At 41.4% G+C, this 69,916-nt stretch overlaps 2 protein-coding genes across 3 annotated transcripts; both read right to left on the bottom strand.

Annotated features, from left to right (window-relative positions):
* Positions 1-12,225: 12,225 nt before the first annotated feature.
* On the bottom strand, positions 12,226-43,658 carry COG3 (component of oligomeric golgi complex 3). The gene is made up of 23 exons (XM_082278716.1): positions 43,409-43,658; positions 41,377-41,523; positions 40,799-40,860; positions 38,993-39,158; positions 38,321-38,395; positions 38,107-38,199; positions 37,696-37,821; positions 34,834-34,914; positions 34,582-34,625; positions 34,251-34,377; positions 33,668-33,759; positions 31,094-31,233; positions 29,700-29,860; positions 27,400-27,505; positions 25,514-25,638; positions 23,801-23,890; positions 21,824-21,944; positions 19,480-19,568; positions 19,243-19,377; positions 18,159-18,234; positions 16,563-16,690; positions 15,905-16,003; positions 12,226-14,680 (listed from the first exon to the last, which is right to left on the bottom strand). The coding sequence occupies exons 1-23, from the start codon at positions 43,574-43,576 to the stop codon at positions 14,651-14,653; spliced, it is 2,481 nt and encodes an 826-aa protein (XP_082134842.1). The 5' UTR covers positions 43,577-43,658; the 3' UTR covers positions 12,226-14,650.
* A 2,882-nt stretch (positions 43,659-46,540) lies between these two features.
* SLC25A30 (solute carrier family 25 member 30) lies at positions 46,541-57,468 on the bottom strand. Of its 2 annotated transcripts, none has more exons than XM_082277327.1 (10): positions 57,414-57,468; positions 54,663-54,741; positions 52,970-53,117; positions 52,252-52,346; positions 51,895-51,980; positions 50,588-50,683; positions 49,606-49,730; positions 48,956-49,094; positions 47,826-47,906; positions 46,541-47,046 (listed from the first exon to the last, which is right to left on the bottom strand). In XM_082277327.1, the coding sequence occupies exons 2-10, from the start codon at positions 54,724-54,726 to the stop codon at positions 47,005-47,007; spliced, it is 876 nt and encodes a 291-aa protein (XP_082133453.1). In that variant the 5' UTR covers positions 54,727-54,741; positions 57,414-57,468; the 3' UTR covers positions 46,541-47,004. The 2 variants fall into 2 exon arrangements, with proteins under 2 accessions (XP_082133453.1, XP_082133452.1); XM_082277326.1 differs by lacking the exon at positions 57,414-57,468 and adding an exon at positions 56,734-56,824.
* Positions 57,469-69,916: the final 12,448 nt, after the last annotated feature.

A 69,916-nucleotide genomic window follows, 5' to 3' on the forward strand; every position in this document is an offset into this window, starting at 1 on the left:
GAATACACTGCAACCCAGGACAGTCAGGTAGAGAGTGGTTGCCCAAAGGAGAGGATAGGCACTGTGGTGAAGTGTGCTCCAGCATATTCCAGAATAAATACCAGGCAGCGGGAGTGACACAAGTGCAGTCACTGCCTGTGCTCCTTCTCTTTGCCCACCCCGAACCTCTCAGTCTCCCATCACTGGTGTGCAGCAGCTCGAAATCTGCAGAGGGGGAATTCCTGGAAATCTGGCTCTATGCCTTCCCCTGCCCTGCAGCTTGTCCCAACAACCCTACCTTTGCTTGCCAGGCATTTGTATAAATAGGATTAACATCCACAGTTACACTTAGCTAGGTTGCAAATTACACAGGCTATCAAGGCTCGTGCTTCAGGGCATACACTGATTACCATCAGAGGGGCAAAAATGAGCTTTTCCAATAACAGAATATTGCATGATTGACTGGGAACATTACAGGGCAGAGTGGATTAGCCTTTGCCATCAGTATCAGTTATATGTCATTACCACATCAAAGCACCAGACCGCTCCCATTCTGGCAGTGTTGAAGGCAGCTGGGTCTCGAGGAGCAGGGTTGGTTGTTAAAACCCACACAGATTTTGAAGCTGCTTATAAAGTGTGCCTCCAGCAAGCTGTGCTCCCTGCTCCTGCTTGACTGCCTCCTGGGATGCATACCTTTGGCTGGTCAGAGGAGCCTGCCTGCCTGCCTCTCCTTTGCCTCCTGGGGTTTCCTGGCTCTGGTGAGATCAAGAGGTATTCAGAGCATCTGGGACTCACTGTAACAGAAGGCTAGAAGGCACCTTTACTTTTAGATCTGTTGACACCATTCCTATGGTGTTTCTAGAGGCTTGCAAGAGGAGCTGGGGTCCGTGTTAGCTTTCTGCTACGGATGAACACTTTGCCCACTTTCAGGTCATCTCATTTCCTTCATCTTGGCAGCAAATGACTGTCTCATTTGAATGGAAGTACTAGAACTGACAGAAAATCTAAAATAAGAAACATAATTAGCAGCAAAACTTTTAATTCTCCTTTCTAAGCCATTTCTAAATGTGCTAGTGCTTATTTATTGAACCTGGCTTGGCATTTAGACAGCTCTTTTTAGTGCTAATAGGGTTGATTACCAGGTTGAATACTACAGCTTGGAGGAAATGGCTGCTCACTGTTCAGAGATGCCAAGTTCCCTTGACACAGAAATACCCATCTTTCTTCACAGGAAATGTGTATTATTCAGCACAAATATATTAAAATAAGGCTGTCACAGGAGCCACAGGAGTCACAGATGCCACACCAGCAGCCCATGCATGAGGTGTGTGGCTGTGGGATGCCAGGGCTCAGCATTTCTGGGGCTAAAAACTCTCTCCAGCACGGGCAGGACAGGGCCAGCCTTTGTGATGAGAACTGGGCTGGGGTTTGCTCCCAGATCACTGGCTTGGCTCTGATGCCAGGGGGCACCCTGGGGGTGGCAGGACCCCAGACTGTGATCCATGGGGAGATCCAAAGAGGAGGATTAGGGCAGAGGGACATTCACAACAGGAGAAGAGGAGGAGGAAGAGGAAGCTACCTAGTTTTCCCTGGTTACAGTCAAGAGCTGGTGTTTCCTACCCTTGCCCACTTGCAACTCACTGAAATCCAAGACTCTTGTCTTCCTTCCAGAGCCAAACAGAGCAGGGTCTCCTTCCTAATAGAAATCTAGGGGCAAGAAATGTGGGTGGGGATTTTTCTACCATTACAGTCTTTATTAGAATATTTGCCTCATTGTGTGTAGTGGACCTTTTTGTGTTCCCTCTCCTGCAGATCAATCAACAGGACAGATGTCTGACTGTCCTCCTGTCTCAATGTATATCATCATTACTCCTTTGGAGCTGCTGCAAAATAGCACAGGTGTCAATAAAAATAGAATTTGGACTTTCATTTACTTTCATTTAGGCTTTATAGGTGAAAATGGTAGGTTTTCAGAAAATAAACCTCGCCTTCATATTACTGAGCATGTGATATCAACACAAGGCTGCCTGGGCGATGCAGCAGCCTCCAGAAATAGGGCAGGCTCCTGAAAGCTGAGAATGTCAAGCCAGCCTGGCCTGACAAGCTTTGCCAATGGCTAGCCAAGTGCAATGAGATTACCCTGATCTGAGAAACAGAGATACTAGAGCTCGGGAATTTCCCCCTGGGTGTGATTATCTTGTAATAGCCACTATCCCTCATTCTCATTTCTAGCTGGGAAGGAGGTGCAGAGTGAGTTTACTGGTTTGTGTCCACCAGCTTGTAAACTGCCAAGGCATGGCTTTTAGGGCAACCTTGGATAAGTGCACAGGAACACAAATGTCTCTGTTATTAAGGTGCTGAGCTTTCAACCAGAAGGGTCACTCGCATGTTGTGTCAGTGCAGTGTCCAGGTGTTTGTTTCTAATTTACTGGGGGAAGATTTAGTGAATCACTCAGATTTGGATTGACCATTAGAGCCACTGCTGCACGTTTTTTGCCCTTGATCTCTTGTTGCTCATACCCAGGATTCTCTTTCAATGATGCCTTGGAACAATAAACCCAGGGTGAGGCAGGCCAGGCAAAGTGAGATGCACATGAGAGGTCTGAGTGGAGAACAAGGTGTTATCCCTTGGTTATCTGTTGCATTCCAGAACAACTTGGCCTCCAGCTGAGAAGCCTTGTCTACACAGGTGAAGAGTTTTGCTTTGGGAGCTAAAGGAAAACGGGATGCACCTGCCTGTGGGTCTTGGTGGAAGACTTTTTAAGGTGAAAATTGTGTCTGATGTGGGAACAGAGACAGGCAATAGCACCAGACACCTACACTTCAGTGGCTACACTTCAGCCACTTTGCCTTAGTGGGATACATGCCCTAGTGTGAAATGCAGGACAGAGGGATGACTGAAAATGGTCAGCCCCAAAAATACACCCAGCCCAGCATTCTGCCCTGGATGAGACCCAGCAGATGCTCAGGAAGTGATACAAAAATAGAGCCAACTTTTGTTTATACTTCCCAGAATACTTTCCATTTCCCCAGTGGTCTGTGACTCAGGAACCTGCTGAACTGTAGATGCCATCTCTGCCCTTGATGGATTCCTCTTCTATCAATCAGCTTACACCCTACTGAACCAACACAAACTTTAAACATCCACTGTACCCTATGGTGAGGGGTGCCACAGCTAAAAATCTCCTCTGTTTATTTTGAATTTGTCACTTGATCATTTTCTTTGATGTTCACTCTCTTCCTTTGAAGAGCACTGAATAATATGAACAGCTGTTTCCCAGTCACATCGCTCTTCCTTTCACAGAACTCGGTCATATTTCTTCTTCAGTCATTTTTTTCCTCCAAGATAAAAAGTCTTAATCTATTCAGTCATTCCCTGAATGGAGGCCCTTTTGTGCTTTTGATCATCTTCAACTGCCTTTCTCTGTAACTTTTCTATTTCTTCTATATCATACTTGAGATCAGTGAATCAGGACTGCACAATGGCATTCAAGAGAAGGGAGTCCATGGATTTACACAGCAGCATAATGATTTCCCCTGTTTTGCTCTCTCCTCCTTTCCTAATAATTCCTAGTTTTCTGTTTGCTTTTTTGATTTCTACTGAGTCTTGAGCTGACATTTACATAGAGTTATCTATTATAACCTGAGGATTTTGCTCCCAATTGGTAATAGCCAGCTTGGAGCCCATTATTTTGTATGTAAAGCTAGGATTGTCTTTCCCCATGCGCATCACTTTACATTTATTTACATCAGATTTTATCTGTGATTTTATTACCATTTCATTCAGTGCCATGAGGGTCTTTCTGCAACTATTCACAGTCAGCCCTTTGCCTCAACCACTCTTAATATCACCAGCAAACTTCTCCTCTCTCTGCCTGCTGCTATTTTGAGATTATTTATTCATATTTCGAAAGCATGGGACAATGTTTTGGCTAATTTAACAGCTTCCTCTCTCAGATTTGAAGTGCCAGCTCCCAGGGAGAGGGGAAAAATGCCACTTCCTGAGCTCTTGGGGTGTCACTGGAGAGCAGCTGGCGTTTCTGGGAATAAATGGCTGGTTGTTTGGTGAGAAAAAAACAGAAATTACCTGTGAGGAGCACTTTCCCAGTGGTGTGTTTTCCTGGGAAGCAGCACCTTGCAGCAGCGCCCAGAAAAGGATCAGTGCTGGGTAGCAACAACAGGGGCTCTTCTTTCTGCTGGGAGTGTCCTTGTCTGAGGGAAGAGGCTGGAGAGTTGCCACTGCTATTTGTAGACGAAAGGAGCCAGACCGAGCATCGCTCCAGCACCACAGGGGAGCAGGAAATTAATTCACTTAGAGAAAAAAAAGGAGAGGGTTCCTCATCCCTGTCCAGTGGTACAACTCAGAGCCACAGCATCACACAGAGTGTTTCCTTCTCCTCTCTGGCTCTAGTAACTTCTTGTTGCAGCCTCTAGAGCCAGGCAGTGCAGGATTTGCCAGCTCTTTGGTGAGAAGCCTTTCAGAAAAGGTGGGTGGCTTCCAGAAAAATGCTCTGTGGAAGTGATTTCATGCTCCTGCACCTGCAAGAGGAAAAAGACATTGTCTCTTCTCTGATGATAGTGCAAAAATTGCTTCAAAGGACAGAGGTTCTCCCCTTTTAAGAGACTTAAGCTTGACCATCAGAAAACTAGAACGCTTTTGATGACAAAAGAAAAGAGCAGGCATCAGTGACTCAAGCATGAAGTGTTTTTTGAGCCGCGGGAACACTTCCGTCTCCTGGCAAAAAGATGTGTGCGCACATGAATAAAAAACCGACTGGTTTCACAGACCCAGGGAGCAAAACAGAAATTCAAGAGAGGGCCAGTGGCAGACCCACTGAAATTGCAGCCGTCAACCCCCTCCTCATCTGAGTGGGGAAGGTGCTCAGCCACCCAGGCAGAAGTCCTTATTTCCACCCCAGCCTTTCGGCTGCTGGCCGTGCCACTGCCCACTGTGGGGACTGAACCTGAGGACCTGCAAGTGACCAGGCAAGGGCTCCTCCAGAGTGGCTGAGGATTCCAGCAGTGCCTTCACCACTTATTTAAGGGTGAGATTTGGGCTTGGTGCGGTGTGCCCAGAGCCCAGCTCAGCAGTGGTGAACCACACCAGCATGGCTCACACATCTGCACAGCCCTGCTGCATTGATAGGGGGTATAAAATCAGCCCCTTCGGTTCCTGTTACAAACTTGGCACTTCATTCAGGACAGAGCTGGAGGGTCTTCGCCTTCCTCTCTCGATGGAAGGTTTTTGGGAGGAATGAGTAATAAATAACCACCTTCTCACCTTCTCACCACCAGAAAGGCAGATGTAGATGGTAGGCAGCAGCCTGTGTAACTCAGCCAGCACAAACCCACAATGCCTGCAAATAAAGCTGGATAAGATGCAAAATGCACAGGTGCCATTCATTGGCCCTGGTGGCACCAGGGTTTGTGCTGTCAGCCAGCTCATCCAGCCCTGGGCCACAGCTGGTTGAAAGATAAGGAAAACCCATCTGGGAAGAAACCTGGGGAAAGATGGGCTGGATTTAGGTGGCAGGACTGATCACAGTAGGAGGCACGAGAATGGCTACTATAAATACCACAGAGAAGAAAAAGGCCCTTAAAGCTAAACCAGACTTACACTGCTTTGGAGCCATTATCATAGAACCACAGAATGGCAGCATGGTTTGGGTTGGAAGGGACATTAATGATCATCTAGTTCCAATCATCTAGTTCCAGTGCAGGCTATTTTACTTTCCAAAATGCAAATTTTCTAATTTCCCTTGAAGATTCTTCATATTAGCATTGTCTTAAAAACTGACTGTGTCTTGATTTTTAATGTAGTTTCTCAGGGTTTTCTTTTTAAAGAAAAGACAGGAGCTGCTTTTTGAAAAACTGTTTTTAAAGTGTTAAGCCTTTTAAAAAGTCATAAAGCCTCTTTTTTCTCTTTTTTTTCCACTTTCTCAGTGCTTCACAGGATGTTAAAAGAAGGCCAAATTCCCAAGTTGTCCACATTTTCATATGAAAAACAACTACAACTTTCTATTGAGCTCTCAGAAGGAAGTGTAAACATACCGTGTTTGTGGGAGCACAGATAATTAAATATAACCTACATTTCCTGACACTATATATATATATATATGCCTTTATGAGAACAGTCTAGATCTACATCCAATTTAGTTTTTAAAAAATTAATGGCACTGATGCTGATTTTCCTTTGTCCTCCGAGGAGACCACCTGGATAGAAGACTCTGCAAAGTGCACCTTTTGCAGGGCTCCTGTAAAGCTAATCATAGCAGCTGTAGATCGTAAGGAACCACCCCACAGAAATGGGAGTCTACCAGCACTGTGGGAGCATGGCTGCAGCACAAGCTTCGTCCTGGCAAAAAGGGAGTGACCATCCCATGAGAGTGGCAGGGAAATAGACTTTACCCACTTCCATACCATTCACTTCTCTTACCCCCCAAACCAGGCTGCTCCATTCCAACTGCCCAACAGAGTCAGATCCAGGTTCTTTAGAAAGGAATCACTAGGGGAAGAGCTCCTGGTCCCAGGCCAACAGTTTAACAGCACAGGCAAAAGCTTTACAGGGTCCAGAGAGCCTTGAATTCATGAGTAAGGACATCACCACTGTGTCCAGCAAGGGATGAGGTATCCTGGGACATCCCCTCCAACCCAACTGCCAAGAGAAGCAGGGCCCCAGTGCCTTTTGTCCCAGCTTCCGTGACCCTGGGAGGACAAACAAGGACTGGTGTTCTGCCCCATCAGCCAGGGGCTGAAAGGGATCTCCCTGACAGCTCAGGCCCCTGCAGCATGGCCCTGCTCTTCCCTGCCTGCTTCTCCTCTCCCTTCCCCAGCCAGACAGCATTGCAGTTTCTGCCAGCATGCAAGAAAATTACCTGTGATTTATCACACAATCAGTGACTTTGTTGGCTTTTTTATTTTGGACATAGAAGCACATTATACTGCTCTCCCACACTGAAATATAGGGGTAGCAAATCCTCCTGCCTGGGACTGTCTGTCTTTTTAGCCTCATAAAAAGCCTGAAAAATGAAAGCAGAAACAAAATCGTCAGTTTGTTGCTTTTTTGTTCCTCTCTATCCCTTACAAGCAGGATGGAATTCTTAGCTACTCTGCAGAGCCAAAGCCTGCACCTTCAGATTATTAAATTGGTGCCAGAGCAATGGCTGGTGTCACCCACATCAAGTGTACAAACTGCCTCCACCTGGGAGCTGCTGCAGATGAGTTCCTCAAGTCCCTGCCACAGACACAGCACAAGCACAGTCCCTTTCTTCATGTGAGAATTGGCTGCTGCATTAACAATGATCTCTCTGCTTGCCCCTCTCCTAGTTGCTCTGCATTCTTCCCAGAGAAGCAGGTGGCAATGCTGCTTATTTCTATCAGAAAGTATTAAACCCTGCTCCCTTGTAATGCTGGGAGCTAAGCTCTTAGCTAAGAAACGTTTCTGTGTTGCTTGTCAGTACCTTGCAGGATGAATTACTTGTGTGTCTGATGAAAAGAGGGCTGCTAGCAAATTATATCATCAGAGAACAGCTAATAACATAGAATAAAAGGAGTTATCTTTATATATGAAATGTGGAAACACAGAAGTGAAGGATGAGTTTTCCTCAGTTATTTGAAAGGGTTTAATTTAACAGTAAGCACAGATTGTGATGGTCTGGTAGTGCTCTGGGGTTGGTACCAGTGGAGGGGGGAAGAAGACCTGGGGCAGCACATCCCCATCCCCTCTGTCCAGGCAGGCATCTGCACCACACTTCCACATGGAGCCCCAGGTGACCACAACGGAAAAATGTGGGCTTGTTACCTGCAGCTGGCGGGGGAAGCCACAATAGAGTTGGTTAGCTTTAGGTCAACATTGCTTCTGGTTTGTTTCTCATCTCCAGTGAGTGTTCCTCACTAAAGAATGACTTAGGTGACCAATTTCTTGCAGTCTAAGTTGTTATATGAGGTGAGTGATGTCTTTAGTAAAAGCTGCAAGCACCTGAGCCATCAAATAATAATTTTTGACATCCCATTCCCAGTGTCCAAACTTTCCCTTCAGAAAGCTCGTATCTGGGGGAATCAGTAAATCCCATCTCAATTTACAAGTCCTCCCCATGCTAAGGCAAATTAATGGACATCTTAAATCTGTAACCAGCTATTACAAATCATTTTAAACAGCTTTTGCAATAATGCCTCCATCAGACTCCTACAGTCCTGCCGTTTGCCTGCAGACATGCTGCTGCTTCATCCATCACACAGCAGCCAGGTTTTACAGCCTGACACCAAGGAGATCCTGAGCAGCACCAAGCCATCGCTGACATGCCACGGGTTTCTCCTGACCTCACAGGACCACATGCTTCCCATCGGTGTCAGCCGGCTGCTGGCTCACCCCCGAGGTGGGGCTGGCTGCTTCAACACATCCAGCCTCCCCCAGCACCTGCAAATTAAGGGCAGTTCTGAGTGACCACTCTGATATTTGTGAATGGAATGTGATCGTTTTGATGGGAGGAAAAGAGAAAACTGACAGCTTGTCCTGCTTATGCACAGGCTCAGGCTTGCCCATGGCTGGAGCTGGAACATGTCACAGATGCGAAGTTAGGTTTTTATTTCTTTCCTGTTGGTTTCTTCCAAGCTGCAGCACCAGGTAACACTGAGGGAGGCCAAGCTACTCTTGCAGCCCAGTGAGAATCAACTTCTTCATGCTTAGGCAGGAAAAACTCAATGCAACACATGCTGCAAATGACAAAAACTCTCCGTGTGCCGCAGCTGAGGGATGCTCCAGCATCCAGAGCTGTCTACCCAGGATGTCATAAGATGGGGAGCATCAATTTGTATTTGTATGTGTGAATATGGACTGTTTTCCCTCACATGCTGCCTTTCCCTCTCCTCTGTAGTTTGGCAAGGTGATTTCCCATACCCAGCCACACACACAACCATACACACCTGCATGGAACACCTCTTTTCAGGGTCTCTCAGATGTAGATGTGCAATAGGAAGAGAGGGACTGTGGAAAGATGACCAGGGTAAAGAAGATAACGGTGTGGAAATTGTGGAGGGGAAAATACAGATGCTACTCCCCTGTGGAGGGGAAAATACAGATGCTACTCCATGATCCCTGAACATGGTCAGCATATTCAACCTCCCACACACAGCACAGCACAATCTGAGGAGGACTAAAGGGAGGGTGGAATGGAGACACCATTGCCAGGCTCTGTTGAAAACCTTGCAGACAAGGGAACTCAGTGGTACTTTCCAGCTGATAAGCCCCACAGCAGCTGAAAACCAAGGGAGGCAAAGGAAGATGTTCTGCTGTTGAATCAGCAACCATGGTGAATTCACTCTCCTTGGACTGGCACATGTCCCCATCACAAAGGTCACAGCTTTCTGGGGGTGTTGGCAGACCAAACACAAAGGGTTTGAGTTAATCTCCCCTTTTCACGTGACAGGGACACACACACACACACACACACACACAGCTGACACTCCACCCAAGGGGTTTTTCTGCCTTTAAGGGACTCATGGCTCTCCAAGGTGCCATCCAATTTCTGTAGCGTGCTTTTACCAAAAGACAAAGATTTACCAAAAAACAGCCCCTCACTGGATGCATCAGGTCCTAGAAGCAACTCTTGAATGGAAAAAATGAAAGTTTGGTTCAATTGCAGACAAAATGTGGTATTTGGGACCATGAAGTTGTTGGGTCTAAATTCATCCAGCTGTGTGTTACTCCCCAGGGCCACCCTGGACCCATGCGCTGGGATCTACTTAGGCTGGGAAGGGGCCAACCAAAAGCACTGAAAGTGCCCTGACTTCCATCACTCGCACAGCCCATCACCATGGAACAGAAAGGGCACATCACCATTAAATCCTGGGTTTAGGATTGAATTGACTTACTGTTCCCCAGGCACAACAATCCTGTCTGCTTCAGTGTGGGGTCCCAGCTCCTGGTGAGCACTTGCCATGACATCCCTGCTCCTGCCTACCAGCTCCTTGGAGAGCAGCAATGAAACCACCCAGTGGAGATAAACCTGGGACTGCTGCATGAGACTGGTCACAAATTTTCATGCAGAAAAATCGCTGTTTCATTCAAAACCAAATTTCCTGCCTGTGTGACTCTTAATGAAATTCCCTCCTGGGAAGGCATTAAGATGAGCTGAAATGCTGTCGCTGGAGGGTAAGAACAACACTCACAAATTCATTTTGAAACACTGTTTCTTTTCAAAACATTAATATTAAATGTCAGTATAAGCACAAAGCTTCTGATTTTATCTAAAAAGCATTTCACTTAACATGAAACAAGCATGTGGGGAGAGGAACACCAAAATCCTTTGGTATTTGTCACCACTCACTCAGGTTTCCCACCTCTGACCCCTCCTCAGAGGCGGAAATGCTGTTCTGGCCAGGGCTGAGCCCCACTCAGTGCCAATGTGACTGTCCCAGCCTACTGGTATGTAGCCCTGTCTCTTACTAGAGGCAAACACAACTGGTCAGCACTGAAATAACGCGCTGCTCATGCTTGGTTGGGGGCTGAGGCCTCAGGGGGAAGGATTCAAGTTGTCTTCCCTGGTGCAGGCACAGACCAAATGCTGGCAGCCCTCACAGCAATATTCTGTACATGGTCACGGGCACATTGCTAATGGAAACAACTTCTGCAGTGGCTGTTCAGGAGGGTGGCAGTGAGCCAAGGCCCCAAGTGTGCAGAACCATAAAGCATTGGCTACTGCTCTTTGACCCCCAAAATTCAGACTTCTGCTCAGAACCATCTGCTCTGTTAGATAAGGAAGTCATCTTCCTTGGCCCACTACTTCTGGACAGCCCACTCCCACCGGAGCCGGCTCAAGTCGTGAGTTTAGTTCTTTGTTCCTCAGTCCCCTTGTACATGTTCTGGAAGAGGATCAGCTCCCAGGGGGAGCTGCAGGGTCAGTGCGCTCCACGGGCACAAAGGGAAAGTGCACCCATGGCATGTTGCATGGTGAAAGGTTGGGTTCTGAGACGCAGGATGCCCTCCCACTCAGCCCCACCTCACAGAGTTTAGCATTAACACCCTTCATTCTGCACGGGTTCTCTTTGCAGCTGAAAGATCCAGAGAAGTCATGCACTTAGGTGGCCAGAAAGTAAAGAGGAGCTCTTCCTTCAGTCCAAAAACATTCAGCTCAGGAGCCTGCTCTCCAACAATCAGTGTTGCAATATTTTTGGCAATCTCCTGAGTGATATCACTCCTTGCATCTCATTATCTTCTACCTGCATGAAATACTGAAATGCAAGAAATTAGTGCTCACAGCAAGCAGTCACATCAGCATTTCAGATCAACTTTTCCCTTACCAGGGTGGTAACAGTCACTTTGCCATGAAAATAAAGCTCCTTTCTTCAAGCTCACAATGCCCATCTGTACATCAGGTCCTTGTAAGACCAGGTTTGCCTCAGCTGACAGCATGTGATGGATCCCAGTCTGATCAGCAGGGTTACACACCAAAAACTCAGTAGTTGGAGCATGTTGAAGCACATGGCTTCCATCCTACAGCTGAGGAACCGGAGATTTGGGAACTGCTTGTGCCAAGTGTGACTGACCAGCTTGCTCTGGCTCTCAGCCAGACACACCTGGGCTGGTACACAGGGGATGGCAAAGAGCAGCCTGGGCACATGGACCAGGGGCAATTCAAGAGAGGGAACACGAGGTCTCTCTTGGGTTTCCAGGCTCCAGCTGATGGCAATTCCCATGGCTTAGTGGTGTGTTGCCCACCACTGAAAGGGACAAACAGTGATTCTTTTTTCTTTTTGCTCTATTTAGAGGCCTTTATATCAAATGTCTGATTTGCTCCACTGTACTGGCTGGGATCCAGGGCTCAATAAGGATGAAAATGCACAAGAGGAGAAAACAGCATTTGTGGACAGAGCTGGATCTACCTGCAGTCATCAGGATTTGCTTCAGCAGCACAGACTCTTCCTCCTTTTCATACCCACATCACTTGGTCAATACCAAATATGCAGTCTGAGAAAAGGACTATTACATTTTGCTTGAAAAACACATGGCACAGCAGATTTTGCTGCAGGCACCACTGGTGTCCAAAAGCTGGCCAGGCATTCACCTCATTTACAAGACACAATCCAAAGGGCCAGACCCCTAGAGGAGACTCCAAGCAACCAGGAAGCTCTCGACACACATCACTGCCCCACACCGCTCAGACAGAAGCCAAATTCCACAGGGAAGGAGAGCTTTTACTTTGATAGTTCATTCCAATGACATTGTGAAAGCCAGAGGGTGAAGGGAAACTTCATGCTGGCATTATAGGGGGCAAACTAGAAGCTTCTGGATAATGTGTTTTACAACACCAAGGGCCAGAAGAGCACTCTGGGGTAATGAGAAACTCTGGGTAGATGAGTCTTTGAAAATCCAGGCAAGAACAGTCATCAAATACAGTAATACTTGTGTTTTCTGCCACTACCTCCCAAGCTCTCTTAGTAAAAGCCAACTTAGTTAAAAGTAAGTTCTTGTATTATAGTTGTGGTTCCTTCCTCCTAACAAAATTGCAAGGAAAGAGACTATTTAGTCACACAAGATTGCTTGTCAGTAAAGAAAATACAAATTTACTTTTATTATAACCATAAAGAGGCATTAATTTAACAATTAGCTGTACATTCAGCACTAAGGTATATATCTGTGCCAAATAAACTCAATTCTCTCACTGCTAAAAAAAGAACACTTCTCAGCAATGCACTGCCTGTGCTTACAGGATATTTATTGTCTCTGTATTACAGTTATCTTGACAGACAAGCCTCAGGATACAGAATAAAGCTTTACTCTTGGACCAAAATAGGAGGCAACATTTTTATTTAAAAAAATTAAAACCAGCAAGTTTCTAGTCAGATAATATAAAGCATCTTAAATTAATCTTTTGAAAGTATTTACACTATTTGTAAACGTAAATATCTGAAACTGTACATGTTTAAACAAATGTTCATTTAGCAAACAGGCTGTATAAACTGATTGCTCTTCTAATCTTTCCACCAGCTGTCCTAGAGCTGTCTGGGTACTCTAAGAGAGAAAAAGACCTCAAGCACAAGAGTGACTACTGCCATGGTTTACCCTTCACATCTCTTCTATACAATGTCTGTATTAAGTCAGTCATAACTCTGTACAGTGACCATGCAGTCCTTCTGAAAAACTTTATAAAAAACAAATATACATATATTACAACACACTGGACATTATTTTACAGCCTGTATTTCTACAAAAGTAAAGGGAGAGGGCAAGTTTTTCTCCTTGTTAGTTCCTTTAGTTAATTTTTAAGGAGTCATGTAAGGTCTTATGAGTACCATTTATGTACCTGTGCACCACTGCTGCAACATTTCTTGTGGTAGCTTTCCATCCTACCATCTTATACTCCAGCCTTGTTATTTATAACAGGAAAATTATTAGATCAAAATACCACCCATGTGCAAGGAGATTTCTTCATATTCAAAAGTACAAAACAGGCTTTATAAATATAAGTTAAAAATCTGCCACATCACCCACTACAATTTCATTCTGCAGGGCTGCACAATGAAGATTTAAACACTGAGACACTCTGAAGTGCTCATTGCATTAAGGGCCAGGCATTTAGCATCCAGCTTTCCACACAAATGTCCAATTAATGCTCACCCAACAGCCTGCACTGTTTACCACCTACCGAGTACTTAACCTCTCTCTACAATGCAGATTTGACAGCCTTGCACATCGAGTTTCAGGCATCCCCACACTCCTGATTAGCACTTACTCCAGGGCACAAAGGCTGTGCAAGTTCCAGACCCAGTTCCCACTTTAAACCACATGACACCACCATCTGATCTTGGGAAAGGCAAAAAAACCAACTCTGCCCTAAAACTAAGTACCTGAAAACCTCAATGCTAAGCCTTGCTGGAAAGCATCTGAAAACATGCAGTTCCCTCAGAAACAACAGAAATTATATTGCACAGCTTTCCATTGCAAATCCCAAGGATGTGAGACTCTTTACATGGAGAAAGGCTAGAGTATGAAACTTCAGGTCAGACCTCACAGCTCCCAATCACAAGAGTATAAGAAAGACAGAACATCCAGTGTTCCAAGAAACACTTCACATGTGGGAAATTAAGTCTTCCCAAGCAAGAACCTCTGAATTATTTTCAAGCACGTGATGGATTACCAGGATTTTCAGGGAAGTTAAAGAAAAACTCAGAGCATGCCTGCTTAAGTCAAATTGTCATACCAATGTGCTCATCTTCCAAGTCTCACAAATAACTATTCCTGCTCTCATTTGATTCCCTCCACTGTATAACCAGCATGTCTTTGAAAGTGTGACTTTCCATTGCCTGTATCAGCTCATTAAGGGAAAGCCAGAATGGCTTTTACATTAAAAAAAAACAACAAAAAAGGTTTTCAATTTTGAAAATATCTGGAAAAGGCAGTAATTGAGCTTCCATAAGAGTGATCAGCAAAAGGGTTTTTGTTTCATTTTCTTCGGCCCACTTCTCAAGCCAGTGAACAGGAAGACCTTTAACAAATCAACAAACCAGTTCATTTTGGTTTTTTTCCCTAAAACAGGGTTTAGCAGCCTGGATAGTTTTGATGCAGACTGGACTGCACAGTGGTATCCTTCGTTTACTTTAAGCAAATATCTTTGCATTCCCTTCACTGCCTGGCATTCAGCTGAAGCTTATTCCAAGCAGCCTCACTGTTGGGCTACTTGGACATAGACAACAGTAAGTTCACCTGAAAGACAAAATGAAAGCCTATGTTAGACAAAGCAACCAAGTTACAAAACTGATGCATCATATATTAACCTTTAAACAGGATTCCGGGGAAGCACATTAATCAGAAGACAATTACAAAACAACAGCCAAAATTTCCATTTAAATGCCTATTCACAGGCTTTTTAAAATTCAGCTGCTGATGATGCTGACCACTCATTTCAGCAGTCAAAACTACTGTGACAAACTTCCTAAGATAACTTCATGTGTTGTCAAGAAATTCCAAAGAACTGGCACACTGGCAAAAAATGTTACTATTCATCTCAAATATCTGAAACACGTTTGGGATCCTTCACAATATTTGTTTCCTACACATTACAATATTGTTTCCCATACACTTCAGTTTGCAGGATAAGTGATCCCAGGGTTCATCAGATAAACAATTAGAGGAAGCCACCCCCTCTAGGATAACCCCACCTCCTTATGGTGCATCACTCCCACTCAGTGCTCCAGGACAGTTATCACACATTCCTGGGGCCACACGCACTGCAGGCAACATCCTCTAATCCATAAACTAGATTACCTGTTTAAATACTGTCATCCTGTGATAATCAAGATTCTACCCACATTCCCTAGATTACTAAGGTCCAAGTGACATTTTTAAAAGCCTACTTGGTTTCTGACAGAGAATCCTAATACAGAAAATTCTTAACCCAAATCATCTCTGAGACTAAAGACCTTACCATGCAGGGTTACACTTCCACAAACATCTGCATATTTCCTCTATACAATTCACTTCAGATGCACTCTAGTAATTCATTCTCGTGCTTCCTAAATGTAAAAGCTGCTGCTTTTTGTATTTGTCAAAAGCAAGATGCCTTCAAATGCACAGGTTTTTTTACGGCATATTCACTGGCTTTGATACCTTTCCAGGAAGACAATGCCAGAAAATGGCAAGACTCTTCTACAGTGCTGTACAACCCAATCCCCAGCAACATCAATCACCACCTTGGTTTAAGAAAATCTATTAGATATTTATTAAAACAACCCAACCAAACAAAGCCTCCTCCTAGCTGAGAGCCTAAAGATCAGAAAAAGCCCAAAGTTTAATCATCCAGGATTAAGTGGGATAATAAATAAATAAGGACTCTGAACACTGGAAATACAAAAAATGAAAAAAATCAATGTTTAAAAAAGCCAGTCACATGGAAGACCAACTGATAAAATAGGGAGCTTCAATATATACCTGTTCCATTGAAGGACAAGCTATGATCTGGAGGTCTTCATTACTAAATTCTTCCTTTAACAGAGTATGGAGTTTCTGGAACATTTGCTGAATGTTATTCTTTTAAAAGAAAGAAGAAAAAAATCAATATTAAAAAACGTAACACCCATCTTAAACATGAACCAGAACAAGCACAATGTACATGGAATAGCTACTGAAGTGATGGGGTAGGGGCAAACAGCCAAGCTTTAAGAACTTGTCTAAAACAAGCACCAAAACAGCTACAAGGAATCCACATTAGTTGTGAGATAAAAACTTCAGCTAAGATGTGCTAAAGTGAAACAATGAGTCCTGCATCTGGAAGTTTAAAACTCCAGCTTGGTTCTTCTGGTGGTTTACAGTAGGTTTTCCACTGAAACTGTATCATCCTCTCTGCCTCTGGTGTTCCTGCCATGCATAAGTGACCAAAACCTACTGGTTTGGTGTTGGACAGAGTTAATTTTCTTTATGGTAGTTCATTTGGTGCCAAGTGGAAGATGTACAGAATAAAGAGCAGCAGTTACTTCCCTGTCATATGTGTGTGTTGTGTAGCAGAAGCAAGAGCAGTTTGGATTTGGCTTTTTTAAGCTACAGATAGCACCACAAAACACCTCCAGGAAAACATGGCAGCAATACTCACCCTGACTGGCTTAAACAGAATTAACTCTGTATCTTTATTGGACAAGTATAAGGACATGCTTCGTAAAGTTGATGGCAACTTTGTTTTTATTGTCTTGTAAGTGGAAGAGACCAGATCGTTGATCTTTGCTGAAAGTAAAAGAAAATGTGTTTAACAGGCTAAAGCGGAGTTTGGCTCACTGAAACCTACACTCCAGAAAATCACCTCCACTCTTCTGGGCAGATCATCACCACAAGTTTGAGTGGAAGGGAGAGAGGGGGCGGCTGGGCTGTGCAGTATCAAACCCATCACAGGACCACAGCGTGCCAGATACTGCTTCCTTTCCCTGCAGAAAATGCGTCCACCCCATTTCTGAAAGCTACCACATCCTCCTGAGGTTTCTGAAATCACAGCCCTCCAACAGCAACAAAAAAAGCAAAGTTCTACATAGGCTCCCTCCCTCCCTCCCAGAAAATTTACCTGGAAAAGGAACTGCTAGGAAATAAACAGTGCTAGTAAAGAGAACAGAATATCACAAATTCTCTTTATTGATCACAGGCCACGTCTGTGGGAGGAAAGACTGCACAGTAATCTGGATTTTGAATCAATCAGACCAGAATCCTCTGTCAGACAAGACCCTCTCTCTTTATTGCTCGGAATTTTAATGATTCTACAAGATCATTGCTTAAAGGCCAGGGGAAAAAATACATTCTGTAGTTTTAAAGTACTGCATTTAATATCCTATGTGGGGTTTTCCCCCCTTCAGCTTCTGCCACATCTAAACTTTTTGCCTAGTCCTGTTTCCCAGACAAATGACTCCAAGAAACAGCAGAAGCTCTACTTCATCTCTACACACATAATTATCTCCAAACAAACATTAAAAATACTCCTTAAGAAGTGGGAGATGTTAAGTAGAAGCTCAAGTTAGCCCTTGAGAGTGTCTGACCCATTGAGCAGCACTGAATTATGTATGACATGGCTGGCTTTGCATCTTAAGAATATGATGCAACAGAAGGTTCCAATGTATGAATTGGAATAATCAGATTTTTCCACCCAGAAGCACAACTTTGTAATATGAAGAGCAAAACAACCTAGGAACATCTAAAACTGCTCCAAATGTTCCTATGAAGCATTGACATTTAAATTTTTAAAAAGAGGGAAACAAACCCAGATTCCATTTTTGCATAATGACAGGAAAACTGAAACCAAAGTAAATACCAAATGTACAGACAATAAGGGCTTCAATGAGGATACATTCTTTCCTACAAAAGCAAAAGCTTTATCATAACGTAATCAATTAATTCCTTAAGCACATTCTGTATGCAGTTGCAGAAATGCTGTTTACATGCAAGAACAGTCACAGCTTGAGAAATACTCAAGGCATTAATCTACTACACCAATTAATTACATATTCTGAAGTTTGTCAGGTTTTTAGAGCTGGCCTAAGACATTTCAAATAGCACGCAAGCAAAAATGGAAGCCAGGATTTGCAATAAAAAGGTAGACAGTTCTTATATGCAGAATTTTTCAAAATCAATCACAGTCTCTCAGTCCAAGTTATTCTGACCACCTCTTCAGTTTCCTATTAGTAACATGAATATAAACCAAAGTAAATACCTGGCTGTGCCCAAGGTTGCTGTGAAAGGCTGTAATTGGGACCTCCTTGAGTGGCCATCGTTTTTAAAGCAGCTACCTAAAACAAGTAAAATCAACAAAATGATGTTTCTTTCAGTTGAGTTCACAACAAAGTGACCAAGTAAAAATAGCACAACTCAGATACCACAGTGCATGGAATCTCCACTGCTCTCTCTCTTCTATGACCCGACTTAACAACACACAGGGGAAGCAGCTTGACAGAAATGCAATTCAAAATTACAGCTGTGATAAATTCTTGAAAGTAAAATTCAAAATGGGATTAAATTTACAAAGATGTTTAGGCACCTAAGGATACAAAACCTCAAAAGAGATTAATCCTTAAGCAGCTTAGTCAAACTCCCCAGATTCCAAATGAATCATTGAGATCACTCAGACAATCTATCCATCTCACCAGTTACCCATCTACATTTTAAGCTTGCCACTGACCTCTACCCCAGCGTGACAGGTATGAGTAAATTTAATACTGTAATCTTCTAAATTCTCAAAAATCAGCAGCTGGGATATCTGCAGTCCATGCAATGCTGTAGTCCCACTTTCTGAGAGGTCATGTCACTTATTCTCAGCACCTACAGTCCAGAATATATCCTGTTGTGAGGTTTTCTCAAGATACCTAGAAATCCTGACCTCTAGAGCAGGTTCTAGAATGAAATGTATTGTAACAAGACATCTAATACTCTAAGACCTCCCTCAAGAACACACATGACCCAAGACTGTTTTTGAAGGCTTACAAATGCAGTCAAAGTAGTTCTGCAAAAAGAAAAGCTCCTGCCAACTTTCACGCACCTGTTCCAATTCAATGAAAAACTAAAGCTTCTTGATCAGAGAACACAAGGGTTAGGGTTGCTTTTAAAAACAAACTATGTCATGTTCCTTTAACTCATTAATCTCAAAAATGCCTGGAAAATTGCTTTGTTGAAACTTAAAGGAAAGAATATTATCTTCAGCTAATCACAGAGCACTAGCAGCTTGTCCTGTAATTTAAATACCAATTCCTTTGTCCTACCAGTACTTCAGTTAGGTTAACAAACATACAACACCTTTGTACCTTTGTCATGAACTCCTCCAGCTGTTCTATAAACTGTTTGGTTTGCTGCTGAATAAACTGCTCACAAGCCGATTTCAGATGACGATCTACGTCTTTCTTGGAGTCGATATAATGTTCTCTGATTTCTGGAGTACCCTTAAACAGAGAACAACAATTCTCTTCTTTTTATTTGCCAGAGATCACCACACACTTAAATGACCCAATTTTTCTTAATGCAATAAAACTCCACATTCATACCTCCAGTAAGAATTGTATCAAGGCGTTGTTGCTGTTTAGCCTAAAAAATCTTGAAACTGTCTTAGGATTCAGGATTTTAAATGCTGCATCTGTGAATCAGAAAGTCACTCACACTGTAAGTCAATGCCATTCAGCTCCAGGAACTACAAACTCTAATCCCTCATTTATGCATAAAAAATGGCCCAGCATGAATGATTATAACTGTAACATTAATGATGCACAAGTGCACATGCACAGAAGCACATAAAGCTTAATTTGCTACTTTTCAATGGCACCTATGGTACACCTGAACCTAACAGTTGCACAGTCTAAACAGATAAATAAATTACAAGAAACAAACAAGTTACTGCAGTGCTATGAGCATGAAAATTGTGTGAGCTCTCTGCTTCCTGTTACTGTATCTCCAAGTGGAAGACTTTTACATAAGCTATTTAAGCGTTTACAAACAATATACAGAATTTTGCACACACTGCCTGGGAAAATCAAGTACAGTTGCATGAAAGAACTACAAATTGGTGCTCTGAACTTAATTGTTTTAGTTAGGACTAAAAACAAAGCATCAAGGTTGATAAACATTCATGATTATGTTCTCCACAGAAGTCCCAAGAAGGAAAACCAACAATGTCTGTAACTAAGACAAGATACTGGAATTACACCTATAGTCTCTAACAGGATGCCGTCACGCTGAAATCTAGTCAAATAGAGAAAAAGAAAATTATCAGTAGTTGCAGTATAGCTTATTACCCTACTGTCAGCGATTTAACATCCTACACATCTATCTGGTTTCTTTTTTTTCATTTCAAAAGGAATTTGGCACTCTGTATAAAACAGAGGGAGGGAAACAAGACCTAAGAGTAAAAGAAGTGTTCTCTGAGGCGTTAAATAAAGAGGGAATACCAAATACGCAGGCTTGTAGGTTTTGCACTGAACTAAGAATCTGCACTCCTACGCAGTGAAAGGTGACCACAGGCAAAGATTATTTTTGTTCTCTGAATTTTTTACCAGAAATATCAGAAATTCCAAAGACTTCCCAAATTCTTGTTTAGAAGCCTATGAGCTAGTCCTTTATCCCACTGCATATTTCAGTTACATGAACCTTAACATTATACTACTTCAAAAAACTGGGCAAAAGCATAACTTTTACAGTAAGCAGTATCTCTTCATCTGTAAATACCAAATTAGATCTTAAATCTGTGTGCAGGAAGTTTGTCTAGAACACAGTAAAATTATTAGCCATGTTATTTTTCTTCTACAATTCATCCCAAATATAAAAGCCCTACTGGCCTATGCTACACCACAGGAAGAACTAAGCCCAATGTACATATTTTCAACACCACTGCCTCCACCACCCAACATAAAGAAAGTATTTTCCAGTACTTACCACTACCACCTGCAAAGTACTGGCTGGCATAAAAATTTATTCCATTAAATGAAGATGGAGAACAAACTTGTGTGTCAGCCAGGACAACACACCAAAAGGATATATTTGCCCTTTAACCTCCAGTCAACTAGAAACCACTCAACAGGTAGGAGGTTTCATTGATGTTCAAATGCAACAAGTGAAATGGTTAGTGTAAGAAATGCTTGCTTCAGAGATAAGACTGCAGCAAATCAGACAGCAGGAAAGAGGAGTTACTTCTTCAGCTTTCTCTTCTGGAATGGAAGGAGAGAAACTTGACATGCTTCCAGTAGTTTTTCCCATTATCCTTACAGCTTGGAAAGTGCATGACAGCTCAGTTTTGTATTGAGAGCTTTTTTCCTGAATTTTACAGGGGAACAATAGTACAATTTCAAAAACCATGGTCATGGCCACTACTTCTATTTTCACTTCCTACAAGAGACACGCTTGCTACATAATACCACCCAACAATACTATTTATTGAACTTGCAAAATAAAAAATCCTTCCCAAAACAAAAAAGGTTCACACAAAGGTCCAGGAAATCTTAATTTGCTCCAGGTAAGTTGACCATGTATTGTTAAATTCACCTGCTAAGCACCAGTAAGAAGAGACATTCCTTTAACGGGTCAGAAAAGGGGAAAGACACATCTGTGCAATAGAAATGTAGATTACTTAGCTGTTCTGACTGGATAAATAAGTTAGGTCAGCAGCGAAAGCAGGCAAAGGCATTTCATACAAAAATAAAGAATTTGTTAGATACATCTTGAATTGCCCTGAGGAGGAGAACGGTTTTGGTTTTTTTCAGAGAAGCTAGGAACAAAGCAAGAGATTAGAAAAAAGCATACAGGTCATTGCAAGTGAACATAAAATAAACCCAAAACCTGTGCTGGCACATTAAGGGAGGACAATCCCATCCCATTCTGTAGCCAGCAACTGTTTAGTACCTCTAGTTTTCTTAAGGTCCAGGGAAATTTCCTTAATGGTGAAATCAGTGTGGAAAGGAGCAATTTGTTCACGAAGAATCAAAAGGTGTTTTATTAAGAAAAGCTGTCCATCAACCTGGGTCTACAGCACAAGAGAAAAAACATGCATTACATGTAAAAAAAAAAAAAAAACCCCAAACAATTAAATGAAGAGCAAAGTTTCAACATTTCCACTTTTATTAGTTAACAAGCTTTTTCCATTAGTCTGTAGTGCCATTAGCTACACTGTGGGATCAACAAATCCCACTTCTGTACTATTCCTAATACAGTGTACTACAGAAGCAGACTTTATTCCCATTTCTTAGAAGAATTAGATTACACAGCCGTATTACTAAATGTCCTCATTAAGTACAGGTATCCACTATTTGAAAGATACAAATTTATTCTTCTTAAGAGAGGGGAATTATTTAATGTAATTCATATAATTTATAGTTGAAAAACATGAAGTTCTAAATTTGTTTTCATCATTACAATGACTAAAAAAAGTTAATGTTCCTGTAATAACCTTGATTAACTGTGCTGCTCTGCAAAGGTCTTACAGCGCATTTCTCTCATGTCATTAAACACAAAGCTTAGTTAATTTCTAAACAGTACAGCAAAGATACAAAGAATAAAAGAACGTCAAGTTCACACCACCGAGATGATCAGTTTTGCACTGCCTGTTATTTTAGCTACATGCTTTATACTGAGTGCTGGTTTTAATCTTTAAAGTTCATGGCTCACTGAGGTGAAAGGAGAAGGACTCAAGAATTCAAATTTGCTTTTGCAAGCTGGAGAACTTTCCTTGATATAATGTTAAATAAAACAGAAAAGAAGAAATCAGATTTAAATCTGCAGTTTCAACAAATAGAAATTTCACTAAAAATGAGTGGTGGAAAGGGCTTCTTGAGTTGTTTGGGTTTGGCTTTTTTATTAGTTCTTATATGCATCATTTCACCAGAAAATGTTAAATTAACATGCAGCAAGAACAAAGTGGTAGAGATCCTAGTTCTGGGCCAACCTATTTAGGGGTCACTGCAGGATGAGTTTCATTCTCTGCAATACTTTTAAGTCAATGTTGGCCAGGTACACAGTGCTGGAATGGGTATTTAACTGCAGAATTCTGAATCAGTTACACAGAAAATAGTTATCTGCTCAAGCTAAAGGGAAGTGTAGCTTGAATTTCTTTTTAAAGATACTATGTTTAACAGATATTTTTCAAAGGACACTCAAAAGAAATACTTCAAAACAGATAATTTCCAATCAGAACTAAAACTTTTTTCATTACTAAATATTTACTGCTTCTAAAAATCCAACAATTTTAGCCTACTAAGACTTTTTTTTTTTTTAATTCATTTACTGGCTGTTAGGAATTAGCAAATTACTACAGGATTTAAAGGAATTGTGACAGGAAAAAAGAAAGTTTACTCCAACTACTTAAACTAAAAGTTAAAGTTTAAATGACCTGATGAATCTGCATTGAATTCTGAGCAACACATGAGATCAAACATTTTGATAGTAGAGTTCTGAGCAGAGAATACTTAAAACTTCTTCCCAGTGAATATAACAGTTAGAAAGATTTTTGAAAATTCAAACAACAGAGGCAGAGAAAAAGAGAAAAGAGTAGCAGGCAGTGAAAATAAATACAGGGAGCAAAGTCCTCTAGCAGAAAATTTTCTTTAGGCATCACTTCCCATGGGTTAGAGCAGCCTGTAAACACAACTGCTACGATCTGTATTCCACCTTTTCAGAGATAGGCTAGCATGTGAATCATTGTCTTTGCCCTGCAATACATTAACCATAACTAAGAACTAGCAAATCCATCAAGTCTCTAGAGGCAGAGTAACATGCCTTGACTAAGATTTTAACAGAATTCTGAACTGCTGCTTCATGACTTCAGATATACAAGGGGCTGGGGGTGGGGACTGTGGAAATCATACCCAAAGCACAGATTCTGACCTTGTTTTTGCTGATGGAATCAGCAGCTCCCAGCAGCGACTGGATGCAGGCAGATAAGGCCTCTTGTGATAATCCCTGAAACACTGCCCTCTGCAGGGAAGAGGAAATCAGACCAATAAAAAAGGTGTTAGCAAAGCTTAAGCAGAATTTTAAGAGTTGCAGTTTGTGAACAATGTGTTCACCACCTTACAGAACTCCATATTAACTAGCTACAAACATACTGGCTAAATGCAGCGACACAGGATGGAGCACTCACATACAAAAGCTTGCTACAAACACTCAGGCTGGATGCAGGTACCCACACAAGCATGCCCTGCTCACCCTGCAGCTCTGAACTGGCAGCTGGGTAGTGACATGGTCAGTGACACCTCACACATTCAGAGCCAACAGTATGAACGGTGTTTGCTGGGTAACCTGACCAACACCTCTTTGTGTGTCAGGGCAACTACCTGTGTGTGCAAGCTACATCTGCAACAGACACGAGATCATTCGAGTGATCTTAACCTCAGGTAGACTCAAATTACCTCACACTTGTGACAGCTTAGTAAACAAATGTGACAGCTGCCATGGCCCAGGGGACATGGAGCAAGTCCTTAAGTGGCAGCAACACGATCCTACGGCTGAGCCAGCCACAGGAACACAGCCTGCCCATGGCCGTGCACTGCAACGGAGCACATGAGAGCCCTGAGTGCTCCAGACTTGCCAGCACCACTTCATTCATGTCTTCCCTACCCACAGGGTGCAGACAAGGGGGTACCAGTTCTGCTACAGTATCTCAGAGTAGAACTAAATCAACCTCCGTGCAGACACACTATAAACGAGCCTTGCAAACAACTTAGAAATCACCTCATTTACAAAGGTCTAGCTGAAAACAAGGGCAAATATTCATCTATCTTTAATGGGATTGATATTTTAAGCAATACAGCATTAGTATTTTCCAGCTTCTTTTTTAGCAATAGCATCTTGGCAGGAGTTTCATATACACCCATCAAAGATATTTTGAAGTCCATTAAATGCATCTAATAAAGATACAACACATGCAGAAAAGCAAAACCACTTGCATCAGTTTCTTCAGAGGCTTATCAGCCTCATATGCTGTTAAGTAAGCAACATAAAACAGATTCTAATGGGAAAGTCTTAAAATATGTGTTAAATAAACACTGCTTCTGTCTCTGCTAGACATGAAAATTTCTACTGTCTTAAACTTTGGAAATGTCTCCTACATTTTGAAACATGAAGAAATATGCCACAAAAACATTTTCACAACATTTCCAAAATGTAGAAGCAGTAGAGTCAACATTTTTAAGACCAGAGACATCACACAAACACATTCACAACATTCATGTAATTTCAGCAATAAAACCATTCTGTGTAATTGACCCAGAACTTTCTATTTTTTCTTGTCCTATTCACTCCTCAACTTTGGTGAGACCAGTATCTTGAACATCAGACACTAAATTATTTCTGTAACAGCAAAAGCAATAAATGTACAAATCAGTGCCATTTTTCTAATTCTACAAATATAAAACTGTCTTAGAAATGATGACCTAAGTTTGTCAGTTCACTTGTTTTACATAAAGATAGCAGCAGAAAGACTAAGAGGTTAGAGGCCAGTAGTTGTCCATTCCTAGTTTGTATTAAAATATTTTGACACGGTGCTATACACGCTTTATAACTTCACCCAAAAAATTAGATAAGGAAATTTTTGCATACATCTATACATCTGTACAGTTTGGAGAGACACACTAGAGTCCTTCTGACAGTAGGATACCACATTCCATGCAGATCTGCTGGTGAAATCGTGGTCTGATGCCTGGGATTAAGGGATTCAGCTGAACCTGTTTAAAAGCAAAATACACACATGAAAAACTTGCCCATCTGTCCTTTCAACCAAAGGAGACTGTTAATATCGACTGCATTTTATACTCTCTACACAGAAATAAGACATTGTATTTTACTCTAACAGGTTCACTTTTTTTCCTTCTGAGCGGGTCAGTACTAGATTTCTATGTGAATAGAGCACAAACATGTGAAAGACATGAATTTGCTTTCAGGGGTGGCCCAGCTCGACCTTTTTTAATGAGTTAAGTTTTACAGCATGTCTCCAATGACACACACCTCCCATTCAGCTAAACAGCTGAAATGATCAGTTACTTTAAAAAATAAAAGCACAAGAGCAAATAGGAAAAAGAAATGGTTAGAGATCAAGGACTTACAGGAAATGCTTAGGGAAAAAAAAGGAAAAAACATTCTATTAATTTTATTTCTTCATGCTTTCCTTTCTGCTGGGGATAATCCTACATGGATTAAACAGCTGCAGAAAATACAGCGATTAAACATAACTTCAATAACTGTAAAAAGAACAGCAAAACCAATTTTGTAAAGAGATTGTTGCAAACATAAAAAAGTGCTCCTCCTGAGTAACCTTCATAATAATTCTGTATGCTCAAAATGGATTTTCACAACACCTGACAGACAGAAGTCTGATGGAAAATGTACTTGTGTTTATGTGATCAGGCAGAAATCACCTGAAATAATCCAGTAATATCTTTCTACCTCTTGCAACTATGAATTTATTGTCACAGTAATTAGAAAGCCTGTAAAATCTTGAGCTACCAGTTGGAGGTTCCTAGGCCATTTGCTAGTCATTTCAGCTACTCCTGCAGGTACTGAAATGGGAGAGAGGCACCTCAGAAGGGAAAATAATCCAAATTATCTCAGACACATATCCTCAAATTATACCACATAGGTTCCTTCCATTTTCTGAGGGCAGGTGAGATTTACAGGACTTGCAAGTTCCATACACCTGGGGTGAAGTATGATGAACCCTATTCTCAATGGGGTTTGTGGGGTCCAGCTAGAAACACCTCTGCAGACCTTCCAAGCCAAAGGCAAGAAACTATCATGCAATCAAAAAGGATACGAGAAACAAGTGATAAAGAGCTGAGAAAGATGCTGCTGGGGAAATAATGCTGTACCATTCTGAACAATGATAAAATAGAAGGAGAAATTCTTCCTGGATCTTTGACGATAATTTACGTATTTGTAACACTTGAATGACTGGCATCAGAACAGCCACATTTTATGAAATTTTATTCAAATTTGCTGTAATTTACAGACACACGGGTCTTATGTTTAAAATGTCAAGGACTAAATTATGAATTATTGTAAATACCTGCAATTTAAGAGATGTGCCTGACACACCAAATCACCTTTCTCATCTTAGCACAGCTAACAAACAAAAGCATCCTCAAGTACGTATCTTGAAGGCACGGCTACTTTTCAGTGGAGAATACAAAAGCTCAGCTTTATACTTTATGTAAGTACAATAGATGCTGTTGGCTGCAAAAGTAGTTGCTTCACAAAATGGACTGCACTGGGAGCACAAAGAAATGCCACCAAAAGAACAAGATTAGGCTGTTTCTCATAAAAAAATATAAGAACTTTGAGACAAAGTTCGCCTCTCAAAATCACTTATGAATTTCTCTAGGAAAATAACCCTTTAAGACACATGCAAGTTTCTCACAGATGGTTCAAGTTAATGTTCACATCCCATGAGCTTTATGCATTAATCTGACAATATGAGATGTATTTCATACCAGATTTAACTAAGCTGCAGGACTCAGGACCTTCTAGCCGGACATCTGAAAATGAAGCTTCAGATGGCAGCTTCTTCTGTTCCTCTTTTAAACTCTGTGCAATTTGCTGCAAAGAAAGATACACAATAATATTTTAATATCACATAACACTGCTTTGGTTACAACAGAAAAAAGCATGCTAAATTGCAAAAGGAATCAGCTGCACTCAGCTCCCAGTGTTTCAAAGACATTTAGAAGAAATAGGCAGATGTTTCCAAAACAGTAGCAGAAATATTGCAATAAAATGAAGATTCACAAATACATATCTGTGTAATACACTGTTCTTTCCATTTTGCCTGTTTTTACTGATCTCTAAATAATGACCTATAAAGCCACCTAGAAAGAAAAGCTCAAATTAGGGTAACCCAGCTCAACATTTACTTAGGTTTTAAACAGATCATTTTTGTGATGGCTTTTTTTCCATAAATGATACGTGCAGATGGCCTGAAAGTACTCTCTAGTTTATTCCCTGCAGGAGTTCAACCAAAAGCTTTCCCCTAACATTACTCAACATTTTCACACAACCTTTTCCACTACTTGGTCTGCTTCAAAGCAACAAGAGGCAGCAAGAATGGGCAAAGAACTGCATTAATATTTGAGCAGAACAGCACAAGAAACATCTCTGCCCTGTGCTTTTAGCATTTTAATAATTCATTTACTAAGACAGAAGGTCTCTCTAAATAGCAAGGTTTTGAGGTTTAAAAGCAATCAAGTAGCAAAATGAATCTCAAACCAGGCAAAAACAGGAGTCTTACGAGCACATGTGAAGAGCAGCATAATTTCTCAACGTGGAATGAACTTTCTCTTCCTAACTGAAGGGCCACAGGACCCTTGTTAGAAAATAAGGCTTCATACAGACCAAGCAGCAGCATCACTTGCCGAAAGATGCTCATTAGTCTTTGAACTTTCAGTACAAAGAGCATGTACTCAACAAACTCACTAGCTTCAGCATTTAAAACCCTATGGATATCCCACATAATTGCCAAAGTACAAGCTGAACACAAAAGAAGCTTTAATGTGTATAAAGACAATATCATCACAACATGAGCTCACTAGTGGTAAGTTTCTCAGTGTTTTGTCTGTTTGCAGGCAAGAACTGAGCACAGTAAGATACAGTTACTATGTTAATTTCTTTCAGCCCACAGCAAAATACATATATTTCAGGTAGACAGAGAGACAGACGGACAGACAGACATAGATAGATAGATAGATAGATAGATAGATAGATAGATAGATAGATAGCCAGCCAGCCAGCCAGCCTCTGTGCTTTATATAAGTAATGTTCTGATTCTGAAGTCAAACAGCAGCTTCTCTACCAACTGGTCAGCTGGAAGTCCTACAATTTTCTAAGCATCACCAGCTATTCTGGAAGCTAGATGGAAAGCAGAATACAGCAATAAAATTTGGATTTTGCCAGTCCATGTTGGAAAGGCCATTCTCAGTCACATCAGTCCTTTAAAAGCTCTGGTCTCCCATTACAAAGTGAATGGCAGTAGTTACTTGGAGGGGAGATTTTTACTAAGTTTTACTACTTCCATGCAGTGTTCATGCAGTTGCATATCAAATGCATATCAAATACATCTTGTTCTAATCAAAAACTCATTTCAGGTTTCTCATTGCCTATTTATTTATTTCTGTGAGTTGTTTCATTCTGAACCTCTCATCAATATAGTATTAACCTTTTAAAGTAAGAAGAATTAGTTTGATCCATTTCAACAGGAATGTTGCCTCAAAGGATTTGGAATGACTACAGAAATGGCTAATACTGATAAGGACTTGAAAAAGGTTACTGGAAGCCATTACTAACATGTTAAATTATCTAAAGCAAGTCTCCTCTCACACTGCCTGAGCATAGGGTACACACATACCTGCCAATAGCTAGCTGACCAGTTATTCTGAAAACAAACTTGCAGCTAACTGGGGCTGTCTAAAGCTTCTCTTCAATTCCAGCTCAACTAGAAAATACACTGGGTAATACCTACTACTTATGAATGTAAATAAAAATTCAGAAGCTTCAAGTTTGGATAAAACTGTTAACTGTGAGAACTATTGTCAATGTCACTAAGTTTGACATAAACAGTTTTTTGACATCTAGTTTAGGGTCATAAGTTAATCAGCAGGTGTCAATTTGAAAATGCCAGTAACACTAAATATACCTACGAACTGGAAAACCCAAGCTGCAAAGCACTGTACTGCACGACTGCATACACTGCATGTAAAAAGAACGCTAATCAAGGACAATGAAAAAGCTGAGGCTGTACCTCCATCATTTCCAGCTTGTCGGGATAGGCAAGGTCGCCTGGCGCAGGCTTGTAGCCAGTGATGTCAGTCTGAATGTAAATATGTGTCCTATAGACAAGGCGCTCTTGTACATCTTCCAACATCTGCTTGACACCAGCTGCAAATGCACCCAGTTGTTCAGCTGACAAAGGGAAGGAAGGCACAAACCTGTTAATTACAAAACAAGCTCATAGAAACCTAAGTTTGAAATACCACATATAGAACCACAAAAACCTGGCTTGCTGCAGATGAAGTCTGGCTATTTTTGGAACAGCAGCATGCAGACAAATTTGTGACAAACAAGGAATTACTGAACTCCATGCTGCAGTTGCTTTGGCTCCCCAGATTTTCATCAGAACATGAAAATGCAACCTTACACTGATGTCATCATATGCCTTGTTAGAATTAAGTGTTCTATTTCAGACCTGGGTACATTAAGTGGAATTTTGGTGGGAACAACAAAGCAAGGTGGCTTTGGTTCTATCACAGCCAATACCCGTGGTGCGACTGTTGGGAGTTGATAAAAACAGATGAAGCAAAGCAGCTCACATCAAACTTAAGAATTATTGTATCAGCCCAAATTTAAGTAGTAGGAAGACACTTCTTATGATAAGCCAAAAGATTAAGTCAGCAAGTTTTTCCTCATTCCCAACAGTGTTACAATTACAGGTCCAGGAAAGTGAACAATTCTTCATGATTACTGGCACAGCTTCAGCGACAAAGAGCTACACTGGATGATACACCAGCTACCAAGTATGATCTCTGTTTATTGCCTGGTGCAATAAAGACTGTGAAAGGATTCCATTATGCACTGGTCATACTAAGGAAATGAGACACCAGGTCAGCTCACTCCTATGAGACTTTGAGCTCTGCATACTTACAAAATTGCAAAATCTACACTGCTACTTAACTCCTCTGCAGAAGTTACAATTTCTAGACTGGGAAACACAATATTAAGGAGAATTGAAAAAAAAAATCAGTTTGCATTCCTTTGTTTTATCATTATTATGCAGAAAGCTCTACATGGGTGATGCAGTAGCAGGGCCAAGTAAAGCAATTCACTCATTTGAAAAGGTGATTTAAATCAATCCTTGTGCATGCATATGCACTGGGTGGATGCTTGCTTGCATTTGTACGATCTGGAGAAAACAAGACTAACATCAGTACCTTACTTTAACTGAAGCTAGGCACAGACCCATAAATACAGACCTTCACTATAAATGAAAAAGCATAATTAATTTTACACAAACATGTCAAAGATGAGTTTAAGATCCACTAGAATGAAAGAAGCATCTAGAGTTTTTGACTACGCAATTAAATAATTTTATCAGTTAAGAAGACACTTAAAAACAATCATCTTCCATCTATGAGTTACCATTGTTCTGTACATGATCCTCAAGCATCTCATTTTTGAGAATCCCACAGAGTTCAGAAAGCGTCTCTAAGTGAATGACATGGATGATCATTGGTCTCAGGACATCATACAATGAAAGACACAACTTCTCCAACAGTTCACTATGAAGGAAAAATAAAACAAAGCAAAATACTTTCAGGATCCCCCAAAAGCAGAAGAAAATTTTGTCACAAACATAAATTATTTTGTGGCAAAGATTTTTGAAAGGAGGGTGAGAAAGCAAGTGCCATAGAAGACTTTAGGCAAGACTGTTTAAAACATAAATCCATTACTCCTACAAAGTGGGAAAACTTTTCCTTTTAAAAGATGCGGCATACCAACTGCTTAAAAATGGTGTTTCTGTTTTTAACTCATTTTACAATACAATTTTAAAAACCCAAATAAACAAATAAAAAACCTACACACACCAACCAGCAACTCAACCTGTCACAAAGGGAAGATGCTGCAAACTGGTTTATTTCCCTTCTGTGTAAAAAAATGCTCCTGCTGAGCTCAGAATCATAACCCCAATTTTCCCCCAAGAAAAGGCTCATCTGATTCCAAGAACTCAGAAGTGTATTAGAACCAGGAGCACACAAAGAGGGACGCAGGAGAAGCTTGGTAATGTTTTCTGTAACAGCTACCAACATCTCAGAGCACACTCTCCAATCTAACTGAAGTTATGAGATCAATGCAGCGACACACCAGAAATCCCACTTCAATTTATTTTTTTCTTCCATGTTCAGAGTGATACGTATCTTGGTTAAGACACCAAAAGCACTCACTCTAGACATTTTTGCCATTCTCAATGCTCCCTTCACTAATCACAGATTAGGCACTAATACTATTGCCAGTAGCAGAAAATTCAATTCCCCAGTTAGATTTGGAAATATAAACATCAACAACACTGAAGTAATCACAGTGCGATAAAGATATTGTGTTTACTGCACTATTTTTTTTCTGATTCACAAAGAATGTCTGTCAATAGGACAAGGACATTTCAGTTCCTCAGCGAGGGAACAAAAATGCTCATGAAAGAATACTCAGAACATTTTGAATGCCTCTTCCTTTGCATCCTATAGCACTATAAGCAGTTTGGTAAAACAGTAACTCTCCAAGTCAAAAGCAGAAACAAAAGAGAAAGTTTCACCAGCCTCATTATTAAATACAACACCCAATCTCAGATCTCTGCTCTTGGGTAGAATTTTGGTAAACTTTTTTATCTGTACATAGCCACCTGTCTGTAATGTCTTCAGAGCACCTCAGCACTGCAGAAAAGAAAACGGAGCTATGTATTATTGCTAAGAGAAACCTAATAAAGGAGCTACTATTTGAAACATTTTTCTTAAAATATTTTATTTAAATGTAGGCAAAAAAAAGGGAAGCAAGTTCTCAGGAAATGAGGTAAACTACATTCCATCAAAATTCAAAAAAAAAAAAAAATCAGAAGTCTATTCTCATTCTTGGTGTGAATAGCACTAGTGACAAAATTTCTGGCTGAACAACATTTTATACTGATTCCAATTTGGGATGTTTACTCTCAGGATTGGGACTGGGATAGCTAAATTGATTCTTAAACAAATTTAGTTAGGTCACCTCAAATTTTGAGCATGCCCCACAAGAGGCCACAATTTCTCAGAAAAGACTGGAACTACTGTGGCTTATCTCTAGTGAGGCTTTATGCAGGTTTGGTGTTCCTTTAGCTTTGAAGGATGTGGAGGGTAGTGGGCAGTCTTTTTTTCAGGTTACACACTTGTTCAACTCAAGCTGCCCTATATTTAAGACACTCCAACTCTCAAAAACAGTGTCTCCGTTATATTAATAGGAATATGCTTTAGTTAGGAACTTTATAGCAAGGGAACATGACCTACCCAAATTTCAAAACTAAATATCAATACTAAAACACGTCAGAAAACTGGAGAAGGGGCATAATTTATTCAATTGTTTTACTATTACAAGTCTGTTGTAAAAAACTTTACAATACTTTTACAATACAATTACTGTGTGAAGTAACAACCTGTCCCTCTTTTAGGTCTAGGCAGAGGAGATAAGAGACACTGTTTTTGTCAGGCATCCACTACCCTGCCTTCTGTTCAGCCCAAATACAGGCAACATGCAACTATTCCTTGACAGTAAGGGCAGCTCATTAAATCCTCCAGGAAAAATAGCTGGAGTTCATCAGCCTAATTTCAGACAGAAGCAAATGAAAGCACTTGTGCAACAGGCTGTGCAAAAGAGGCTGTACAAAAACAGCTGAGACCTACAGACTTCTATAGCTATTCCAAAGTACCTGAGTATCTTTATCTCTTTCAGACTGTCTACAGAGCATTTGCAAAGATTTTTTATGGAGAATGGGAGCTATCGGCTTTGCTTGAAGAAAAAGGAAACATAAGAACATGAAATTCTGATGCTCAAAGTGATTAACTTGGTTTTTTATCATGCTAGTTCTTACCAAACCACTTGAACACAGCCCTATTTGCCATATAATATAATCTGCTACATCACAACACACTGAATACAACATGCAGTAAAACAAAACCAGCATGTACCACCTACTCCAGTTTTGGTGTTGGTTTTGTGAAGAACTCATTGTAAAGCTGGTGTTCGTCCTGGCATACATGGACCATAAAGGCACAACCACTTCGTACCTGCATTCACAGAAATACAAATACTTGGTTTTTAAATTCTTTTCCTTGCACCAGTATCACAAGTGATATTACAGCTATTATGACTATACATTACGTGTGGTGTTGTGATTATTACTGCTATGATCAAACTGAAGCTTTGTAAAATGCAAAATTAATGAGATGAACTCTAAGACCAGGGACTGAAAAGATGTTACCAGCCAAATAAAAGCTCATTGTACAACTTCTGTCCCTTTTTTGTTTCTGAAATTTAAGTAACCGCATTTTATGCTTCTTTATCCTTCCCCCTTTGTGAGGTTTGTAACAGGGTGGAGTTTTTACAGAAACAAAACACGTATGGCTTGAAAATATTAACAGAATGTTAACAATTCAAACCCACAGACAACAGTAACAATTCTGCATGTGAATGACTGAATTAAGTACGTTCATTTTACCTGGGGGGGAGGGGATTAAAACATAACAAAACCCACACAACACATGACTACTTTACCTACCAGAGCACAATGATCTCTGTTATTCTGACTGGTTAACTCTGTAACGGTGCTAGCGATACTTGGACCAAGCAAAAGCTCCCGCTGGTCGAGGTAACATTGATGGATTTCATTGAGAACTTGCTGATACCTAGCCAAGGAATTAGAACAGTAACTGCGTCTGAAGATCATTTTCTGGCACACATAAAATGCGTTTAATACCCTCTTTAGTGCTACGTAATTTCAATTTTTAAAACTTCCTTTTAAACAAATAATGTGTTTAACAGTACTTAAACAAAAGTAAATATTTTCAAAATTTAAAACTGTTGAAGATAAATTATGTAGACATACTCACTCTGGCATTTTTTCAGATCTTTGCTCTACTTGTTCAATAAGAGTCTACTCAAAAAAAAAAGAGAAAAAAGTATTATCAGTAAATTACTTTTTTGTAATAATTGGAAAATAATTTGTAGTTTTTTCCACTGATACAAAATGCAATCTTTAGACATTCACACTTGCACAATATGCAATCCTTGCATTCACACTAATAAATTCAAGCCTCATTTTCATAACTTCCTTTTTAAAAGTTAGTTACCAGCCTACTTACTCTGACTTTGGGAGCAGCTGCTCTGAATTTCACATAAAACAGCGTGAAGGCATTGTCAGAATTTGGCACAGCTGAAGGATCCTGAAAGAAAAGATGAGTAATTGGTTAAAAAGCAAAATACTATATTTGGCTTCCAGTATATAATGGCTGAGATAATTAGGCTCTAAAAGAGGCTATTGGTTCTTTATGCTTATGCTTCCAGTGGAACAGCTCTTTGCCACTTCGCACCAAGAAAGGCGTGCTGGTTTCAGAATTCTAGTCAGATGGAAGAACAAAACCCAACCCAAAAGTTTCATCCAACAGCCTATACAGAAAAAGGAACGTTTTCAGTAATTATGACATTCCCCATTAGAGACAACAATTTTCTCTGGACCTGCCAGAGTAGTACTGATTGTTAGTCCTTAATGTGTAGTACTAAAATAGAACAGATTTCCCTTTTATCTGCCAGTCCCCAGGGAAGAGAAGCTAAGTTTCAGCTTGTATTCAAGCTCCAACCAGAATATCAAGTCTTGAGGCAGCTCCCCAGCCCAGCCGGGCAGACAGCTTCAAATTCTTGCACTAACAAAGCAAAGCAGAGCCCAAATTTACACACCAAACTTTCTTCCCCTTATCCCTACTGGTGAAAGAGAGAAGAGATAGCCTTCTTTAGAAACATGATGGGAACAGGAAAACTCCACCATACCCCACCTCCTACTTTCATCCCTACGAGCAACCTGATCATCCTTCTACAAACAGAGATCAAAACCTCCACTCACATGTGTGTATCATCAAAGAACATCCAGATCTCTGCCCCTTTCCAGTTCTGACAGTCTTGTTCTGTTGCAATAGGAAAACTCAGCACTTGATCACAACTAAAAAACACTGGTCCAGTACTGCACTTCTAGCAGAAGGAGCCATTCGATGTTTCAAAGTATACAAAATATCCACAAAATGCCCATGTAGATGGGAAGGAAAAGGTCATCTAACTCCTAAAAGATGTATCCTTCCTGACTTAAAACTCCTAAGCAGCAATTCAAATCCAGAAATTAGGTTACACACTTCTTTCTGTAGACATGTTTATTATCATAGATGTTCAATTTTGTTTAAATTCAGCTCAGTCAAGGCAATCCACGGGCATCAAACCAAGCTACGATACCTTTTTTTTTAAATAAAACCTGGTTTTGTATCAAACACGAAGAATGTTCAACGCCACTTAACCAAGATCTTCACTCCAGGAGTACCCTTTCACAAGTTTCCATGAACACTGACTAAAATTCCCTTCTTTCAGGTGTGCCAGTTCCCAATTCTAGCACCTTTCAGTTTCACTGGTTATCCCTCAGGACACCAAGTTTGCCTGTAATAGAACTGAGCACAAGGTATACAGCAATTATTTGGAGAAAGAATCTAAGTGCATAGAAAGAGACATTCCCTACTCCCTTCTGCTGTGCCAAAATATTGCAGTATGAGACTACCAACATTTTAATGAGACCAAAAAACCTCCCTGCTTACATTTATGCCTAAATCTCACTGGAGTGAGTGGGAGTAAACACCTAACTCTTCCCTGGGACACTCTAGCATTGCTGTCAATATTTTAAGATCAAACAAAAAATACTGGCAAAACTAATAGGAACCTGGCACAGCTGTTATCTACAGCTGTTAGCTACATAAACCACTGCAGAATAAATGAAATATTTAGATGACCAAGAGCACTCAAGAATACTTCCTGGAATGTAATACTGAAATGGTGACGGCATGAACTCAGAGTTGCACTTTACAATTACCATCCTATAACACCCAGCTCCTGTATACTTTTTTCAAGTATTACCTGTTGAGGTGACTGAGCCAGCGATTGTGATGGCTGAGGAGCCAAGAAGCCCCGAAATAGGAGAGGCCTGCCGGTGGACCAATTCCGAGGTTTTAGAACACCCCCTAAAGACATGGTGTGAAAGGAAAAGCCTCTCCCATGAGACTTTGTGATGCTATGAAGACTTGGCCTGTCTGAATGGCTTGTTACCCTGCGCACCCCCAGGCCTTCCCCATTGGCTCCCTTTTCCTAGTCCCGCCTTTGTACCGCCCCCGTGCCCTCGGATCACTGGTCCCTGATGCTTCCCCTGCTTCGGTACAAAAACCCTGGGACTGCTTAGTCCCGCTCTTTTTTGTCTCTGGTCTCCCTTGACAGCAGGATGCAATAAACAAATGCCATGTGAGAGAGCCCGCCTGACTCTTTGCCTCTGGTCACGCTGAGCTATCCAGCCTGTGTGTGTGTGAGAGTCCGTGCCTTACAGCCGGCGGGTGAAAGGAGTGCGCTTGCTGGAGTGCTGTACCGCACCCACCGCAATGATTCCTTGCCAGGGACGTTCCAGGGAAACGCAGCTACCCTTCTCGAACCCCACGCCTTGCGTTAATTACCTGCAATCTCTCTCTGTCTCCAAAGCAATCCATCTCCAGAACAAAACATCACAGTACCTCCATCTCTTTTGTACATACTCTACCCATTTGGCAACAGCCCAACAGCCAATTCAGAGCTCCAGTGCCCACACGGGTTCAGGAAAGCAAACTGTCTGGCCATCTGGTGTCTCTAACACAGTCCTTCAACCATCCCTGGCCTTCACTAGCTTACTGCTCACCTACTTCAATTCACTGACTTCACCTTCTTCAACTTCCACGATTTTTAAATTATTACTACTTTTAAATCTTTCGGATCACTAGGTCTCTGACATATTTGGCTGAGAATTGGACAACCTACACAAACACCATAGCACTGACCTATTTTCACAAAAAACTGCTGACACATCCCACTCTCAAAAAATAAAAAGGGAACTGTTTGATGTTATAACAGACATTTCAGAACAGCTCCACTTCCCACTTACTGATTCACCTTACCCTTTTCATTAACTGGCTCGTGAGGTTCTGTAGTGTGTTCACAGTGTACGTCTTGATAAGGTGCATAGCTTTAGAAAGGCATTGTTTAAACTTAGTCAAATATACAGGATAGTCTTTAAAATTTGGCTGAAAGAAAGAAAGAAAAAAATCCATTTTAAATAGAAACAGTCAAAAATTTGTCAAAACTTAAAATATTCATATAACTAGCTAGCTTGTACAAACTAAAAGCTGTATTTTATAAAAATTAAGCAGAATAATAAGTATATTCAACAAAAATTTCCCAAGTTTATAAAGCACCATCCTTAACTTCTTCCTGTATTTGGCAGAGAAAACTTTTTATAGGAAAAAAACCATTAACAAGGTATGAACACATGAAGGCGATTTAACTAAAATTAATACAGAATTACTTACATGTGATGAAATATATGCAATACAATCATCAAGTTTAGCCAGCATGGGAATGAATCCTTCACTGTTCACGGACAGCGTAGGGGAATTCAATTTCTTTGGAAAACAAGACAAGGCATCATTGTGAGGAACCTAAGCACATTACTGCTGGTGAGTACGTTCAAAAGACCAGTACACTTTCATTTTCTAAGACTATTAACAACGAAATCATACTTACAGTGTTGATGTTTTCCAGCTCATTAAAGTAAGAAAGTTTCTGCTGGATGTTTTCAGCCAGGTCAACAAGTTCTGACTATTAAAGAAACAATAAATAAAAGAAAATCATCAACCTAGCAAGTAGCTTAAATACATAGATATATATATACATGTGTTTATAACATTATTAAGCCTCCCTTTCAGCTCTCAGCACACACCATTGTCAAACAGCTCCAAGTAACTTGCAACTAATTAAGTACAACAAAAGATGCAGAATACAGCAGTGTTTGCTCTCCCTTACCAGAAACTCACATAATAGTTTCAGTAGTACTTAAGATAATATATTCTACAGGTTTGTCAGTATCCCACAGACAATGCTGCATACAAACAGCAGTGCTGCCATCAGTATTATGGAGAAATCCTGTATTTCAGGACTGGAGTCTTAAAAAGCTCTCCCTTATCCAGTCTGACTAAAAAAAACGTTTATTGTATCACTGTTGCAGCAGTTCATGAAGAAAAAGAAAATTATCTGGGAAATAAGTTCACAACTTTGAACATCTTGCAGTAACCAGCTCAAAAAACTTCCGCAAATGGAGGAATTGTTACCACAGCTGACGTTTTTCCAGCCCAAGAAAAATAAACCTGCATTTAAGATGTCTTAGCAGTTCCCAGTAATTCTCCTGTCAAAGATTACCTGCTCTTTCAAAAGCTGTTCACAGGCCTCATGCAGCGTTCCTGTCTTTGTGGACACAAAAAGATACTGTTTTTGCAGTGACTCCAGGTGCTGAAGGGCACTATTCACATCATTCAAGATAGCATCACATTGCTCCTGAAAGCCAGACAAGTAATCCCTCATCTGTCTAGAAAAAGAGAATCAACAGATAACAGAAGTAAAATTTCCCTTTCTGTATTCGCAAATCCAGCTGCCTGCAGGGACACTGCCACCACTTTTCTCTCTCTAGGAATAAGAGATCGCTTGCATCAAGCAAGAGTGCACAATAAGCAGATGTTTCATCACCTGAGAAATAACAGAGCTGAAGGTCTGGAATAGCCACTCCATTTCCCTGAAATTCCTTATAGCAAGCCTGCCTAGAAAGCAGCAGCTTGCACCCTGGCCTGGAGCATGTGAATACTGGCTAAATGGGCAAACATAGAGACTACTGCAAGCAGCCAAATTCTACCTGCCTTGCTCCCAACAGGGTCTCTTCTATACAATTTTCAGTTTCCATTTAGAAATTACTTTTTCTCTCCTAAAGTAGCTGAAATTATCTAGAGGATTCAAAACTTACTGTGAGGATTGAAAGAGGCTTAGATGAAATACATCCTGTGTCTAATGTCACCAAATTAGTCTAAGGCTCAATGCAGACAATACCTCTAAATGATAACTAAATGTTGTCAAGCATTTGGCTTATCTAAAGCATCACTAAAAATTAATTACTCTTGGATGTCAGCTCAAACTTCTGAGTCCTACTTTACCACTTATGAAGCTGCAAGTGAAACAATTCCCTGTATCCATGTGCAACAGGCAAAGAACTTATTTTCCTCCTGCACCTTTGGCCTCCTGCAGACAGTTGCATATTGGCCATCCTACAAACCACTGTGCATCCATGGCACACTTGAGCACCTGTGTGCACCATTATGAACATGTCAACTGACAAAGTGCAAGCCTGCTACTATATTTAGGTTCTTCATGGTCATATCACAGGATCAGTACATGCCTCACCCTCTGCTTTTAGAAGTCACATGTCCTCAAATGTCAGAGCAAAAGAGGAAGAAACAGCCCAAAGAAAAGCAGAGGAAAAACAGAAGAGGGAATACAGCAGCATCTCTTTGTGGCCAAGGGCAAGTTTGTGAAGTCTCAAAACACAAGCCAGTTTCCATAAAAGTCACCAGCAGATCTAGCTAAGCCATTCAGCTGTACTTCAGGCTTCCAAGGAGTAACTGTCAAAGTCAGTGGGAAGGGGTTCTTCTGAGCTCGATGGGAAAGTCAGTTAGACAAAAATAGATGAGAATGGCAAGACTCAAAATTGGAGTTGAGCAAAGTGTCAAGGAATGCAGAGAATGCAGATACAGAATCACAACCATAGTCACTGGCGAGCCAAATGGTGAGAAAAGAAATGACCACCAGCCACATCTGCTTACACAGTCTCACGCATCAGAGGATGCCATTCCAACATCAGCAGCAATTGAAAAAGCATAGGAAAGCTCTTAGATGGCCTTTGCCTACAGCCCTGTCTCCAGGCCAAAACTAATTTCCATCTGTCTAAATATACTGGGAAGTTCAGAAGGAAATCTGCATCCCCTTTAACTGCTCTGCCACCTGGGCAATGGCCTTCAATGTGGGAGTGAGGCACATGGCCTTGGAAAGTTTCAGCAGCTCCAACACATTCCCCCATTCCCCACCAGCTAAATGTGAACACGTGCTAACATTAATTGACAAGATGAAGTCCTTCAAGGGTGGAACAGCTTATCGTGAAAGGAACTGAGGAAGAACACGTACCTATACTTGGCACCTTCATCTTGATCCATCTGTGTTTGCACCTGAGCAAACCAGGAGAAGAACTAGAAGAGATTTTATGGTGAACAATATAGATATCACATGCAATCAATTAAAAATAAAATCAAATCTATGATCTATGAAATGAAGATGAGCTTTTGTTAAAAACAGAGCTGTTTCAGAATTCAATTATTAATCTGGGAAACAAATTCCTCACTGAATTATTCCAGCTGAAATATTCCGTTCTATTCCTTCACTACGTTAAAGCGGGACAGACTGAATTCCATCTGGCTTTATTTGCACAAGAACAAGGGTATCACATTAGAAAGTGGGGGTTCCTCCACTTTAAGAGGAACAGCACTTTACTGAACACATATTCTCACGTTAGACTCCACTCCAAATGGAAAAAGTACCTGTCACTTAAGAGCTAAGACTTCAGTGATGTTTTCCCCCCAAGTTCCCCCTTATGCATCTTGAAAATGGCCCAAAAGATTTAGCAAACCCACCAAAAGCTAAGCAAGACACACAGAAACTAATCTCTGAAGATTACTGCATCTCGGAGGTTATTCAGCATCACTTACCTGCTGTGCTGTTTCAATTCTTTCATCCTCCATCCCTAGTGCTGCAAATCCCTTCAAAAGAACATCCTCTGTGGATTCTGGCACCGCAGCTGTCAGCAGAACAGGCAGTGACTGGGACGTCAGGCTGCACAAGTCCTCAATGGGAAGCTGCTCACAAAACACCACAAACTTTGGTCAGATAACTCACTAAGAATTAGTATGTGCAGCTCACCTATAAAGCAATCCAAAGCAATATGATGAGAAAATTACAGGCATCTACTTTTGAAGAAATAAATGCAATGGACATTTTATCTATCAATATAATAAGCACAGAATCATTAAGTTTAGAAAAAAACCTCTGAGATCACCGAGTCGCACCATTACACCAACAACTACAACATCTATACATTTAGAAGCATCACACAGGAACTGTCAAAATTTTTTTGCCAGATATTCAAGGAAAATTCAAGACTGCTGCCATAATTTATTTGGAAGACAAGGAATAGCTCTGCTCAACAGGAATTATTTTTTAGCCACAATTATTTTGTTTAAGCAAGAAAAACATGGAAAAAACTAACTTGAGATAAATTTTATTTAAGTATGACTTGCGACTATTACTTAGCCTATACGGAAGAAATTAATTCAAGAAAAAAAATACTGTTATATACACTTAACTAATATAATACCCTCTTTAATTACATTATGATGGACTGTATGTTCTGTGGGAATATCAGTAGGGTAAAAACAGAAAACACTGCTTAACTACAAATTTGTATCTCTCTAGAAAACAATGTGTTTAGTAAAATATTCCCTGCCTGGTAATACTAGTCCAGCAAAGAAAGAACCATCAGGATTTCAACTATTTGAGAAAAATTACCCCATGTTGTCCAACTTCCACACACCTCTCCACCCCGCCCCCCAAAACAAGGCTGACCCTCGCAAAGGGTTTCTCTCATGTCTAACACAGAGGGAAAGGTGAGTCCATCAGAGCCCACTGCTTCAGGACAGCTGGGACATCACTGTCCCAATTCTCTGAAGAACTCAATGTCTTGGCTTTGCTGTCGTCCTCTGGCAAATACAGTACCTGCCTTGTTGCAAAGCTGGTTTAGATCCTTAAGAACATCCTCTGATAGCAGGACATCCTTCTACAATCACTTTGGATGCCTGCCAATATTTACTTTTTGCATACTGCTTACACAAAAAAAAAGAAAGCAGGAAGGATGAAATGAGACAGGTGCATTTGAGGAAGGAATTGCTTTATACTCTCCCTTTTGCAGTTCTGAGCTTTCAGATACTTGCGGAGAGCCAACTTTGTTGATTTTATGGCACTATATCTTTAACTACAATCCTGTTTAAATACAAACCCTCTCCTGAAGAGTGCAGTTAGGAATGCAAACATTCTGTTCCACCTCCCTTTGTAGACAACTGAGGACTCATAAATAATCACCCTCTCAGAGTGTGGAATTTTATACAGTGGGAATACTGTATACTTATATCACATCTTCTGTGGTGCTGACAAATTATTAAGCTTTTTACCACTATTCCTGGCTCTCTTCAGTTCATTCGAGTCTGCAAGTCGTACCAGGAAATAACATTGGCGCCAGCAGCTATGCATTGGTAAGGCTCAACTTAGGAAGACCAAAAGAATGAACTCCACGACTAAAGCTCCCAACTTTACGAGGACAAATGCTGGTGGACTGAGGGAAGCAGCGAGGGCAGGCAGAGAAAGCCCGTGAATTCCCAGGGGAAAGCTCCCACCGCTGCCTACAAACCCCTGCAAGCCAGGGCGGGCGGGCGGCACGAGGCTCCTCGGGAAGGCTGCAGGAAGAGTGAGTCCTCCCGAGGGAGGTGAAGAGGCTGGGGACGCGGCTGTGGGCGCGACCTACAGCGCAAAACGCTACTGAGCCCCCTAAAGCCCGGGAGCAGCCGCGGCCCCGCAGGCCCAACCGGTCTGGGCCGTCACCCCCGACAGCCTGGCGACGTGGCACCGCGGCCACTCCCGCCCTCGCTCCTGCCCTCCGCCCCTCCGGCCCGGGCAGCGCCGCCGCCTCACCTCGGGAGGCACCGGCAGGTTCTCGGCCGCCGCCTTCAGCTCCAGCACCGAGTCGGTCTGGCGGTCGCTGAGCGGCGCGGTGGGCTGCGGGCGGCGGTCCCAGAGACTGAGGCGGTCCCGCACGTCCCTGCCCGCGGGCGGCGGCTCCGCGGGCGGCGGCTCCAGCATGGTGCCGGCGGCGGGACGGGCGGCCGGGACGGGACGGGACGGGACGGGACGGGAGCGGCGCCGGGAGCGCGGCGGAACGCTGGGAGCGGGGCGGCGCTTCCGGGGGAGGCTCGGAGCGCGCCGCGCCGCGTCGCGTGGCAGCGGCGTCACTGGCACGGGGGAGAGAAATGCGTCACGAGGGGCGGCCGGCCGGGATGGCGCCCCCTGGTGCCTGGGAGGAGTGCCGGCGGCTGCAGCACCCCCGTGTCCCCAGGGGATCCACAGGATCACAGACTCGCTTGGAAAAGACCTCGGATCATCGAGTCCAACCTGTGACCCAACACCACCATGTCAGCTACACCACCACACTGAGTGCCACGTCCAGTCTTTCCTTAAACACCTCCAGGGACAGTGACTCCACCACCTCCCTGCGCAGCCCATTCCACTGGCTAGTGACCCTTTCTGAGAAGACATTTCCCCTTACGTCCAACCTGAACCTCCCCTGGTACAGCTTGAGGCTTTGTCCTCTCATCCTGTCGCTGGTTTCCAGGGAGAAGAGACCGACCCCAGCTGGCCACACCCTCCTTTCAGGCAGTTTTAGAAATGATAATGTCTACCCTGAGCCACTTTTCTCCAGGCTGAACAACCCCAGCTCCCTCAGCTGCCCCTCCTCATAGGACTTGTGCTCCAGACCCTTCACCAGATCCATTGCCCTTTCCTGGACACGTTCCAGCACCTCAATATCCTTCCTGAAGTGTGGGGTCCAGAACTGGACATAGCACTTGAAGTGCAGTTTCACCAGTGCTGAGTACAGGGGCACAATCACTGCCCTGCTCCTGCTGGCCACTCTATTGCTGATACAGGCCAGGATGCCATTGGCCTTCTTGGCCACCTGGGTACAGCTGGCTCATGTTCACACTGTTGACCAGCACCCCCAGGTCCTTTGCTGCTGGGTCACTTTGCAGCCACTCTGCCCCTGGTAGAACTGCAGGGAGTGTTGTGGCTGAAGTGTAGGACCCACACGTGGTCTGGTTGAAGCTCCAGGCAGAGGCAGCCCCGCTGCACTCCCAGGCAGGGACACCAGTAGTCAGTCTGGAAGCTGACTCAGTCCTTCCATTCCCCAGAGCTTTCGTTCCTGAGGCAGCAGAGGCCATTATCTTTGGTTTGTTTTTAGTTTTTGTGAACTTAAATCTTTTATCATTACACACTAAATCCTAACTAAAGCACATCAGAATTAAAGAGGTTGAAAAGAACTGGAGGTATTCACTGTAATAGTCTCAACTGAGGTCCTGAACTATTATTTCACTATTTTGTTGCCGTTGGGGCTTAGCAGTTAATTTCAGTCCATCTCATCCAGCTACCCCTCTCCAGCACTGGTACAGTGCAGTTACTGTCACTCCAAACTGGCAGATTCTTCATCCCCCTCAGAGCTAGTCCATCATATGTGTTCTACCACACATGATCTCCAGAAAGCCACTCTGGTTACAAGTGTGAGAAACTTACTCTGTTGCTACACAAAACTAAGCTGATTAATCTGTTTCAGACCAAGCAGTTTCTGTAACAGAGAGGGAAAATGGTCTTGCTGTTTAAGATATGCCAAAGAACAGCAAAAACCTATGGTCAGTGCCTGTTATTCTGCCACAAGTAACAGAAACACAAGCTTTTAACTACAGTAACTTTAGTGTGCCTTGGCCAAATAACCAGTAACATGGGACAGCTCAATGCCAGCAACAGCTTTCCTTTGTTAATCACCTTGAAGTATTTGAAACTTCCCACCACTGTTTGAAAATTAGAAACTAAAAGCAATTCTAGAGTCATCACACTTTACATTTTAATACTTTTAATAGGCTTGAAAATGTAAAACATATACTTTGCTTACATAGTGTACAAAAGTATTTACAGTTTTTTTTTTATTAAAGCACAGAAACAGTTGTAAGGGTAAAACACTGCACATCAGCATAACCCTATATATAGAAAACATTGTACCTAGGAAAGAAAGTGCCTTGTGCATTTAAAAAATCCACTTGTGAACTAAAAACTACTAATTCTAAGTGATTATAGCAATTTTGAAATCACAATGAAACTCCTTTAAGTGGAATGCATGATTCTATGAAAAATGTGTAAAAGATTAACACAAGGCCACAAAAATCCAAAGCTATGCATCCTCCTTTGCTGCCCTCTGTAAACACAGAGGATCCATCCTACAACTTGCATCTCACACATTCCTTTTTCCTGGAATTCAACTGCAGCACTTAATAATAATCTTGATGTAACTGTTTAGTTAATGGCCCTGAAGTTTTGATATACCTTTAAGCCTAAAGGTAACATTTATAGAAGCTGTGTTTGATTTCTACATCAAGTGTTTCCTTGCATGTAAGAGCAACTTGAGCCTCTTTGGTACATGAAAGTGTTCACTAGTTCTGACCTTGGGTATCTTTTTCGAGAAGGAAATCAGTATTTATAGTAGATTCACTTTTGGGGCCGTTGGCTCTTCTCACACAGGCACCTATGTGACAGAGCCTGACTGCTCAGTGTAAAACTTGCACCTTTCAGATGACACCTAACAGCCAGTAACCAGTAGTTCTTCCCAAGGACAGAAGAGGCATGGAAAGTTTCTCTGCAAAATCAGCAGATGGGCATGAACTTGTTTGAACTTCATTCCTACTTGCAATTTACATATGAATATGTTGAAGAATCACTTATGCTGAAATCAAGAATTATACATTGGAAGAAAAAAACCCCAACTTTCTTTAAGCTATGCAAAGCTGTCAACTGTAGCAACCACACTTGCTAATGAAGCTGGATTATTCCCAGCAAATTATGCAGACATCTCAGGACTTAGAACAGAGGAAAGCTTCAAAACCAGAAGCAGATTTTATACCGCAGTAGTTATTCTGCCAACCTGAAAGCTGGCAAAGATGTCTTGTGACACTTCCAGTTAACTGGAAGCTTTAAGCTATTACAATCAAATTGTATACATTTCTGAAAGCAGGAAAAGCCCAGCTCCTTGGTTCTGCCTATCTTCCCTTACAAAAATATTTTTTCCTTTACAGAAATCTTTTTTCTTTCCTTCCTTTATGGAAATCTATGGAAATACAGAAGAAAAAACCTGTTCTTTGACTCATACATAACACTGTGCTTTGAGACTCAGATGCACAAAGTTGCATTAAAGATCTTTACATTCAAGAACATCGAAACAGCTGACAGAAGGTATTCCACCATATTTGGTTCAGTCTGAAAAACAGTGCACATCATCCACTGAATCATGTGCACAAGCCATGGTTACAGGAGCCAGTTTGCCTTGAAATCACTTCCAGGTTCTTCTCACTCAGTCTTGCAGTGACCTCTTCCTTTGGCCAGCAGTTCAGACAGTAACGAGCAAGTACTCAAGACAAATTGCACATTGCTCAGACAGTACATTAACAGAATTCTGTACACAGCTCAGCACGTCAGGCATCCAATTTCTTCAGCTGTTCATACGTCAGAAAGAACTGACACAGCTGTTAAGGAAAACTGCTTCCTGTTCAAGCAGTGAAAACTGGTCACTTCACTACCGAAGGTCAGCTGCATCTGTGTGAAACTGTGTTCCACTCCTTGTTCCTTCCTATGCCATGCTGCAGGTTGGCTACTTTTTTTACACAATACTAGGCAGAACAATGAAACTTGCTTTAAGGCTGGTGATACAACTTACTATCCTATCCTTTTTCCTCAGGATCTTAAACCCAGGACTGAGGAGGCAGGACAATGCTGCAAAAGCACTTAAGAGTCTTTACTCACTTAGCTTTGATGGGCTAAATAATGTTTGCTTATTGAAAAAAAATTACTACCAACCCACTTCCCAAGGCTCTGATCAGCTGGCTCTTGAAACAAAGCCAAAATTGTGAGACTAAGATAAACACAAAGATTGCATCAGTAACTGCTTAAAGTTTCCCCAGTTCTGGAAATAGCCACCATTTCTAACTCACCTGGTCAATTCTGTTTAAAACTAGGCTCAAAACAAAGGAAATTGGTAGGTATGAAATTGGAAGAACAGAAAATTATTTTGCAAGATCATATTTTTTTATTCACTCTGTGTGAATCACAAATTCAATCTGACTGGAAGCAGTTGACTAAAAAAAAACCCAAAAACTGTCAACTGCACAATTTTCCATTCATAAAAAAAAGGGAATATCTGTGCTGATATGACATTTCTCACACTGAGTAAATCTGTAAAAAACAATACTTGCTGGTGTATGGCTAACTTAGCTTTGCACACCTGTGGAAAGGATACAATAATATTCCAAGGACCAAGTCTTAACCAGTTTGGCCAAAACCCTTTATACAGAGCAAAAAAGCCTTCATTCTTCCATGTCTAGGAAAAAAACCAAACAAACCCACATAACAAGAATACACTTATATAATTCTTTTTTAGTGAAAAATTCAGACAGCACCTCAGCTAACAAGACAAGGGGGTGGCTTAGTCCTGTAACCTTAATTTAATCTTATTTTCTGACAGGACAAAAAGCACATTTCACTAGATAAAACCAAGATTAGTAATGCCTGCAGCATTATCTGGCAGGTAAAGCTGCAGTCTGCATCACTCAGTACTCAACATAGATTGATCCAAACTGCATTTCTGGACTTGCCCCCACTCCCCCCCCCCCTCCAAAAAAAACACCAAACCAAAACACCACACCAAAAAAACCAAACACAACCCCAAAAAAGCCTTGCAAAGTGCTGCCTGTAAATCTGCAGTTCACATTTGGCAGCCCCTTGAAATTTGCTGCATGTAAACCTGTAGCTAACATTAGGCAGTCCCTTGAAATATTTCAGTCTGCTTTATGGACCTCACAATTACACTGGACAATGTGACTTGGACTGCTCAGTTAACAGTTGGACACCAATAGCTTACTATCCATTCTTTTCCATGTAAAAGGCCATCATGGTCCCACCTCATACCAAATTTAGAGACTTAAGAAATCAAATCAAAGTAATCAAAATCAGAGGCTGACCTTGCCTCTGGCTGCACTACCCTTTCCATTATGCAGTAAGCAACATAGAAAACCATCTGTTCCAGACGATCTTGTTCTTCAAGGACTGACCTATGAAATGATAATATCCTGTCAGCTTGACATAGTATAAAGCTGAGCAAGATAGAGTGCTGCTGAGAGCCTTCCTCTCCTCATCCAAGGCCCCAAAGGAAGCAAGGTTCTGCAGGAGACACTAACTTTCTTCCTGCCTTTCTGTCAAGATAGTTGATACTTTTCACACTGAGTGCATTACTGACAGCATAGTCCTTTTGAGCATTATGGAAAAAAGCGTATTTAAGTTCTTAGGGAAAACAGAACAATTTTGGGCTCTACAGCAAAACCACTGCTGGTGGCAGCAGTTTCCATTTATGATGATACAAGAACTACTTACCTGTAACAAGCAATCCAAAGTGCCCTTGTAGACTGAGTGTCCCCCATGTTGTTGGCTTTTCTGATTCATCATGCGTGTTCTTACAACATCAACTGGGTTGGATGCAAGGGCTCCAGCTAACCCACAAAGAAAACTGGAACTAATAAAAGAAGGGTGTAATGAAATCTGATCTAACACACAGATGCACAAGAATTTCCCCTTCCCAGGAAATTCACACAATAATAATGACTGTTTAATGCTTTTAGAAAGAATTAAATCAGCTAATGGATGCGGAAAGTTACTTTTCATTTACTATAAACGCATAATTTTGAAGATTTGCTATACAGCCCTTATATACAGTATGCTTGAAAAGATGTTTCTGCCCCTGGGGATAATATTTGACTAACTTTCATCTAACCTTAATTTGCACAGTTGAATGATTCAGTCCACCCACAAAACAAGTTTCCATATTTCAAAAGAACATTAAATCCAAATGCTAAGTAAAATTAGCTTCCATGCTACCATATGAGATATTACATTAAAAATTATAAACACATCAAAAGTATATTTACATCTAGACATATTAACATGATAGAAAAATCAAAATACTCATCTCCCCTATTGCAAGAACTAACCAATCATGAGCTATACAACCAGTTAAACAGACTTACAGGAAGTGAGTATATACTGTATCTCCCATATATCCAGACATAATTATGTGCTTTTTAGTAAGGTCATACACTGGCAGTTCCACTCCAACAACAATAGCAGCCCTCTGTGCTGTCAATGATACTCCCTGGCAAAAGAAAGGATATAGCTGAAGTTTAAAGTCAACCTTTGTGCACTGTTAGAAAAGCCAAGCTCTTATAATACAAAGCAAAACACCACAAATGCGTTAAGAACATTGCAAATTCAAGTGAGGCTAATTAGTACAAGTCTTAGAAGTATGAGCTCCAAAACCACAAATTTGAAATAACAGATAAATCACTTCTCCACACAAAATGGCAACTTCAGATCCTTTATTTTCTATCTCTGCTTAACATCTCAATTCTTGCATCAACAGTCAGCTAAAACCTCAAAACCAGTGTTCCTTTGCTGCTAGCTGAAAAACTGACAAAGTAAGAAGAATGAACAGAAAACTTTGTGAGAAAAGCACACTAATAGAAAAGCATTCCTATTTTCCAGCTGTTTCAAAACAAGTGTCCATTTTGGGTCTTCAGTTGTTACACAGTCATTGACTATAACTGGCCCAAGAGACAACCTGTAAGACTGAGTAAGAGAATTCCTGAGCTAGAGGGGATGCTCTTTAGCTCCTCAGCTTCCAAGTGTTCTTTAGGCTATGTTCTAAAACAGACAGAGCACACAGTTAGAGAGGTGTCATGCCATTGAGAGGTTCAACAAAGGGTTGTTGAACTATTCCCAGAGACAGTCACCCAAATTGAAGCCTACATTTGTCTTCCCTCTCCTACGTGGCAACTAATCCATGCACACAAGACTTCACCAAAAAGCACTGAGACACCAGCAGTGAAGCAGTCATGACAAATGACAGACATTACATCCTCCATATTTCAGCTGAGAACACTGTAGGAATACATGAAATTCTGAGCAAGGAAGTGTAGTTGAAGTGTAAGACACAGTCCAAAAAATACTTGCCTTCCATAATCCTTTAGTGCCTTCCTTTTGGTAGATCTGTATGAAGTTACCCATCATTCCTCCTTGAATCATATTACCTTGGGCTTGCATTCTGATCTGAGATTCATTTGAAGATACAATTAAAACATAAATACAACCAATAAAATAATAAAACTACATTAAACTACTAAGTTACAACTGCAAGTAGTGAAGTCAATTTCTCTTTGAATACAAAGCAAGAGCTGACATTATCACAACCATGGTGCAATCTTTTTGCCTTAACTATCCAAATGCAGCTGCTAATTTTGAACAAGTATGTGGTACAATTCTTAGCTGCATTAAGTCACTTTTATTTTTGTATTGGGTACACTCCTCCATTTAGATAAGACTGGCAGATGGGTTCTGCAGTACGTTCTTTGCAGTGCTCTCACAGGAACATGTTGACATGAAAGGTTAAAAAGATTAATGTTTCAGCCACTGACAACCAGAGTCTTCAACCCTGTCGATTTATAAGAACATCCTTAGGAACCTGCCAAGGTAACTTCCAAATACAAGTTGTCAACAAGCAACTTGCCACAGGGACATAATTTTAGGAAGTAACTAATTGAAGCCACACTTGAAATACAAGCTTATGTTTGAAATGCCACTACATAACCACACTAGCACTATGAAGGATTAAGCTTTTTAGTGGCTTCAGAAAAACAGTTTTCTTGACTTCCTTTTCATTAGGAGCAGCTGTCTAAGTCACAAGCTCCAGTTTTGTAAGATTAATACCATCAACCCTTCCAAGTAGCCTACTATCATTAAGCTAACAGATTCTTGAAGATTGAAGAGGTGGTTGTTTCACTAATTCACTTTAAATGACTGATGCTGGAACACCATTTCCTTGGAACACAGATTTGCAAAGCCTCTCTACAGTGTTAAGGAATCATGCAGTACAAGTAGCATTCACTGGAACTCCTCCCTCTGAATTGATCTTCACCTATTTTGAGGTCTAGAAACACCCTAGTGTAATAGTGTTACCAAGAAGTACAGATGAAATATGCAGTGTGGCTTCCACACAAACACTACAGCAGGAAAGTTATCCTCTCCCCACACTCAGAAAACTGTGGATCCAACTGCCTCCCCAACCTTCACTTTCCTCATGTGTACTTCCAAATAATTAGTATGGACCAGAAGGAGGTTCCAAGAATTCAGGATGTTACTGATTTTTTAGAAGCTAAGAGATAAGAATAAATATGGTTACAAAACCAATCCTATATTCATCGGGAGACTGTTTTTATTTCAGGAGAGAACAAAAACTAAAAAGACAAGCTCTACATAATTACCTTTAAGACATCTGTAGGGTTGGCAATAGAGGACGAGATTACTCCCGAAAGAATGCCACACAGAACATTCATCATGAGGGTTTCATCTATTTCACAAACAAAGAGTTTAGCTGCAGATTTACAAGGCATAAGATGCATTATGACAGGATGATGCCTCCCCTTATTTAACCTGCGAGTGCCAGTTACAGAAGCCATAAAACCTGTTCTGACAAGTTATCCTTGCTGACTCACTTTGTTGTAACTGGTATAAGGAATGTTTTCTCAGTAGCCTTGTTCAAATGCTACAGTAAGATACCAAATGGAAACAGTCAGCTTCAAGCAAATCAGTCCTCAATTAAATGGAAAATAACCACTCACCTTCTGGACGCTCAACAAACATTCTTTTTAAGCTCTGGTAAGTGCCTATTTTTAGAGTTCCATATGAAGCTTGCCGTAGCATTGCAGGTGCAATCCTGTGAAAAAAAACCAGCAATAATGTTTATGCTCAAGATCTCAAAAACTCATCAGAAAATTCTTCCTGGTGCAGAAATATCTAGCAGAGAAAGGTTTGTTCATTTAAATCAACAATTTAAACTCACTGTGAACAAAACAAGCTTTAGAGCTTTTTAGGTTTTGGTTTTTTAAATACAGCCTGCAAGAACATGAATGAACTGTGAAGGGATTACTGTTAGACCATGCTTCAACTTATGATCTATAAAATAGCTTGCAGGCATGTCTGAAATGTAATTCCTCCACCATCCTGCATGTTTTGAAGAAAAGTGTGCTCATTTATAAACAAAGGTTAATTCAATTTTAATTCTGAGAGACGGAACAACCATAGCAGCACTGTAGAGAATAACCTTATGATTAGCTATTTTGTTTCAAGTAGGTTTTGTTGTTTGATGGGGTTTTTTTTTTAAACATGAAATACTATTGCAGTGTGCAGCACTGAAGTTGTCTAAGCTTGGTCTTCCAACTTCCAGATTAAGGCTAATCAAATACCTTGTAATCCTGAAACCCAAAAATTCACATACAATGGGCTTATACTTATCCACAGACTGCTCATAAGCCATTGCTGCAGCCCAGTTAATCTTACCCACAGTATAAGGCTTTCAATCCTTCTTCTCTGCATATTCTGACCAGTGCATGCACCATTCCACGGTAGCGGATCTCTTTGTATTTGGCATCATTAACTTGACCTTGAACCTGGAGACGTGTTTTGGTCAGATCAATGGGGAAAGTACCTTAAAGGAAAATGAGTGAGAAAATTAATGAAGTACCTACCTAATCAAAGACAACAGAGCACATCATACAAGAACCAGGAACATTTATTATATATCATAACATATAAAAGTACTCCCATAGGAAAGAAGTCTTTCTTACCAAGACTCTTTTAAAGAACTTATTCACCTTCTATCACCTTGGCTCTTCTAAAGGCCTGTCAGAGGCCCTGACTACTTCCTGTGTTTACACTTCTCATTCACTGTATTTTCAAGCAACATGGCATTGCCTGGTTATAATCAGCCACACTGAACAGGACTCTGCAATCCCACTCAGGTACTGAGTTTGCATGTGTATTCTGCCAACACCTTTAAAGAGGATGTCATTGAAGGCAAATAAATTCTATTGGACCTGCTACACAGACTCTGGCCTATTGTCTTAAAAAGCAGTAGCAGCAGTACCTATTTCTGTTACTGCTTTCCTGTAGCCCACTGCTATGTTATGTTCAGTTCATACTCTCCATGCTCCCCTTATGAAAGGATTCAGAAAGTATATCCATCCAAGAAAAGAACCACCTCAACATCCCATACTCACCTAAGCACTAACAGCAGTCAGGATTAACTACACCTGTTCAAATGAGGCAAAGCTTTCGTAAATTGTTTGTCTTCCTTACAAAGTTTTTGGCATTATTGGCCATATTCAGTCAAGTCAAATAAGAGAGGTTTCAAAATCAAGTTTGCACAAGTTTCCTATCTAGAAATCCTTCCCATCCCTGGAATCATTCAAAGTCAGATTTGACAAGGCTTTGAGTAACCTGATTTAATTAAAGATGTCCCTGCTCAAAGCAAGGGGGTTGGACCAGATGACCTTCCAACCCAAACTATTCTATGAAAACAAAATAGTAGTTTTAAGTGTAATTTTATATTGCATCTACTTTTCTAGACAGACCTTGCATGCAAGCCCACCACATGCCAAATCATCTTCTGCTTCAATGAAAATTTCCTTTATTTTCATGTACATGCATTTCAGATACGACTTTGTAAGGATGTTGATATTTTAGGGTTGCCTTTAGAGTAGGCCTAGAACATCAGATGCACTGTCTCACTACAGCAATTATCTTGTGTTGCTCACTATTGAAATTTAGTGTTCAAATCTAAGCAGCCACTTACACTCAAGAAAAGGTAATTTAAACTGCAACATAGAGACTCAGGAAAGCTAAGAGAAAAATTTACAAGTTAAGAGCTTAACTTGTCTACTGCAGCAAAGCAGAAAAACTGTATCTACTTACAACCACTGTCTAGGAACACATCAAACAAACAACAAATAATAAAGCACAAAGGCAAAATATGTATGAAAGCAAGACTCACCAGGGATGAGAGTTTACAGACACAAGTGTTCTGACATTGCAACAGAGATCAGAGGAACTCTTCAGTCAGCATTAAACAAAAAATTCTATGCAATAGACCACCATATACTACTGTGTCACTGGCAGCATGGACCCAAACTTGTTTTACACAGAGACTATCCAAGTCAAGAAAACCACATCAACAGTTAAAGCAAATGCTTACCACATTCTGCAGTGATTGATGCTAAACCTCCATAGATAAAGGGCTTCCAGTTCAGTGTTGGCATTATTGGTTCCTCTTTCTGTGAAAGAGGAATATTTAACACTTATGTAGGTACGTGCCATATATATACATGCTAACACCTAGGAAAAACTTGGTGCCTGGTCCATTTAAAATGGGCCTTTCAAACATGCTAAGGGTAAAAAAATATTTAATACCTTTGACCATCACAAGAAAGACAGGAATACCATAGAAAGGCATCTGGGTTCAAATCAGTGTCCACTATGTATTTTGGCCACCACTCTCCTCACCATGAAAGGTTAAAGCAGTTTGTCTCCCAGGCACAATTTAAGGAGCACTGCAGTGAATAACCTCCAAGGATTTTCACCAAGCTAAACTAGTTTGACTACATCCTGCAGTTGAATGGAACTTTTAGGACAGTCATTACAAAACTTCCTTTCTTCCAGTTACCGACATTAATTAGCATGAGCTACGCTGGTACACTTGGACAGAAAATAAGGGTGCATACACCATTTTGCTTCCATTAAGACTTATTTCTGCCACCAGGGTTCACAATATTCATTCTTGTGAATGTTACATGAAACTTGTGTCAATTAAGTGAATTTGACAAAGTGACCACAATTCATAATCAACTGTGGCATATGCTTTGCAGCATGTTAAAGTAATCCAATTACATTAGAAAAGAGGTAAGAACTTCAAAACCAAACTAATCCAGCCAATACAAGATCGCCCTTCCCAAAACCAAGCAGGTCTCTCCACAGCTTATTTTTCCCCTTCCTCACAATATAAATACTTTTTATTCCCCATTTCTGTAACATCCCCCTAAACATTGCATTCTACAGTTATTTTTGCCCATTAATTGTATGGGAAAATTTTACTTGAAAGTACTTCACTTGGCACTTACACTCCCTGTTATTCTCCTGTGCTTAATCACCCAGAGTGCCCAACTGGAAAATATCACAAATACACCAGTTACTTAGCCCTGCCTTTTGTACAGGAGAACCTTCTTCAGTCATTTCCTCTAGAAATGCCAATAATCCAGCACCTAAATGAAGTTTCAGAGTTGCAGACACTCAGCAGGGCTGAATAGTTTCTGCAGCCCCAGTTTTCTTTTTATCATCTTTACTTCATGATAAGCTACCTGGTATTCTGACACACAAGGAAACAAAAGAAGCTAAAAATCACACAGTTTCATATACTCAACACCTACATGCACAGAAACCCATTTACTTTTTAGACTGCTGCAAAGAACACCATTGATGGAGAAAAAAAATGCAAAACAAAAAAATTCAAGGAAAGGCAACTAAGGACACCCCAGTATACTGCCAAAAAGAGTGCAGTACAGAGGGTCTGGGAACACAGGCTTAGACCATGCCAGCTTTTCAACAAATGAGGCAGAGCCACATGGATATGACACTGTATGAGAGGGAGGCCAGTTCCAGCTCCAAGTGCCTCATAATCCTGTTCTGCCATGATTAATGGCGCATCATTTAATTAACAGAGACAAAGCTAAGCTCAGTTTGCCCACTATCAGCCACACACCTGATCGTTGCTCCTGAGAAACTCATCAAAACTGACAGTTAAGACCCCCCCAACATATCAAAACAAATTTTCATCTATCACAAATACCTTAACAGTAATAAAACTAAACTATATCATTTTTCTGCTTGTTTCATATTTCACTCTAGGCAATGAAGGCTTTTTCTATGTAATTCTGAACATGGCCAAATAAAGTTTTCAGTCTGCACACAGATTTACAAATATTAGTTGAAGCTTCAGTATATACATAGGATACCGTAATGCAAAAATTTTATAGCACACTCTTCCTTTGACAGATCCCAAGGTGAAGGTCAATGTCTGTACATCTGAAAGGCTTTCAAGTCTCATCTCCTGCCAGTATGCCAAACTAACAGTATGAATCTTTCCACTTCTAATCTCCAGCCCTCCTTCTAGATTTCCATACTTTAGAAAGAAGTATGAAGAAGAAGAAAAAATGAGAGCAAAGAGGGAGAGTTTTTCTCAGAAAAAACCCAAAACAATCAAAAAGACACACCAGCCAGTAATTTCGCCCCATGATCTCAGCTGTCTCATTTTCTGCTCATATTCTGAATTCTTGGTTTGCTTCTTACTCAGAACTTCTTCCCTGTATCAACAAAAATAGTTAGTGTCTCCTCAGAACAGTTCTGTGTCAGCTAAGTGGCAAACTAGTCAAAAAGAGAATCCAGCCATCATTATAGAAATAGTTGATGTCTCCACTTCTACTAGAAAAATATTGTCTTTACGAAATATACATTGTTGTACCCTGAACATCAGTGATGACAGAGGGGATGCTTGACCTTAAAGGACATTGGGTTTAATTATTACAGAGATTCGTCTATGCACTTTCTGCAGAGGTCAGAGGAGACTCTTCTTTCTTTTAACCACAGCGTGACCAAAGCAAACCCAAAAGCCCAGGTTCCACAAAAGAACAAATCACTTAAATAACCCGATATTTCCCTGATGGGGAACAGGCTTGAAAAGTCACACATCGAATCATATATTGGTGAAAAACATCGCTAGTGTATTAAGCACACAGTATACTCGAGTTCACAGTGGTTTTAACTATTTAAAACTGATTCGGGTCTAGGAAGGCAACAACGACTGTATAAACTACGCATGAAAGATGGGCTCCCACCCCCCCAAGACCCGAGGGTAGCAGCGGCTGCCACCTCCCCACTCACCACCGAGCCCTACCCGAATCCCGCCGCGCCGGTCCCAGCGCTCCCAAACCCCAGCGCCGCTTTCCACGGCCGCGACGGCTTTTGGGGAACGCGGGGCTCCGCCCCGGGGCGGGCTGGCCCGAGGGGCCGAGCCGGGAGTGGGGTGTGGAAGGGGTGGGTGTAAAGCTGCGGTTGGTTTGAAGGGCCCTTCGAGCGGGCTGTAATTATCTGGGAAAAGATTAACTACCCTGACCTTGCAGTCAGAGGTCTCCCCTCGCCGCTGGCCTTGGGAAGCTGCTGGGCTGGTGGGGTAGGCTGCCATTTTCCATTAGCATTCCTGCCCCAGGAGAATGGAGCGGCTGTCGGGTGTTTCAGCGCTCCCCGGTTAACGAGCAGGTCGCTCGCCCCGCAGGGTTTGACCCCATCCTTACCTATAAGGACGTTGATTTTGCCCCTCGGTTTACGATCCTTTGGGCGCCAGCGACAACTCAGCAGTACCTGGGCAAAGCTTTCCTCAGGCAGCTCAGGAAACTACTACGCAGCTACCTGCTGAGTGGAGGAACAGAAAGGGGCAGGGTGGGCTTAAATAGCTACTTTGCTCTTTAAAACACCCTCTTGAATATTTTTGGCAGAAGGATTCAGTAGTGATTCAGTAGTAGTAGTAGTAGTAGTATTACACAGTTCTGTGCCATTCTAATTGTTTCTTTGCATTACCAGTGCAGAAATCATGGATTCAGCACATAAGCTTTACATTGCTTTGTAAACACGTATCCAGTGCCTGTCCAGAAGGAAAGGGGCTATCCAAAAGGGCAAGTCTCAGCCGCTATACAGGTGTCAGTGAACACTGGATGAGAACCAGAACTAGTCTGGTCCAGAGCCCAGGACTCCCTGTGAAATAGTTGGAATCAGCTCTTTTGCTGCCCCTAAAGGCAGAGTGTTCTGGCAACTCGGTGCTTTCTGTTCCTGACTGAAGAGCTGCCAGGAGTGCTTGTAAGGACCTACCCCACGGTGCAGCCCTGCTGCCGCTGTCAGTCCGCTGCCTTGCAAGTGAATGGCATGCCTTACCCCGGAAAGGGCAAAACATCCTGCGGGATCGCTCCCCTCGCTAATCTCAGGGCAAGGCTGGAGGCTGAGAGCCTTTATTTAAGCTTACGGGATGGTAGAGAAAGGGGGTAACACCCGCTCAGTTCTCATTAAGAAGCTGGATGTGGCTTTGCATGCAACCCTCGATAAAGCATAAGGAATCCAAAATCTGGGTTCCAATGTGCTGTAAGTGCTTCATACAATGAAAAGAGTTCTCTAAAGGAATCCAAGTCCATTACAGACTTCCCAGAAATTTTGACATGGATGGGCATGCCCACAAAGGATGGGCAGCCCACAAAGCTCATGCTCTAATCACAGTGTTGCAAAGTTGCCTTACAGACGGTAGCTACAAACTCCCACCTCAGAACTGGTATTCATGTTCTGAATCCTCCTGCAACTCCTAGTAACTGGCTAGTACTTTACAGGTTTTTTGTCTACAACAAGTAGTAGTACGAGCTTACTTGACGTAAGCTTTGAATGGCTCCTTTCGTTTTGCAGAGATCATTTGGACTGATTCTAACATTGAGTGATTTTGCTCTTTGATGCAGCCACTCAGGTTTTCTGACTTCTCAAATTTCTGCCTCCTTTTAAGAAGGACTTTAGTTCCACTCCGACCTTGAGTTGACCAGCTCCTTCTGCAGGCAGATGGGGTTTATTACCTCTGATGAAAGTCAGTTTCTGCTCACTTGTTTTATCTTGCACCCAATCACATTTCTTGATGTTCTCAACTGTGTACTTCTGAAAACAGAGGAATTCAGGTTAACTTTTGTTACCGCTGGTGACTTTTGTATGGGTCCTCTGAATAACGTCTTCTGTTGTATTCTCACCCCAATTCGTACTACGTATGAGATACGTAATGCTTTTGTCAACAGCCAGTGGACTACTTCTGGCAAGCTGTCTCGAGCCTGGTATCTGCGTCATAGCAGCATTGACTTAGGTACTCAGCATCTTTCCACATGTCTCTGAACAATCCATGTGCTACTGATTACACAGTCTTACAACAGCTTTTCCAAGTGCCAGTTCTTTCCCAATGGGCTGTGTAGGGCTACAGTTTAATTAGTTAATTCCCAGACCCCTGAACTTATTGCTTCTGAATTTCCTCACACATTTTTTGTTTCTTTTTTTTTTTTTTTAAGCAAAAGAAGACTGCCCTCAAGCCATTTTACCAGGGACCTCTGCTTTCTGTGCATTCATTCCTGTTTCACTATTTCCACTGTTGCTTAAAATGGAAAATCATTTCACTTCTGGTCTCTGCAGTGGTGAACACAGTTTTGCCAAGTCTCCTGCTGCTTAAATGAATGGTTAGTGAAGAGACACAGATGGCTACAGGTATTCTTCAAACTGCCTTGTCGTTTTGTCACTAGCTTTAACCACTGGATAGTTACCTTTATTCCTTGGAAGCTTTCACAATTATTAGTTATATAATTGATTTGCATTTTTCATGTTCCATCGGGTGCACGCTGAAAGCAAGCCTAGGATATGGGAGTCAAGAGCTCCCTGCCTTGGCACAGCCTCCTCACCTTTGGTGTTTGCACTTTCTCTCTGAAGAGCATTTGATCTGACCCTCAATCATACAGCAGATGACTTTGTTGGAAAAACAGACACTGACACAGATCCGTGCCGTAATCAAATCTCTCCTGATGGGAGAGAATTTTTAAAGTCCTTGCCAGGAGTTAATTTGAGAGACAAACGGAGACTTTCAGCTTTCATTGCTGCTAGAGAGTTGTGTATTAACTCTTATCAGAGAAACAGAGTCACTAGCGTGACCCAGACACAGCACAGAGCAGAGAATGCAGGAGAAAGACCAATTATCAAGATTTACACAGCCTTTTAAAGATAATTTAACCAATGGTTACTAAAAACGTACATTATTTTCACTTTCATACCAATTATTCAGTGACACAGCCAGGAACTGTGGAATTCTCTATCCAATCATTACACACTACTTTTACTGCAGAACATGGAGTAGTAGAAGAAGAAGAAGAAGGTTTGGAGAACAACAACAATCCTCCATTTTGATGTTTTTTGCTCTTATCTATTTACTACAAAGAGAAGCCCAAAACCTCTAGATTTTTCACCCTGTGACAATCTTACATAGTAGTCTATCACCTAATTCACACCACTGTATTTTCTAGTTCTTGTCTAATCGTAGGCAGTTTTTTCCAAGGTTGGAGGTCAAAACAGTGTTGTTCAGGGGGGTAAAAACCCTTTAAAACAGGCAGAGAAATGTTCTCGGCACTCTGGGTTCCTACACACTCACTGCACTATTGGCATGTGTAAAAATGTAAGACATAATAAGTAGTACTTCTGTTGTGTTTGCCAGGGGCAAAGCCTCAGCCTGGAGCACCTCATCCAGCTATGTATGGTGCATGTCAGGAGGGCTGTAGAGAAGAGTTAGGAAAATAAGGCTAGGAATACAAATCTGTAAGGAAAAATTGAAAGAAATAGACTTCCAAAAAAAAAAAATATTGAAGAATGAGGATAACATAATCTTCAAGACTGAAAGTTATCCATAAAGAGGAACTGAATTATCTGTTCTCTACCATTTCTATTAGACATTGAACAGACTTTCTAATGGTGTGGATAGTACTAGATGAGACTGACTGTGGAGTTTTCAGTACCTTCATCATCACCACAGACTTTTAAGAACTGTTAAGCAGCTGTTTTTGAGACATAATTATGATCTGGATTACCCAGCCCAAGCATTGGGATGGACTCAAGGATCTTTCCAACCCTTTTTTTCTGTAATTATTCAGTAACATTTCCTCCTCCAGCTGCTAGCATATGTCATGTACAATGACAAAACAACTGAAGTTTCTAACTTAGTAACAAACACTACTGTGCAGAGGTCAAGGAGAAAGGAAAGTGAAATCACAAGTAACAGTAAATGTTATTTTGTAACCTTTTTTAATAAATATTTTTTTATAATCTGATTTGGGCTCTGGCATTGGCAGGAGCCAAAGGTCTTTACCGTATCATTGTTTTGTGGATATAAAAGGGTCATGTTATTTGTTTTTAATGGGTAAAGGGTGAAGGAACAGAGGGCAGGTCCAGGCTTTGAGGGTGAAGTAACTTAGGACAGTTCTAGGCTTTGAGTGGATGAGAGTCACACAGGATAAGGTCCCAGCTAGGCAGTTCTAGTAAATGCAAACTTGTAAACTAAACAAAATTTTCTGAAAGTGTTGCAATCTTGCAGCAGGTCCTGGGAAATTGATTTCTCTTCTTTTCTGAGACTCCATACAGAGATAATAACTCCTATGGATGTCACAGTGTTGGGTTTGATGTCATTTGAATGAGCAAATGAAAAGCTGCTGAAGTTGCTCAGATAGGAAGGCACTATAGGAGGCTTTTCACTACTACAGAATACTTTCCAACATCAACAGGCAATCTTCCAGATCCTTGCTAAATAAAGATCAGTCACAGTTGCTTCACAGAGGCTTTTGTCCAACATGGCACTGCACTAAACAAAGTAGCAACTGGAAGAAACAATGACAGTTTAAACGCTGGTAGATGCAACACAAAGGAGAGCAAACATTTTTCTATGTCCTACTAAAAACAAGACAGAATACGGTATAAGATACAGCCTAATCTTTTCCACAAGGGAGATGATTCAATGTTGAATGAATGACAGAGAGGTTGACATGACACCAAATAACATCTCACATATGGTATGTTTTCTGCCACTTTCAGTACCCCCCTTACTGGCAGTACTCAATATCCAGGGATAATAGGGAGCATCTGTTGGGGGAAACATATATTTGTGGAAGCATCTGCTGGGGAAAATACATATTTGGACTAGATTATCCTGTGAAAGCAGAGTTGCAGTTGAAGTAGTTCTACAGTAACAGGAATGTGACTCAAACAAGACAATGGTCAGAGAGATGTCCTGGCAGGTGAGCCCAAGCCACGTCCTTCACAGTGCAGGATTTAGGCTGATCAGAACACAGAACTGCCTACATAGAAAAATTTCAAGCTTTCAGTGCTATTACTTCTTAAAGGAGCCCCACTATTCTCTTTCCTGATTCTCAAGTTTTGATTATTTTCTTCTAGTGTTTACAGAATGCCTTGCATTAAATCATTACCCAAATAATCCAGCTTTTCTTCTGGTTACCCCAGCCTGGCTTTGGGTAACCTAGCTTTTGGTATCGGCACTTGAATACCATTTCCTTCCTTTTAAATTTAAAAATGTACTTTATAAAATTTTCTAAAATTAAGCATTTAAGTAACTTTTTATTTTCTTAATTAAAAGTTCTGAAAAGGCAGGATGCTTTCTGGAGAAGTATTCTCTTGCTTTGCAGGCCTGCTGATCCACAGGATGACAACACCAGAAGTAACACCATGTATGGCTGAGATGAGCTGACTGCTATTAACCTTGGGCAAGATGGGTTATTCTGCACAGCAGGGGAAAACATTGTAGGATTTTGTCCTTGTGGTAGTTGTCTGTCACAAAAACCACATCCTGGATAAGTCTCTCAGGACCTTTAGTATGCAGTGGGATTCCTTGCTGATGCTGCAAAGCAGCGGTCATGGGTAGGAACACACATCTCCACTGGCTCCTAGTAACAAAGCCTGGCAGAGTGGGAAAACAATTGTTTTCCAGAGGCTAAAGAAGCACAGCCTGCAGTAACAGACGTCCTGGGTTTCCACGAATCATGGCAGCTGACATGTTCATGTCCCTCTATTTCCCACAGCTATCCTTCCCTACACTTGGTTCAGTGGATGCCAGATTTTGGATGGCTCATGCCTTAGGAGGCAGCACCAGGGAGCAGAGCAATGCACCTCACAGCTGTAACAAGGGGCTTTGTTCTGCAGCAAGGCAGCACTGATGTAGCAGCTCACTGCCACAAAGGCAGATGCTCACTTACCTTCCCACATTCCCCTCCCATTCCCAGATGCAGTTCTGGCCCTTTGCTCAGGCTGGTGATTGCTCTCATCTGACTCATGAGTGGGTTCAACTCACTAACTACAGAATGCACCCATCAAACCCCAGGCTTCTGCCAGCTGATGGAGCTGAACTTCCTTCACACTGACAGCAGCACCAATGTAACGGAAGAAGAAGGAGTGCATGACTTGAAGTGAGTTCATCCTGTTGGAAGCGTTGAAATATTAGAATGTCTCAGCATCTCAGAGGATTTAGCCACAAGTACCTGGGAGAGCAAAAACTCTTGAGGGGTTGCAGTATGCATCCTGCCTTTAACACCCACCCCATCCTAATTCCTCTGGCCTCCTGTCTTGCTCGCAGCAAGAGCAGGAGGTGGCTCTAATGCCTGGACTTCACACAGTGTGCTAACAACTTTTTCTGACCTTCAAGGCCAGAGAACAGAGGCAAGGCAGAGCCACCTTGCAGCCTGCAGGCTGACAGCTGGATCATTTGTAAATCCTCATTGAAGAACTTTGGATGGACTCCTACAATACAGCTAAAAATGCAGAGTCTAATTCATGCCAAAGCCAGGTTGGCCTTGTTTCAGCTCTAAGGCCATGGGGAATCCAGTCCTGGCTAATCAAAGAACCAGCCTACAAACTTCCTTGCTTTTCATTTCAAATGCAAAGTCAGAAAGAAGACACGGAGAGACAAAAAAGCAATTAAAAGGAACAAAGATGAACAAGAGAAGATAGTGCAAATGAAGGCTGAGACAAAGAGACATGAGGAGAACAGGCCTGTATAAATTGTGCAGAAGGTTTTACTGGTGCTAGACTGTCTGAAATGACAAGAGGGTTTTTTGTAAGTGAAAAAAGTAAGTGATGCTTTGAAAACAGATAGGCTGCCACTTCAGTAATAGTTGCCACGAGGACAAAGACATCTAGGTAGCTTGTTCCAGAGGAAAGCTTTACAGGTGAAAGCTACTTCTGACGCTTTCAGGATTCTGCGAGAAGAAATGTTCCAAGGAAGGTGTCTGGAGATTGAGTGATTGTCTCCACCTCTGGAGGAGGTGTTGAGGGATCCTGGAAGATCACAGCACTATGCAGTCACACATCAGGACACCCAGCATAGCCATCCTTCCAGGCTGCTTGGAGTACAGGACTTAGCAATAGATGATATACTTCCCCCTGAATGGAGTTAAACTTTGTGGGTTCGTAATATCTGTAAATTTTATAGGAAACTAGCCCACCTCTTGTAGATCTTACACATCCTGGATTTTATGTGATTTCAAAAGATCCACTGTTTTTATTATTTCTATATCTTAAATTCGATCCCCACCCGAAAGGCTTCTATAATGGAGGTAATTGTATGTGTATGAAAATGAGGTAACTATAGAAGCTACACAACTTTTTCCCAAATATATCTCAGCAATATATAAATGACAGCACTTTTTTCTGATGTTGATTTTCACTGCAGACTCCATTGTAACATTGAATTTTGGAGATTATAAACAGGCTGTTCTGTATTTCTAAAACCTTGAAGTACAAAAGCAGTTCCAGAAATAGGGTAACCCCAGAAAATGGCTTTTAATCAGTAAGTATACAGCATCTGAAAGCAATAGGAGAGGTGAAAGAGTGAGTACAGTAGAGATGATCTTACTCACTGCATACAATCCAGCACAAAGTAGAGGCATTTAAATGGTGTGGTTAAAGACTCGATGGGGAAAATAACAATGGTGTGCAGACTCCTGCAGCTCCATCTGGTTTATCTGAACAGAGCTCATTCAATTAGCTCAGCAAGTCTCTAATCAGCAAAAACGATCTTAGTTTAAGCACTGCCCACGTCACCAGTGCAGAAGGAATTAGCTCCCAAACAGAGCTCACCTGAACCATGTTAGCACATAGTTATGTGTCTGTCTTTTCCATGTAAAAGTTAACACGCCTGACTTCATGGGTTTCAAGTATCAGATTAGTTGTGTCCCAAAAGCCCTGTAAACTTAGCCAAACACAGGCTTCTGGATACCAGCCCAGAAACAGTTCTAAGAATTTTCTTAAACTCTGCATTGTGCTGTAATCCCCTAACAATCGTGATAGGAGACAGAGCTGCAGCAGCAGAGACCTTCAAAACTTCCTTTACATGCTGCAGGAGGACAGCATTAGGAATGAATTCTAGGCGTGCTGTCAGAAGTGCAGGACTTCTTGCAGCAGAAAAATCAGAATCAGGACTCTTAAAATCAAAGCTGTTCTGTCAGTGCCACGGATTTTTTGTTTTGCTGTTTTGTATTAGAAACAATGAGCAACATTTTTGCATTTTCATAATTAACATTCTTGGTCAAAAAATCAGTTTACCCAGAAAGCTCAACTGAATAGCTTTTTGGTTTTTTCTTGTTAAATCTTCTAAATCCACTGCAAAATACATCAGTTTTCTGGAAAACAATTGTTCAGACAGGCCACAGCATTCTTGCTCCCATCCACTCTCTCAACTGTTCCAGCAACCCCAGAGTGCATTTCCAAGGTTTGGAGGTATTTGCCATTTGCTGACAAGTGGCAATGGCATCAGGCCCTGGAGTTTCTCACTGACATTCAGTTCTTTCTCCTTTATTTTCCCTCTTTTGTTTACTTCAAATGCACTGAAACAAATGGCCATATAGATGTTAATGAATTACAGGCTCATTAATCAGACCTAGGTTTGCCTCCAAGTTTCAGCTGATCTCTCTTAGCCTTGTGAGCAATGTACTGTGAAAATTCTTGAAAAGCCAGAAATTCAGTCTCAGAGGATGGTGGTGGGAGGCAAGTTATTATTTTGTAATGTTATCAGGCCATTACTTTTTTGTAGCAAAAATGGAGGGAAAAGCCTTGAATGAAAATCAAGAGCAAAATATTCTTGCAAGGGGAGCAACTGCTCATCCTAAACCAAGGGTCTGATCTTCCAGTATTAGGCTAGATACAGTAATGTCAAAATACTCTATGTGCACTAGCACTTAAGGTGCTACTGTAAAAGATGTGGCTGAATTTATGAAGCAGATGATCCTCTCTAGTGTACATTGCACCTAAAGACATCTTGTGACACTGACACTTGGGATGGCGCTGTAAATACAGAGATGTGTGTTCCAACGGTGCTCTGAGCTCACAGAGACTCTGCTCTGCTGATTCAAGTTGACTGGGGCCATTGGGGTGAGGAGTCAATGGTGCAAGGCACAGCTGTAGTCACTCCAAATTTTTGATGACTGAGATTGGCTGGTTTTACTCATACATAAACATTGATCCAGCTTGGCTCTCAATTTTAAAATCTTCTGGAGCATAGACTAAAATTTTTTCCATTGCAGAACACCCACACAAATATAGATACTCTCCACCCCACTCCCAACCTTACTTCATATTTGAAGAGGTGCTTGCAAACATGAACCTTAAAAAGTACAGCCGAAAGGGCAGTCAGGAGCTCTGTGGGACAAGAGCTCCTGGACAAGGTAAAAAGATTATATTAAATCTCCTCTGTCAGAACTGCATCTTAGTTCTCACTGCCTCTGTTTTTAAACCCAGATTTGAACACCTGAACTTTCCCCCAAGTAGCACATGACAGAAGCTAGATTGTGCCAGGTTCCAAAACCAGCTCCCAGAGACCTTTCCTGACCACAGACAGGAGCCAGTGCAGGCAGTGTGACCTTACTGAGGAGTCACTCTGCACCCATGTATTAAAATATAATTATTTTCTTTTCTGCCTTTCATTTCCGCAATTACATTAATGTTTCATTTCCTCTTAATATTCTCTATTAACATAAGAATTGGTGTTTGAACTAAGTCAGAACAAAGCTATGATGTCACTTGCCAGAGCATGGAAAATAAAACATTGCATTGAAAATCACAGCACTTGTCTTACAAACTACATGATTAAAAAATGTAACAACTACAGCCATGTCAATACTACTACTGTATCACACAGCAGGCAAAACCAGAACACGTGTATTCAACAGTCTTTAGCTCTCAGATATCTACTGGACATTTGTATTAAAATACTGAAGTACTTTCTCCATGAGTTCAATATGCACCTCCAGGTATGCTGTATATACAGTCTGTAGATTTCATATTTTTCATATAAAAATTATTTATTATATTAGCTAACAGTAGTTAACATTGTGTGCATTTTTATATAATTTTTAATCTTGGAGATATATATATATATAGATGATAATATATGGTTTAAATGTTGTGGTGATATGACAAGTCTGTCTTTCTCCTCTCTGTGCCTTTCTGGTAAATTCGTGGCTATTCCTTGTTACATTTTTTAAGCTATTAGGTCCTTCACATTAATGGTATAAAAGAACAAATAAAGGACTTCAGAATATGACTGAAATTGCACTGACTGTGAAAAAAGGATGTAACAGCGCCTGAAGCTGTTCACATCTCTGCAACTAGGCTTGAACAAGGGGGTGCAATTCTTACATGCTTTGTAATACTCAGCCTTCTTCCTGGAGGCCTTAAAGGGATCTCATCCCATAGACTGCACTTCTGAGCTGCTAGCAATGACTCTTCAGGGTATTTCTTTGTGGTCTGTTACTGCCCACATGTACATATTATGAATAAAGGGACTGAAACCAAAAAATGGAAATCCAAATTGAGGGCCAAGAACAAGACCTGAGCATCACAGGAAGCTCCTGCCTCTGCTGGGAATCAGAAAAGTACTTTGATTCCTAAAAACGTACTTACAGACTTAGCCCTGAACACCCTAGAAAGTAGCATGGCTCCAGCAGGGCTGGGGCATGGGACTTCCCCACTGCCAGCCCAAAACCCAGCCCTTTTTCATGCTTCTCTTTCAAGGTTAACACTTTGTAACTTGGGCCAAACTTCAGCATCAGCGCCACTGAAATATTATTATCATGGCAAGATCTCAGGTTCTCACTATACATCTTGAATACCCATGATCTCCACAGTTTTGTTTCCCTACCCATGGAAATAAGTAATAATTTGTTACAACTGCATTACACCACAAGAGAATCTATGAATGAAGAAACACATTTGGTTAATATAGCTACCAACCATCATGATTGTGTTCAGGAATGGAGAATATAATCAGAAATCAAAGAAATTATGAAAAGAATTTTCCTGGTCCTTAATTTTCAGTGGGCTACAAAAATCAGAAGGCTCAGCCTTTATATTTGCACTTTTCATGTGAAATACTAAAAAAAAAAAAAATTGCAAATAAAAATCATGTCCTGAGCCTTCGTCTGCCTAGGTCAGACTCCAGGTAGTAAAGACACCCACAAATGATCAGGTTGTTCCTCAGGGAGGCAGCTTGCTTATAAACAGGACTGCATGTAGAAACTGAAATGGTGCCTTTTGTGTTCAGCAGCAGCAGACCTGTTCAATGAACTAATGGAGAAATTACTATTTTTCTGTCTGTGTTTCTTGTGTGAAGCATGCGAGTGAGGGCTTTGGATGAAGGCCAAGTCTTTAAATAGCACTGGCCACCAGCAGAAATCCAAAGCAGTGGATAATAAACTCAGATTAATAGAAAGAAAGAAAGAAAAAGAAAGAAAGAAAAACTATCCCCATTTCCATGGCATTGCCCTTATGTGCCTGGCTGGAGCTCACCCCTTTGCCTTGCCTCAGTGGAGTTTGAAGCAGAAGCCAATTTCTACTCTGCTGTTTAGGGGCCCAGCACAGCTCTGGGCACCACCAACACATCACACCCTGCATGCTCTCACCCTGTGTCTGCAACACCCACTCTCCCCAAAAGCAGCTTCTCTCTAGGATGTTCAGCACAAACCCATTCGTGAATAGTGAGAAAATACACCAAAAAGATGAGCAGAGTAATTTGCATACATCTGATGTTCAGCTTAGGGCATCTGTTGCATGGTTTCCATATTCATGCTGTTCTCAGAGGAGAATCATTTGCTTTGTGCTGTAAGAGCTACGCCCCCGCACCTCCCTCATTCCTCTGCATTCACTTGCTCCCGTATGTATTAATTTTTTCAGTGGGATTTCTTCCTGGTTTCCTATCCCCATAGAGCAGTAGTGATTTGTTCTACCAAGCCTTGCAGTAGGTGGATAAATATTACTAGCCTCATTTCACACATGGAGAATCTGAGACAAGAGGATTATGCACGGACTGCCATTGCAGAGAGGAGAGGCTGTAAGCACCAGTTTTGACACACAGGAATTTCTGTGTTGCCTCACAGGTGTGTACTGTGCTCCCACACACGCTCTTGAGCTTCTCAAAGCTGAAGGGCAACATGACCTTTTAGGAAAAACAAGTCCAAACTTAACAGGCACTGTGTGCACCATGGCCACAGTGGTTGTTATTTACAGCAGAAAAATATGTGTGCTCCACTTTGGATGTGCATCAATGTCTTTTCTACGTCCCGATGCACTTTGCTTGTACACATGTACATGTTTGTGGGTGGACATGTTCATGTATGTCAGGATGTCCCAGACAGGAAACTTGCTGTGGTTTAATGCCTGATGAGCCACAGCTGGAGGAACACAGGATTGGACCACATTGCAGAACAACTTAGAAATGAGACACACAGAGGGGGCCTGTGCCTGTACAAGGGAGTGTGGATGTGATTTCTTGGCACTGCTGAAATGAGGCAGCCT

This window comes from Coloeus monedula, assembly GCF_965178545.1.
Source record: "Coloeus monedula genome assembly, chromosome: 3".
Lineage (NCBI taxonomy): Eukaryota > Metazoa > Chordata > Aves > Passeriformes > Corvidae > Coloeus > Coloeus monedula.

What these genes read in the sequence shown, in the direction of transcription:
- COG3 (XM_082278716.1), bottom strand. Translation starts at nt 43,576, where the DNA reads ATGCTGGAGCCGCCGCCCGCGGAGCCGCCGCCCGCGGGCAGGGACGTG. An exon ending in GAATTGAAACAGCACAGCAG is followed by an intron (nt 40,861 to 41,376) that starts GTAAGTGATGCT and finishes AATCTCTTCTAG; the next exon opens with TTCTTCTCCTGGTTTGCTCA. An exon ending in CGAGCCAGTTAATGAAAAGG is followed by an intron (nt 34,915 to 37,695) that starts GTAAGGTGAATC and finishes CTTTTCTTTCAG; the next exon opens with GATCCTTCAGCTGTGCCAAA.
- SLC25A30 (XM_082277326.1), bottom strand. Translation starts at nt 56,754, where the DNA reads ATGGGGCGAAATTACTGGCTG. An exon ending in ATCAATCACTGCAGAATGTG is followed by an intron (nt 53,118 to 54,662) that starts GTAAGCATTTGC and finishes TTTTCCTTTAAG; the next exon opens with GTACTTTCCCCATTGATCTG. An exon ending in GCACTAAAGGATTATGGAAG is followed by an intron (nt 49,731 to 50,587) that starts GCAAGTATTTTT and finishes TTCTTTTGCCAG; the next exon opens with GGAGTATCATTGACAGCACA.